The sequence below is a fragment of the Lolium rigidum genome, chromosome 6 (genome assembly GCF_022539505.1).
Source record: "Lolium rigidum isolate FL_2022 chromosome 6, APGP_CSIRO_Lrig_0.1, whole genome shotgun sequence".
NCBI classification, from domain to species: Eukaryota; Viridiplantae; Streptophyta; class Magnoliopsida; order Poales; family Poaceae; genus Lolium; species Lolium rigidum.
The window spans coordinates 322780194-322852282 of NC_061513.1; the positions used below are offsets into that span (position 1 = coordinate 322780194).

At 44.2% G+C, this 72089-nt stretch overlaps 3 protein-coding genes across 3 annotated transcripts; all 3 read left to right on the plus strand.

Moving 5' to 3' along the window:
* The first annotated feature begins 32676 nt into the window (after positions 1-32676).
* Positions 32677-36638, plus strand: LOC124665728 (MACPF domain-containing protein CAD1-like). Its single transcript, XM_047203113.1, has 6 exons — positions 32677-33204; positions 33344-33582; positions 33702-33897; positions 34814-34997; positions 35328-35491; positions 35849-36638. Exons 1-6 carry the CDS (start codon positions 32929-32931, stop codon positions 36446-36448), a joined length of 1659 nt encoding a protein of 552 aa, XP_047059069.1. The 5' UTR covers positions 32677-32928; the 3' UTR covers positions 36449-36638.
* Positions 36639-37687: 1049 nt separating this feature from the next.
* Positions 37688-41550, plus strand: LOC124664711 (protein NRT1/ PTR FAMILY 4.5-like). Its single transcript, XM_047202166.1, has 8 exons — positions 37688-37780; positions 38318-38371; positions 38853-38894; positions 38987-39110; positions 39626-39843; positions 39927-40364; positions 40470-40597; positions 40680-41550. The coding sequence occupies exons 1-8, from the start codon at positions 37688-37690 to the stop codon at positions 41548-41550; spliced, it is 1968 nt and encodes a 655-aa protein (XP_047058122.1).
* A 490-nt stretch (positions 41551-42040) lies between these two features.
* Positions 42041-42860, plus strand: LOC124659825 (oil body-associated protein 2A-like). The gene is made up of 2 exons (XM_047197632.1): positions 42041-42329; positions 42403-42860. The coding sequence occupies exons 1-2, from the start codon at positions 42041-42043 to the stop codon at positions 42858-42860; spliced, it is 747 nt and encodes a 248-aa protein (XP_047053588.1).
* Positions 42861-72089: the final 29229 nt, after the last annotated feature.

A 72089-nucleotide genomic window follows, 5' to 3' on the forward strand; every position in this document is an offset into this window, starting at 1 on the left:
CCTAGCCAATGTTGGTACACATCCCCCTAACATATTCTAGGTCGGTATGGATCACCTAGAGTCGTATCCTGGTTGGACTTTCCACCTTGGTCAATCAACAACTAGGCTGCGCGATCAAGCCATAGGCCCGACCACCATATGTGGGCCACCCGGCTTACCAGAATGAGACTATGTCGTGGTACATGATACGTTGCAAACGTATCTATAATTTTTGATGCTCCATGCTTGTTTTGTACCAATTCCAACATGTTTTATAGGCACTTTGTATCATATTATGTCATTATTTGGATTAACCTATTAACAAGTGGCACAGTGCCAGTTCCTGTTTATTATGTCTGTTTATTGCAGGAATAGTCCAAAAATGAAAGTGCTCGGAAAAATCTGGAAAATCCACCAAAATTCGTGTTCACCAGAAGACTCCGGGAGCCAGAAGGGGAGTGCCGGGAGAGCCACAGGGTGGCTATACAAGGGCCAGGCGCGGCCTGGGCCCTGGCCGCCCCTGGCCCATATATTGGCGCCTCATGCACCTCCTCGCGTCGCCTCTTCGCCTATAAGAAGCTCCTGACCCTAAAAGTTACGAGGTGTAACTTTTCCGTGGAAGAAGAGCTTCGTAGCCGCCGTCATCGCCGAAACCAAGTTTCGGGGGACAAAAGTCTCTGTTCTGGCACCCTGCCGGGATGGGGAAGTGCCCTCGGAGCCATCGCCATCGACTTCACCGCCATCTCCATCGCCATCGCTGCCTCCCACGATGAGGAGGGAGTAGTTCTCCCTCGGAGCTGAGGGCTGTACCAGTAGCTATGTGGTTTCTCTCTAGATCTCTCTGTTACCCTCCAAAACCCACCGACGGGCAATGGCTAAGCAACACGAAGAGCCGGGAGGCTCCCAAGGCCGCTTAGTGGACCCTGGCACCTCGCGTCGTCCCGCAAATCTTCCAGCCCACGTCCCGGCGGTTGCTAGGGCGTGCCACCCGACCTAGACCCGATCGGGAAGGTGTTAGAGTGCTTCGATTGTTCCCGCATGGTAGACACGTAAACATTAAATACGAGCCCTATCGGCTCTCGAGTTTCTCGTGGATCGGCTCAAGGAGCCGATCGCCCCATGGTTCACGTTGGATTTACAATGACATGGGGATCCTGCTTGATCAAAACAAAGCTAAAACGATCCACGACAGCTTAGGGTTTTCACCGCATAACCGGAACGTCCTACGTGTGATCGGGCCTAGCAGCTACGGAAGATGATGCAAACTACCCCTACGAGAGGCCTAAAAACCAACATAACGTTGATTCCCGGAACATCCCTTGCAGGGACGGTGAACAACACCTAACGCACTACCGGATCGTCCGACCCCAGCATAAGGCCTAACTATGCAGATATTAAACTAATCCCTGCGGAGCAAGGAGCAACTATAACGGATCGGATCTACTAAGTAACGAACAAGCAAGATGCTGCCCTTATACCTGGATAGGTGTAAGGGCAGCTAGGTGTTGAGGGACGGCATTGCCACGCAGATATGCACGAGAAAGCATCAATGCAAGCCCCTAAACACCTAAAGATAAGTAGTACTGCTCGCCATCAACAAGGCTTCAAAGCACGAGCAAGTACAAGGTAGACGAATAAACGTATATCGCCTAGATCGCGAGATGCGATCTAGGCAGCATGGTGCTTACCCGGGAGAAACCCTCGAAGAAAGGGGTGGCGATGCGCCCGATTTGTGTTTGTTGAACGATGATTGTCCTCCTTTTCCGATAACCCTAGATACATATTTATAGTCCAAGGGACTTTCTAATTGAGGCGTGCACCTAACCGTGCACGGGCCAGACTCTATCTGTTAATTCTAAACACGATACGATCTTCTATATTACAGGTACACGGGCAATTTAGCCCAAACTCTTAGCGCGAGGCCGCTTCCAAGATGCTCCACGTGTACGTCCTTCAAGCCCATCTTCACTTACAGCCCATCTCCTGATTTGGCCAAAATCGGGTGGTAACACATGCCCCCCTGGTTTTGATAATGATAATTGCAAAACCATCTGTCTCCTTCGAAGGGTCATGTCGTGGCAGAACCGTCGCAGTTCTCTTCATGATGACGTCTTGCCTTCTCAACTTCCCTGCACGATTTGACGGCTCTGGCAACTTCCCGAGTAATCGGCTCTTCTTTTTGTTCCTTCTCTTCTGAGCTATCAGCTTCTAATTAACTTGGCTGACAGCCAAAATCAAACAATCCCCAAAAGAGCCGATGGTGTCGCATCGGCCTCGACCATAAAACGAGCAAGGGCAAACCTAATTGTCCCTCCAAACGGTAACTAGCAACCTCCGTCTGAGAAAGCAAAGTCAGATCCCCAAATTCCGCCGCCCGCGCAGCCTTCACGAGCTTCAGATCTCAACCGCGCCGCCCCAACTCCGCAGCGCATCAAATGGCGGAATCTTCCAACACCAACGCCATGGTCTCCGGTCTGAAGGTAATACTCCAATGCTCTTTCGCCATTAGGATCAATCTCAAGATTGAATAGAGGAACACCTGAATTAATGTTCTATTCCGTTATTAATTTTAGGTCTCCGATATCCTGTTGCCGCATCCTTCTCTCCCAAACTCCATGTGTCTTGGCCCCCGTTCTTCCGAGAGTCCTGCCCATTTAATCTCCTGTGAGGCCAACAGAATCCCTTTCGTGAATCAGAATTTAGATCTGACTTCCTGGGCCGACTGCCTGCGAGCCTGGCCTAATCCTCCTGAAGGTTGGGTGGCATGGTACAATAGAGTGTCCAAAACTCATTATGCCACCTGGGAAACGATAGGGATAGCCGATGCATTGTCGTTATCACTGTCTCCTCTTGAAAAGAATGAGAACATTCTGAAAACCATCGGCTATTTTTGGTCCGACGCGCTGAACTGTTTTATGTTTGGTCATGGCCCCATGACGCCAACCCTGCTGGATGTAACCATGATCACAGGCCTTGACATTGCATCCCCCAGCCCTTCTCGCTTTTAAGTTGCCAAAAGTCCCTTTCACCCTCTCTTCTAAAACAGAATGCACAAGCTGGGGCGCCTACCTCAAGCGTTATATGAAAACCAAAGGCCCTGTAACCGAGAGAGAACACACGGCCTTCTTAAACTTCTGGCTGGAGCATTTCATATTCTGCGGTCTGATGTCTACGGGTGCTTCTATTCTTGTAGACAGTGTTGGGCCTCCAAGAGCAGAGGTTTGTAGAACAGCAGCAAGTTTCCCTTAAGTGGATTACCCAAGGTTTATCGAACTCAGGGAGGAAGAGGTCAAAGATATCCCTCTCAAGCAACCCCCGCAACCACAAAACAAGAAGTCTCTTGTGTCCCCAACACACCTAATAGGTGCACTAGTTCGGCGAAGAGATAGTGAAATACAAGTGGTATGAATGAATATGAGCAAGTAGTACGGCGCGCGAGAATAGCTCGCCGGCGTGCGCTTGATGGTAGTAATATTGTAGGAAGTAAACATGCAAGAGTAACGCAGCAGTAGTAACGCAAAGAAACGAAGAATAAGCAGCGATAGCGATATTTAGGAACAAGGCCTAGGGAATAGACTTTCACTAGTGGACACTCTCAACATTGATCACATAACAGAATAGATAAATGCATACTCTACACTCTTGTTGGATGATGAACACATTGCGTAGGATTACACGAACCCTCAATGTCGGAGTTAACAAGCTCCACAATTAGATGTTCATATTTAAATAACCTTAGAGTGCATGAAAGATCGACACGACTAAACCAAGTACTAACATAGCATGCACACTGTCACCTTCACACCAGTTAGGAGGAATACATCACATCAATACCATCATAGCAATAGTTAACTTCATAATCTACAAGAGATCACAATCATAGCCTACGCCAAGTACTCACACGGTGCATACACTGTCACCTTTACACACGTGGAGGAGGAATAGAGTACTTTAATAACATCACTAGAGTAGCACATAGATGAATAGTGATACAAAACTCATATGAATCTCAATCATGTAAGGCAGCTCATGAGATCATTGTATTGAAGTACATAGGAGAGAGATTAACCACATAGCTACCGGTACCGCCCCGAGCCTTGATGGAGAACTACTCCCTCTTCATGGGAGCAGCAGCGGTGATGAAGATGGCGGTGGAGATGGCAGCGGTGTCGATGGAGAAGCCTTCCGGGGCACTTCCCCGTCCGGCAGGTGCCGGAACAGTGACTCCTGTCCCCCAGATCTTGGCTTCGCGATGGCGGCGGCTCTGGAAGGTTTCGCGTACCGTGGCTTCTTCTGTAAGGGTTTTCGATGCAGGGGCTTGATATAGGCGAAGAGGCGGCGCAGGAGGGTCGAAGGGGTGCCCACACCATAGGGTGGCGCGGGCCCCGGCCGCGCCGGCCCGTGGTTTGGTGGGCCCGTGCCCCCTCTCCGGCGGTTCTCGTGTGTTCCGGATGCTTCCGGGCAAAATAGGAACCCGGGCGTTGATTTCATCCGATTCCGAGAATATTTCGTTACTAGGATTTCGAAACCAAAAACAGCTAGAAAACGTGAACCGGCACTTCGGCATCTTGTTAATAGGTTAGTTCCGAGAAAATGCGTAAATACGACATATAATGTGCATAAAACATGTAGATATCATCAATAAAGTAGCATGGAACATAAGAAATTATCGATACGTTGGAGACGTATCAGCATCCCCAAGCTTAGTTCTGCTCGTCCCGAGCAGGTAAAACGATAACAAAGATAATTTCGGAAGTGACATGCCATCATAATCTTGATCATACTATTTGTAAACATATGTAATGAATGCAGCGATCAAAACAATGGTAATGACATGAGTAAACAAGTGAATCATAAAGCAAAGACTTTTCATGAATAGTACTTTCAAGACAGGCATCAATAAGTCTTGCATAAAAGTTAACTCATAAAGCAATAATTTCAAAGTAAAGGCATTGAAGCAACACAATGGAAGATTAAGTTTCAGCGGTTGCTTTCAACTTGTAACATGTATATCTCATGGATAGTTGTCAATGCAAAGTAATATAATAAGTGCAATATGCAAGTATGTAGGAATCAATGCACAGTTTACACAAGTGTTTGCTTCTTGAGGTGGAGAGAGATAGGTGAACTGACTCAACAATAAAAGTAAAAGAATGGTCCTTCAAAGAGGAAAGCATCGATTGCTATATTTGTGCTAGAGCTTTTATTTTGAAAACATCAAGAGAGTATAAAAGTAAAGTTTTGAGAGGTGTTTGTTGTTGTCAACGAATGGTAGCGGGTACTCTAACTACCTCATCAACCAGACTTTCAAGAGCGGCTCCCATGAAGGACGTTATCTCTACCATCAAGGTAGATCATCCCTCTTCTCTTTTGTTTACACATGTACTTTAGTTTAGTTTTTCTTTATTTATGGATGACACTCCTCCCAACCTTTTTCTTACACAAGCCATGGCTAACCGAATCCTCTGGTGCCTTCCAACATTCACATACCATGGAGGAGTGTCTATTTGCAAAATTAAGTTGCTTACCGATGAATCGGAGCAAAACATGTGAAGAGAATTATTAATGAAAGTTAATTAATTGGGACTGGGAACCCCATTGCCAGCTCTTTTGCAAAATTATTGGATAAGCTGATGAAGCCACTAGTCCATTGTGAAAGTCCGTCAAAAGTAAATGACAAGATCGAAAGATAAAACACCACATACTTCCTCATGAGCTATAAAACATTGACACAAATAAGAGGTAATAACTTTTGAATTGTTTAAAGATAGCACTCAAGCAATTTACTTTGGAATGGCAGGAAATACCACGTAGTAGGTAGGTATGGTGGACGCAAATGGCATGAATATTGGCTCAAGTATTTGGATGCATGATAAGTATTCCCTCTCGATACAAGGTTTAGGCTAGCAAGGTTATTTGAAACAAACACAAGGATGAACCGGTGCAGCAAAACTCACATAAAAGACATATTGTAAACATTATAAGACTTTACACCGTCTTCCTTGTTGTTCAAACTCAATACTAGAAATTATCTAGACCTTACAGAGACCAATTATGCAAACCAAATTTTAGCAAGCTCTATGTATTTCTTCATTAATAGGTGCAAAGTATATGATGCAAGAGCTTAAACATGAGAACAACAATTGCCAAGTATCACATTATCCAAGACATTTTACCAATTACTACATGTAGCATTTTTCAATTCCAACCATATAACAATTTAACGAAGAGGAAACTTCGCCATGAATATTATGAGCTAAGAACACATGTGTTCATACGAACCAGCGGAGCGTGTCTCTCTCCCACACAAGGATGAACTTATTCAGAGAACTAAGATAACTGTTGACGTCAGAAACCCACTGGCGGGCAGTGACTGGTCAACACCGTAGAGCCGGGAACAACTTAGGGCTGCGGCTGGCCCCAGTCCCTCAGAGCGACGGCCCGCAAAGCCTCCTGGTCGCGCGCCGATGCAAACTGCAGGGGCGTGCCACCTGACCTATACCCGGTCGTGAAGGTGTGGATGATGCCTCGCTTAGTTTCCCGCAGGGCACACACGTACACATCAAATACGAGCCTCGATCGGCTCTCGAGTTGTCCCGTGAATCGGCTCATAGAGCCGATTCACCCATGATTCGTCCGGGTGGCCGAATATATGGTGGTCCCGCTTGATCAAGGTAAAGCGTATGAGATCTACGACGATCTGGGGTTTTCACCGCATAATCGGATCATCCTACTCACGATTGGGCCTCGCGCTCACACACGGTGATCGTAAGCCAGCCCTAGACAAGGCCTAAAAACCAACACTAGGTTGATCCTCGGAACGTCCTGACTAGGGGCAGCAAATTACACCCTGCATGCCGCTGGATCCTCCAACCCTTTGTAAGGCCTAACTATTGTAGATATTAAACCAATCCTTGATGAGTCAAGGAGCGATCGTAACGGATCAGATCTACTAAACGATGATCAAGCGGGGTGCCGTCCCTGCACCCATGATGAGGTACAAGGATCGGCTAGATGCGCTAGGGTTGCACTACGAAAGCATATGATACTAAGAACAATGCTAACCCTAACACATCTATGATAACTACGTTGCTCGCCATCAAAAAGTCTTCAAGCACGAGCAACGCATGAACAACTAGGCAGGCTGTGCTGCCTAGATCGCGAGATGCGATCTAGGCAGCATGGTGCTTACCGGAGGAACCCTCGAGACGAAGGAGTTGGCGATGCGCCGAGATTGGTTTGTGTTGAACGTTGGTTGTTGTTTATTCCATAAACCCTAGGTACATATTTATAGTCCAGGGGACTTTCTAATGTGGGCGTGCACCAAACCGTGCACTGGTAAAACTCTAACTCCTAAACTAAGATGCGACCTAATATGTTACAGATACATGGGCAGTTTAGCCCAACTTGGTACAAAAGGCCGATTCACGTATCCCTTCTAAATGTATATCTTTACGTCCATCTCGATCGCGGCCCACCTCTGACTTGGCCAAATTCTGGTGATAACACATGCCCCCCTGGTTTTGGAAATGACATTTCCAAAATCATTACGCTTTTCTTTCGCAGGGTCATGTCGTGGCAGAGCAGAACTGTCGCAGCCTCCATCATCATGACACCTCGTCTTTCCCACTTCTTCGTAAAGTTTGACAGCTTCAGTACCACTTCCTCGGAAACTGCAATGGCATTAAACCATATATTCCCCCTTTTCATTTGGCCATTTCCTGTAGCCCCCTCTTTCATCCCCTCTTCGCACTAGCACTTCCAAAAGCCCTCTTCCACGGCCATGTCTTCTTCTTCCTCCTTATCAGGTCTCTCTACCCAGTCCTCTTCCGCATCCCCTTCGCATTAGCCTTCGAAAAAACCCTCCGCTGCCACCATGTCTTCGTCTTCTTCGTCTTCCTCCTCATCGGATCCTTCCCATGTGTCCTCCCCCATCCGGGAGTCGACGCTCGAGTGGGGTACGCCGGCGGCGTACGACATTCTTGCCCCAACGGCGTGGGACCAAGAGGACCACGACTTCTCCGTCCGGTCAGAGGATGACAAATCCCTGACCGACGGGGAGAGTGACCCCCTCCTCCTTGCTGACGGGGACCCGGAGGAGGAAAGCGACGACGACCGTCTTTCCTGGGCGGACTTCACCACCTCCGAGGAGGAGGAGGAGGAGGAGGAGGAGAGCAGTTCCTCCGACGAGCCCCCGGCCAAACGACTTTGCCCCTGGCCGGGGAACCTCAGCGACTTCGACAGCGACGACGACGCTGACGAGGAGGATGAAGACAACGAAGGCCCCGCCGGCGGCCGCTGGAGCAGCGAAGAAGAGCCGGCAGGGAGCAGCACCGACAGCGGTGATGACGGCGACGACGAGGGCAGCAATGGCCCATAGATGGGACCCTTGAACTAGGATCCGCAGTAGTAAATAGGGCACTGTAGCCCCTAGCATCTTCCTTTCAGAGCAATTTTAGCTCTTTATGTAAGAATCTGGCTATCAATGAAGAATTCTCCTTAGTCTGATTTTGCCGATTCCTTGTATGCCAATTTAGCCAATTCTTCCTCGTTCAGCTTTGCCGATCGCTATCCCGACCCATGCTCCATGAGCCGATGGCAACGCACCGGACTCTTATGATCTATTTTGAGATAGATCAATTCAGACCCAAAACTCCCGTCGATCAGGATCAAACTGTAGTCGCGCAAACCTTAAACCTTAGAAATCCAAACCCTGAGCTTAATGTTAGCTTAAATCGGCAAGATTCTGGAGTCAACGCCTTCAGGAGAATTTCAGGACCACTGCTGCAAATCTTGACCGCTTACGTCGTTCTTGTGACGCTCTGTCCTTTGCAGCAACAAACTGGTCCAAAGCCTGTCGATTATGACGGCTTCCTCTTCGAATCAGTGGTCCTATTCTCGTAAGAGCTTCGCCATCTTCGACCAAACTGTAATACAGCCGATCCCAACAAGATTGACTCCTTAGAACGAAAGACCTTTCAGGGCGAACTGCCCCCCGAGCCTCGGTCAAGGCGAGAACCGTAATGAGCCAACCATACATGCCAGCATTGGCTTCCTCGTTATACTACAGAACCAGCCGATTCCAACGAAATCGGCTTCTCATGGCAAGGATATTTCAGGGCACGCTGCCCCCCGAGCTTCTTCAGCCTTTATCAATGTAGTAGAAAAAACCTCTACCCAAAGAGCTGATGCACTAACAAGGCTCGAAAGATCGCCAACCCAACGTCGATCGGCTCATCGCTTCTAGCGGACTAGTGTAACTCCCGGTGAATATGTTGGGAAACGCCCTAACATCCTCCGCAAAGAACTCGCCTCGTCATGGTTGGTGGACTCGAGTCTTTCCTTCAAGGACTTCCAACTCTTTCCGCGAGCCCCTAAGTTGCAATGCAGCGACCACACGATTGTAACCAAATCGGCTTTTGAGGGCAGCGAACCTCCGGGGCGAGTTGCCCCCCCCCCCCGAACTCCTTTGGTCCAATGCAGGAGCTTTTGATGAGAATGCTGATGAAATCGTTACCCCGGGTCACACCCGAGGGGGACCCTACAGCCAATCGGTTGGTCATCGGGCTTCCATTTGCAACCGTTGTATTCCTTGAGTTGATTTGCAACCGTATCCTTAAGTCGATGTCTGCACATCGGCTGTGCTTAAAAATTTTGGAATTTTTACGGCCGATTTTATGTATCGGCCCCCATGCTTGATACTACATTTCACATCCTCGTGTATCATCCATCTAGGTGCCCCCCGAGCCGATTCTCGTCAAGAATTGATGGTATCGGCTCTTTAGGTAGTCCCTCGTTGGGCCAAATGTTGATCCCGAGCGGAATAGATGGTGAGGATAATTTTGGCCGATCGCTGGAATCGGCCTTCACGTTGCTTGCTTGGTGAAGGTTTTGTAATGTCCCTTCATAAATTTTTTGGGGGGCCGATCACAGGGATCAGCCTCGTCATCTCTGTCCATCGATGTTGTTCTTGCTACACGGTCAGTCCGGTGGATAAAACCAGCCTCACCCCGTTCTTTGTTACATCGATGCGTTCGCAGTCGTCCAGATTGATGCCCGAGAGTGGCTCTTGGCCTGATGTCTCCCAAATGTCCATGCCGGCTGTCGAAATCTCAGCTGAATCATCTCGCGTGGACGACTTCCACTTCATCTCCATCCCACTCGTATTAGGCATTGATGCATCGTGGATGGAATGCAACAGCTTGGCATGGATCCAATCTCTTCCCGTAGTACAACGATAGGTACTCTTGCCGTCGACGATAAAGAACGTCGTAGGGACAGCTTTTCCTTCCTACGGTCGGATCCACATTCGAACACCTTGCGCGTCGATGCTTGGCCGTTGAAATCGCTCGGCGTTACGTTGGTCTTGATCGGATCCGAGCTGGAGCGTCCCAACCGACGTAGCATGGAGTATGGCATAATGTTAACCGCCGCCCCGTGTCCACCAACATCTTATTGACAAGCTGCCCATTGATGTAACCTCGTAAGTACAGGGCCTTCGGATGCTCCGTAGCTTCTTTCTCGCGGCTTCTCGAAGATGACCGGCCGTGGGCCGCAGTTCAATTGCGCCACAGGTGCTTCACATAACCTTGGAGCGCTAAATTCCGCAGAAGGATGAAGACCATGTTCGTGCCAGCCGATGTTTCATCATCGGCTTTCCTCTCGCTTAGGGCGCCACTCTTTTCTTTGTGGCCGACCTTCTTCATCCAGGGTTTGCTGAATTTTGGCGGCCGTGTCAGGCCGTGCCTTCCTCGCCGCGTGCGATATAACCTTTCGGCTTCTTCCAACGCACGTAGTCGCTGAACTCTTCGTTTTTGGGAGCGGCCGAGCCCGTCGGGACACCATCTTGGCCGATGATACTTATCCTCTTCATCATCGTCCTCTAGTTCCTCGTGATCTCCCATCCGAACGGACTCGCATGCCTCGCTCCAAAGCGGGGAGGCCCTAGACGCTCGAACACGGACACCTTAGCCGTACCCTTCTCCTTTTGTTTACATTCGGGCAATTGCCGATTGTTGGCAATCGGCTCATTCCAGTAATCCCAGCAGTGTCTGAAGAAGGGGCAGTCCCAATGCCTATCCACGTTGTCCGGTTCCTCAGACCTCCCTCTGGCGCGACGTTCGTACCCGTCGTCGTGGCCGTCGTTCTGACGATACCTCCCGCCTGCATCAGACCGACGATTTCTTTGGTCGTCTTCGCCGTGGCGGCGTCGGTCGTATGGCTGACCATATTTGCTGAGGAGATGCTCGGGTAATGGGCCTGGATGCCGTATGCTTCTCACCTCCTCCTCGGCCAGGTACCGTTTATCGTCGTCTTGGGGCCGGTCGCGTGGAACGGCCCCCTCTTTCTCTTTGCCACGCGCGTGGCTGCTCTCTCGTTTTGTCCGCGTCATGGCGAATTACGAACCCGGCCATATTGGCATCGAAAGAGAACCCTGGTTCTCTTATGGAGTGGCTGAGATCAACCGTGTCGATGCCAGGCAACGGACGCGTGTCTCCGTCGCGCTTGAGGCCGTGCGAACGGGTCTTGCGGGGAGAGCCGATGAGGTCGGCTTCGAGGAGGCCCTTGGCCCCGTCATACTTCTTCTCGAGCTCGCCAGTGAGGTCCTCGTAAGTGACCGGAGTCTCTTCCGCCATCTTGGATGTAGATGGCGATGCGGTGGATGTCGTGGATGTTGAAGATTGTCCCACCGGCGTGCGCGAATGTGTTGACGTCGAAACCCACCGGCGGGCAGTGGATCGGTCAACACCGTAGAGCCGGGAACAACTTAGGGCTGCGGCTGGCCCCGGTCCCTCGGAGCGACGGCCCGCAAAGCCTCCCCGGTCGCGCGCCGATGCAAATTGCAAGGGCGTGCCACCCGACCTATACCTGGTCGAGAAGGTGTGGATGATGCCTCGCTTAGTTTCCCGCAGGCACACACGTACACATCAAATACGAGCCTCGATCGGCTCTCAAGTTGTCTCGTGAATCGGCTCATAGAGCCGATTCACCCATGATTCGTCCGGGGTGGCCGAATATATGGTGGTCCCGCTTGATCAAGGTAAAGCGTATGAGATCTACGACGATCCGGGGTTTTCACCGCATAATCGGATCATCCTACTCACGATTGGGCCTCGCGCTCACACACGGTGATCGTAAGCCAGCCCTAGACAAGGCCTAAAAACCAACACTAGGTTGATCCTCGGAACGTCCTGACTAGGGGCAGCAAATTACACCCTGCATGCCGCTGGATCCTCCAACCCTTTGTAAGGCCTAACTATTGCAGATATTAAACCAATCCTTGATGAGTCAAGGAGCGATCGTAACGGATCAGATCTACTAAACGATGATCAAGCGGGGTGCCGTCCCTGCACCCATGATGAGGTACAAGGACGGCTAGATGCGCTAGGGTTGCACTACGAAAGCATATGATACTAAGAACAATGCTAACCCTAACACATCTATGATAACTACGTTGCTCGCCATCAAAAAGGCTTCAGCACGAGCAACGCATGAACAACTAGGCAGGCTCGTGCTGCCTAGATCGCGAGATGCGATCTAGGCAGCATGGTGCTTACCGGAGGAACCCTCGAGACGAAGGAGTTGGCGATGCGCCGAGATTGGTTTGTGTTGAACGTTGGTTGTTGTTTATTCCATAAACCCTAGGTACATATTTATAGTCCAGGGGACTTTCTAATGTGGGCGTGCACCAAACCGTGCACGGGTAAAACTCTAACTCCTAAACTAAGATGCGACCTAATATGTTACAGATACATGGGCAGTTTAGCCCAACTTGGTACAAAAGGCCGATTCACGTATCCCTTCTAAATGTATATCTTTACGTCCATCTCGATCGCGGCCCACCTCTGACTTGGCCAAATTCTGGTGATAACAATAACAAAACAAAAATAAAAGCACACAGACGCTCCAAGTAAAATACATAAGATGTGACCGAATAAAAATATAGTTTCAAGAGAAGGAACCTGATACTTTGTCGATGAAGAAGGGGATGCCTTGGGGCATCCCCAAGCTTAGACGCTTGAGTCTTCTTGAAATATGCAGGGATGAACCACGGGGGCATCCCCAAGCTTAGAGCTTTCACTCCTCTTGATCATAGTATATCATACTCCTCTCTTGACCCTTGAAAACTTCCTTCACACCAAACTTCAAGCAAACTCATTAGAGGGTTAGTGCATAATCAAAAATTCACATGTTCAGAGGTGACACAAACATTCTTTTCACTTCTGGACATTGCATAAAGCTACTGGACATTAATGGATCAAAGAAATGAATCCAACATAGCAAAAGAGGCAATGCGAAATAAAAGGCAGAATCTGTCAAAAACAGAACAGTCCGTAAAGACGAATTTTAAGATGGCACCAGACTTGCTCAAATGGAAAAACTCAAAACTAATGAAAGTTGCGTACATATCTGAGGATCACGCTCGTAAATTGGCAGATTTTTTCGAATTTTCTAGAGAGGCCTGTGCCCAGATTCGTGACAGACAGCAATGCTGTTTCTGCGCAACGATCCCAAATATAACATCAACTTTAACATAGAAACTTTACTTGGCACAAAAACATGATAAGGAGAGGTTGCTACAGTAGTAAACAACTTCCAAGACACAAATATAAAACAAAGTACTGTAGTAAAAAAACACATGGGTTATCTCCCAAGAAGTTCTTTCTTTATAGCCATTAAGATGAGCTCAGCAGTTTTAATGATGCACTCGCAAGAAATAGAAGTTAAAGCAAAAGAGAGCATCAAGAGGCAAATTCAAAACACATTTAAGTCTAACATGCTTCCTATGCATAGGAATCTTGTAAATAAACAAGTTCATGAAGAGCAAAGTAACAAGCATAGGAAGATAAAACAAGTGTAGCTTCAAAAATTTCAGCACATAGAGAGGTGTTTTAGTAACATGAAAATTTTTACAACCATATTTTCCTCTCTCATAATAACTTTCAGTAGCAACATGAGCAAACTCAACAATATAACTATCACATAAAGCATTCTTATCATGAGTCTCATGCATAAAATAATTATTACTCCCAACATAAGCATAGTCATTCTTATTAATTGTAGTGGGAGCAAATTCAACAAAGTAGCTATCATTATTATTCTCATCAAGTGTAGGAGGCATAGTATAATCACAATAAAATTTACTCTCCATAGTTGGTGGCACCAAAAGACCACTATCATTATAATCATCATAAATGGGAGGCAAAGTATCATCAAAGTAAATTTTCTCCTCAATGCTTGGGGGACTAAAAATATCATGCTCATCAAAGCCAGCTTCCCCAAGCTTAGAATTTTCCATATCATTAACAACAATGGTGTTCAAAGCATTCATATTAATATGTTCCATGGGTTTTTTAATTTTCGCATCAAACCATCCATGTCTTAAATCAGGAAATAGAATAAAAAGGTCATTGTTGTCCATTATGCCTAACTAGTGTAAACAAGAAACCAAATGTCGCAATTGCAGAGTCTAAAGGAAATAGCTTCGAGTACACACACAATGGCGCCATAAAAGTACCGTTACTCCGGAACCGGAGTGTGAGTACCTTTTACCTTTCCTCCCGCAAGCAACGGCGCCGTAAAAGTGCTTGATGTCTACGGGTGCTTCTATTCTTGTAGACAGTGTTGGGCCTCCAAGAGCAGAGGTTTGTAGAACAGCAGCAAGTTTCCCTTAAGTGGATTACCCAAGGTTTATCGAACTCAGGGAGGAAGAGGTCAAAGATATCCCTCTCAAGCAACCCTGCAACCACAAAACAAGAAGTCTCTTGTGTCCCCAACACACCTAATAGGTGCACTAGTTCGGCGAAGAGATAGTGAAATACAAGTGGTATGAATGAATATGAGCAAGTAGTACGGCGCCGCAGAATAGCTCGCCGGCGTGCGGTTGATGGTAGTAATATTGTAGGAAGTAAACATGCGATGAGTAACGCAGCCAGTAGTAACGCAGTAAAACAGTAACAAGCAGCGATAGCAGTATTTAGGAACAAGGCCTAGGGAATAGACTTTCACTAGTGGACACTCTCAACATTGATCACATAACAGAATAGATAAATGCATACTCTACACTCTTGTTGGATGATGAACACATTGCGTAGGATTACACGAACCCTCAATGCCGGAGTTAACAAGCTCCACAATTAGATGTTCATATTTAAATAACCTTAGAGTGCATGAAAGATCGACACGACTAAACCAAGTACTAACATAGCATGCACACTGTCACCTTCACACCAGTTAGGAGGAATAGATCACATCAATACCATCATAGCAGTAGTTAACTTCATAATCTACAAGAGATCACAATCATAGCCTACGCCAAGTACTCACACGGTGCACACACTGTCACCTTTACACACGTGGAGGAGGAATAGAGTACTTTAATAACATCACTAGAGTAGCACATAGATGAATAGTGATACAAAACTCATATGAATCTCAATCATGTAAGGCAGCTCATGAGATCATTGTATTGAAGTACATAGGAGAGAGATTAACCACATAGCTACCGGTACTGCCCCGAGCCTTGATGGAGAACTACTCCCTCTTCATGGGAGCAGCAGCGGTGATGAAGATGGCGGTGGAGATGGCAGCGGTGTCGATGGAGAAGCCTTCCGGGGGCACTTCCCCGTCCGGCAGGGTGCCGGAACAGAGACTCCTGTCCCCCGATCTTGGCTTCGCGATGGCGGCGGCTCTGGAAGGTTTCGCGTACCGTGGCTTCCTCTCGTAAGGGTTTTCGATGCGGGGGCTTTATATAGGCGAAGAGGCGGCGCAGAGGGTCGAAGGGGTGCCCACACCATAGGGTGGCGCGGGCCCCCCGGCCGCGCCGGCCCGTGGTTTGGTGGGCCCGTGCCCCCTCTCTCGGCGGTTCTCGTGTGTCTCGGATGCTTCCGGGCAAAATAGGAACCCGGGCGTTGATTTCATCCGATTCCGAGAATATTTCGATACTAGGATTTCGAAACCAAAATACAGCGAAAACAGAACCGGCACTTCGGCATCCTGTTAATAGGTTAGTTCCAGAAAATGCGTAAATACGACATATAATGTGCATAAAACATGTAGATATCATCAATAAAGTAGCATGGAACATAAGAAATTATCGATACGTTGGAGACGTATCACGGTCCTTCTCTCGCCCCAACTAAGAATTACCTTTCCCTGGCCTACGAACTTGCTAAAGGCACTCATCTTGGCCTAGGCAAACTGTTCCTTGGGGAGGTTTATCGATCTCTCCAGCTGATGTCGGTCAAACTGTTCTCTCAAAGGACAGTAAAGACAGGGGGTCCCTGGTGGTTTATTCAATTATGGGCTCAGCTGTACTTTCAGAACCAAGTCCCAGACTTCCCACCTTTGGCCACCTGCACTTTCCCAGATGCTGACGGGAGGGAGATCCGATGCACTAGTTATGGTCAAGCCCTGTATGGCCTTCCAGGCAGCAGGCTAATTCCTAAGGAAGCAGCAGGGTGGTTCCAGATCTTCTTCCAAGGCTTAAGCAACCCCCTGTTCTTCCCTTACACCGAATCGGAAAACTTTGAGAACCCAGTCTCCTTCCGGTTGGACAGCTTTGCCGATGATGCTAGCACCCGGCACTTGTTTTCTATCATGATCCGTCCTTGTTTTCTCCCCGTCGGCATGAGTACCTCTAACCGGATCATCAAGCCCGGCTACGAGTCTTACCAACCGGTGGTAGTAGCTCGGCAACTTGGTCTCGGGCAAGTGCCCCCACACTTATTCCTTCATCACCTGACAGCGAGCAGAGCTGAACTGCCTGACATCCTTACTGGCCAAAGGTGCTACACCTTCTTTGACGCTCTAGCCATCCCAATCCCCAACAACCTCTGCTTCACCACTACTACCGATGGTTTTGAGACTTGGTGGACCATGTGGAAGACCCATGCCTTCAGAAGAGCTCTAGGACCGTCACTGAAGCAGCTTGATGCCGACCATGACACCACACATCAGGTACCATTGCATATAAATTTCTTGCGATTTGTTCATAATGGTTGTCTGAAACCCTGGCTCTATCTCTTGGCAGGAACAAGATGGCCCAGAGCCCACGCAAACCGACGGCTCTCCCTTCACGTTCCTCCCACCAGCCCCGGTGGTACTCTTCTGCCGAAACTCGCCATCCCTGAAACAAGTCATAATGCAAGGCCAGCCGATTTCACCGAAATCGGCTTCCAAAAGTAAAGCATCCTCGGGGTCAGTTGCCCCCCGAGCTTCCACCCAAGCGAGGAAGGCGGTGAGGAAAGTGGCTGCTAGGAAGACCCTGAAGCGCAAAGCTCCCGTCCAAGAAAACTTGCAAGTAAGCCAACCCGTGCCTTGCTTACATTTATCCATCCTCCCGGTCCTTCACAACATGCTTATGCTTCTTCTCACAGACTTCCACCGAAGAGAACTCCAGCGAGGATGAACAGTCTAGACAGAGGGACACGAACCCGGGCAACTCCGAGAGATCCACCACACAGAGCTAGACGGACTCGCCTTCGTCGGCTAGGCAAAGGTCTACTCCCGAATCTGCTGCCACCCCAGCTCCGATTAAAACAGGGTCCCGCGTGAAACGTCGCTGTGTCAAACGGGTTCGCAAAGGCTCACAAGTCTCCTCGCCAAGCCAGGAGATCTCAAACGTAATTACCTCACCAGTCCATGCCTCATGCCATCTCATTGCCGGCTTGCGTCGACTCACCATCTCTTTTGCAGACTAATGAGACCTCTAGCGGGGACGTTGAAGAGGTACCGAGGCCATCTACCGCACTCGATTTGGCCGCCTCGACCAGTGTGGCTGGCCAAGTAGCTAACCTGGCCAAACCCGCAGCACAGCCGATTATCCCTACACCGGCCGCTCCTCCTTCTTTGGGAGAGGTAAATTCTACTCCCTTGGCCCTATCCTCTCATGTGTTGTATACTCACGTCGCTCCTGTTTGTCCGTCAGGGATGTGATCCTTCAAGCTTACTGTCGTTCGATCCTGAATCCATCGAGCCAGCTGCTCCCAAAGCAAGTGAAGAGCCAAGCCTTGAAATGGTCCACGGTCCTCTTCAGCGCCTCAAGGCTTTGCTCTCCTCCTCAGTTGAGATCTTGGTCGAAAATCCCGAGGCAATCAAAGGTATCCTTGATGAAATCCAGCCTCATCTCCCCGTGACACTGCGGGTGAAGCTTTGGCCAGCTGCGACCCTGTCGGCTTTCAAGTCAGGAGTGCAATCGGCTCGGCAAAGAATTACCCTTCGTCGCGCTCAGCTCCCGTTGAGAGCCGATATTGCAGAGAAATGTCAACGGCTTAACGAGAAAAAGACTGCTCTGGACGCCAAGACTGATACTTCTGCCAATAATGCGGAACTCGAAACCTCGCGCAACGAGCCGGAGAGCCTTGAAGAGAAGGTGAGGATGACCAAGCAGCTTATCCAAGAGAAGGAGACCTTCATTGCCCGCTCTCGAGAGGAAGCGCAAGGCCTCACGGCCGATCCGAAAACTGATCCGGCGGAGATTCGCGCTACGAGCGGCCACGGCGGTGACGAGCAAAGATGAAGACGACGAGACTGAGATTGCCGAAGTGGATCGTATCCGAGCCGACGCCCTTCACGCTCTTGATGAATTTCTTCAGAAGAATTTCTCTGTGTAAGCTACTGAATGTTGTACTGAACTTGTACCTCTTGCCTTGACAGCTTGTGTGTGCATCAAAATTTGCATTTTATATATATATATATTAGCCGATCGATCTCGTGAATCGGCTCCCTTGGGTACATACTCCGTGGCCTTAGCCCTTCTCTGTGTGTATGCCCCCCCAAGCCGAATCCTTCGAGTGATTGAAGATGTCGGCTTTCAACCGATTCATGATTATCTCACAACTCATCATGATAAACAGCACCACAGCGAATACACCTGGTGAGAATAATTTTAGCCGATCGCTGGGATCGGCTTCCCTTGCGGTTGTCGATCCGACTATTCATCCGGTGGAGTAGCGCCATTGAGGTTCCGGACATCTGTAGCGACGCGCCATCGGCCATCCTTCTTCTTTGCAAGTACAACATTGGGACTCCATTCAGTGTACCTGCACGGCCTGAGGCACCCGGCGTCCAACATCTGCTTGATGCCCTTCTTGACTTCCTCAATCTCTTCTAGCTTGTTAGCTGGTGTAAACCCATACCCCAGCTTTTCATCGCCTGCCAGGTCAACGTTGAACACAGGCAAAGCGTATATGGAGGATAATGCTGGCCGATCGCTGAAATCGGCCTCCTTTTCCATTGTAATGCTTGATGATGGTTCACAACTTCTTGGTTTCTTATTATGGTGACGTGACTCGACGGAGGCATGCTCACCATGTCTTGGGTCATAAATCTCTGACGAGATCCTGAACACTGTGTTTGTACCAGCCGATGTCTCTACATCGGCATCAGCCGATGCCTGTGCATCGGCTCTTGCCTGTTTTGGGCGCCATACTTTCTTTGGTAGGCGCGCCTTCGCCTCCAATGTTTGCTGAATTTTCACGGCCAGATCGGGCCGCGCTCTTCTCAACGTGTACAGGGCTCGTGCCTCGGCTTCTTCCAGGTTTCGCAGCCGCTGCACTCTACGCTTCTGAGAGTGGCTGAGTCCATCAGGGCACCACCTTGGTCGGTGATACCTATCTTCTTCTCCATCTGACTCCTCGAAGTCTTCTTCTTGAGATGACTCAGCTCGTTTGTTAATAGGTGGGAGAGGCCCTAGGCGCTCGAACACCGAATCTACATTTGTCCTCTTCCTTTGCTTGTTTGCACTCGGCGGTTCTCGATTGTTGGCAATCGGCTCATTCCTGAGTCCCAGCAATGTTTGAAGAAGGGACAGTTCCAGTGCTTATCCACGTTGTCTTGCTCCCTTGACCTCCCTCTAGCGCAACGTTTGTACCCGTCGTTGTTTCCATCATACTGACGATACCTCCTGACTGCATCAGACCGACGATATCTTTCATCGTCCTCGTCGTAGGGCCGATGTCGGTCATACTGCTGCTCACATTTATTGAGGAGATGCGCGGAGAGTGGGCGTTGATACCGCGTGTTTCTCACTTCCTCCTCGATTAGGTACCGTCTGTCATCATCTTGGGGCCGGTCGCATGGAACGGCCTCTTCTTTATCTTTGCCACGAGAGTGACTGCTCTCTGCTTTGTCTTTGCCATGGCGGATCACAAACCCTTCCATATTGACATCAAAAGAGAACCCTGGCTCCCTTATGGAGTGGCTTAGGTCCACCATGTTGACGCCATGCGACAGACGCGTGTCTCCTTTGAGCTTGATGTTGTGAGAACGGGTCGTCTCAAAGGAGCCGATGAGCTCGGCTTCACAGATGGCCTTCAGCTCATCGTATTTCTTCTTGTGCTCCGCAGGAGATCCTTGTATGTGATTTGCTCCTCTGCCATCTCGGGTGTCGGTGTTGACGTGGATGTTGCGAGAAGATGTCCCACCGGGCGTGCCGAGAATGTGTTACCCTCCAAAACCCACCGACGGGCAATGGCTAAGCAACACGAAGAGCCGGGAGGCTCCCAGGGCCGCTTAGTGGACCCTGGCACCTCGCGTCGTCCCGCAAATCTTCCGGCCACGTCCTGGCGGTTGCTAGGGCGTGCCACCTGACCTAGACCCGATCAGGAAGGTGTTAGAGTGCTTCGATTGTTCTCGCATGGTAGACACGTAAACATTAAATACGAGCCCTATCGGCTCTCAGGTTTCCCTGTGGATCGGCTCAAGGAGCCGATCGCCCCATGGTTCACGTTGGATTTACAATGACATGGGGATCCTGCTTGATCAAAACAAAGCTAAAACGATCCACGACAGTTTAGGGTTTTCACCGCATAACCGGAACGTCCTACGTGTGATCGGGCCTAGCAGCTACGGAAGATGATGCAAACTACCCCTACGAGAGGCCTAAAAACCAACATAACGTTGATTCCCGAACATCCCTTGCGGGGACGGTGAACAACACCTAACGCACTACCGGATCGTCCGACCCCAGCATAAGGCCTAACTATGCGAGATATTAAACTAATCCCTGCGGAGCAAGGAGCAACTATAACGGATCGGATCTACTAAGTAACGAACAAGCAAGATGCTGCCCTTACACCTGGATAGGTGTAAGGGCAGCTAGGTGTTGAGGGACGGCATTGCCACGCAGATATGCACGAGAAAGCATCAATGCAAGCCCCTAAACACCTAAAGATAAGTAGTACTGCTCGCCATCAACAAGGCTTCAGCACGAGCAGTACAAGGTAGACGAATAAACGTATACTGCCTCGATCGCGAGATGCGATCTAGGCAGCATGGTGCTTACCCGGGAGAAACCCTCGAAGAAAGGGGTGGCGATGCGCCTGATTTGTGTTTGTTGAACGATGATTGTCCTCCTTTTCCGATAACCCTAGATACATATTTATAGTCCAAGGGACTTTCTAATTGAGGCGTGCACCTAACCGTGCACGGGCCAGACTCTATCTGTTAATTCTAAACACGATACGATCTACTATATTACAGATACACGGGCAATTTAGCCCAAACTCTTAGCGCGAGGCCGCTTCCAAGATGCTCCACGTGTACGTCCTTCAAGCCCATCTTCACTTACAGCCCATCTCCTGATTTGGCCAAAATCGGGTGGTAACACTCTCGTGATATGATCTTTTATGTGATCGTGGGCTTTGTAATCTAGATGTTGTTGTGCTATTCTAGTGTTTTATCATATGAACTTTGGGGTCAACGTGATCGCGGTATGTACCGTGTGTGGCTTAAAGTGAATTGTGTAATGTTAGTTCCTCCTATGAATGCTCAAAGTGACAACGTGGGGTGTTCATGGTACTTGGGGCTGCATCTTGAGGTGTGCTTTTATAGCCCATGCACGATGAGTTTGTGTTCTTTATCCAACAAGAAAGTGTTTCGTAGTAGCATGATGAAGTGCTTATATTTATATCCAATTATGATTGCATTGTTGAGAGTGACCGCTGGTGAAAGTATGAGCCCTAGGCCTTGTTTCTGAATACTGCAAACACCGCTTATTTACTGTTTTACTGCATGTTTATTTCTTGCATTATTTATTTCAGATCGCTATTATTATTTTCAATCATCAACACCCCTTGCATTTTACTATCTCTTCGCCGAACTAGTGCGCCTATACATCTGACAAGTGTATTAAGTGTATTGGGGACACAAGAGACTTCTTGCATCTTAATTGCAGGGTTGCTTGAGAGGGATATCTTTGACCTCTACCTCCCTGAGTTCGATAAACCTTGGGTGATTCACTTAAGGGAAACTTGCTGTTGTTCTACAAACTCCTGCTCTTGGAGGCCCAACACTGTCTACAGGAATAGAAGTGTGCGTAGACATCAAGCTATTTTCTGACGTCGTTGCCGGGGAGGTGAGCGCTTGAAGGTATTTCCTTTAGATTCTGCAATTTTATCTTTTTGTTTCTTGTTTTTATTTTCACTAGTTCGGCTTAATGGAAAACATAAATATAATTATGAAACTTTTCTATCATGATGATTACAATGATATTAGTATGAATTCTTTGAACACCATTATTGCTAATGATATGGAAAAGTCTAAGCTTGGGGATGTTGGTATTGATGAGCATGATATTTTTTTTTTGAAGAGAAACAGTGGGTAAAACCCACTGCAATTTTTTTTCCCTTTATTAATAAGTGTCAATATTTACATAGAAGAGAGAGGGACTCTTCCAAAGAAACAAAAAATACAAGAGAAAGAATAATAAAACTAAATCTGAGATTGCAGCCATTCTTTGAAAGTATCTGCATGTTTCTTCTTGATTCTATATGTGAGCATTTTTGCTTCCTGTAAGAAAATAGCTTTCCAACTTGTGAAGCTTGGTGTCTGGTTATGGAAGATCTTGTTATTTCTTGAAATCCAAATGCCCCACGCTGTTAAAATGATGATTTCCATAGCAAAAGGGTAATTGAGTTTTCTCTTTATATCAGTGAAAGCTTGCAAAACAGTTCCATCATGTCTTCTTTGTGGACAAATATAATTCCAGCAATTTTGTGCAAATGTGCAGTTCCAGAACAAGTGAGCCAAATCTTCTTCCTGTTGAGAACATTGATTCAAAACACAATCATAGGAAGGTAAGCTCATATTCTTTCTTTTCAAAAGATTTCTAGTGTTTAGTCTGTCATGTATCAAAAGCCAGAAGAAGAATTTGTGCTTTGGCTGGCAAGAAGATTTCCAAATCCAACCAAAGTGTGGATGCACCTCTTGATATCCAATCATGGAATTATAAGCTTGTTTTACAGTGAAGACATCGCTTCCCCAAATATAACTCCATTTATCCAAATTATTCTCACTTATCTTTTCTCTGGTACTCTGACAAAGATTCTCCAATTTCAAGAATTCCGAATAAGCCTGTTGTGAGAGTGGTAAATGGAATAAATCTTCTAAGAATTCATGGTCAATCACTTCTCAGACAGACATAAAGTGATTCTTTGCGTAGGTGAAAAGATGAGGCAGAAAGTGCTGCAAACAATTGTCCTCCCAATTATCCAACCAAAACAAGCTTGACTTTCCATCCCCTATATTGCATTTGGCTAAGCCTTTGTAGGTATCAACTAACTTCAAATGGGTTTTCCACCAAAAAGAACCCTCCATGACTGTCCCTGGGAGATTCCCATTATTATAATATGCACCTTTAACCAGTTTTACCCAGGGAATGTCATGATCATTGTAGAATTTGTCTAAGTTTTTCAACAGAAGAGCTTTGTTTTGAACATCCAGATTTAGAACCCCAAGACCCCCTTGATTCTTCGGTTTAGCAATCTTTTTCCAGGAAATAAGTGCTGTACCTTTAGCTTGGACATCACCATTTTTTTTTCTCCAGAGACAATGCCTCATATATTTGATCACTTGATCCTTTACAGTAATGGGCACATCAAAACAGCACATAAAGAAGATAGGTAGAGAGGAAAGGACTGATTTTACTAACTGCAATTTTCCTCCATAGTTTAGGAAATCTGATAAACCTCCCAATCTAGACTGTACTCTTTGAATCATTGGAATAAAATTTTCCATAGAAGGTCTGGTTATGCATAGTGGCAATCCAAGATATGTGAAGGGGAAGCTTCCAGTTTTGCAGTTTAAGGTGGCAGCAAAATGAGTCAGTCTTTCATTTTCCATGTTAATTGGCACCAAGCTGGACTTATGATAATTCACTTTCAATCCTGTAGATTCAGCAAAAGTATGTAGAAGTGCTTTTAGACAAATCAGTTGCTTTGCTTCAGCTTTCAAAATAATCAGGGTGTCATCAGCATATTGTATTACAGGAAAGTCCAGACAAGCACAAGGGATTGGTTTCAAAATCAGATTTTGGTCCATTGCCTTATTTAGCACAGTTTGTAGCAAATCTGCTGCCAAGACAAAAAGGAGAGGAGAGAGGGGATCACCTTGTCTTACTCCTCTTTTACAGTAAAACTTTTTCCCAGGGATTCCATTGAGTAAAACAGAAGAAGTCCCACTGGATAGAATAATGTTAATCCATCTTATCCATCTTTCTCCAAATCCTTTAGCCTTCAGAATGTTTAGTATGGCAGAATGTTCAATTCTATCAAAAGCCTTTTCAAAGTCCAATTTCAGCAAAATGATTTCTTCTTTTGATTTATGACACTGAAACAGATATTCAAAGGCCCATCCTAGGCAATCTTGAATAGATCTTTTTTTGAGAAAGCCATATTGGTTCTTGTGTACCAATTTCAGAATTATTTTTTGTAGTCTGTTGGCCAACAACTTGGTCACAATCTTGAGAACACTATTGAGCAAGGATATTGGCCTGAAGTCTCCAGGATGCATTGGAGTATCAATTTTAGGAATCAAAGTGATGTAGGAAGAATTAATGCTCTCCAAAGAAATGTTTCCTTCATAGAAGTCCCTAATCACTTTTTTAACATCAGTACCAATAATATTCCAGCAATTCTTTATAAAATCATTATTAAAACCATCTGGCCCAGGAGATTTATCATTTGGAAGTCTCTTGATGACCTCATCAATCTCTTCATCAGTAAAAGGAATTTCCAGTTCTTCTCTCATGTCATTACTCATGGAATTATCATATAATGCTTCCAAATTAAAGTGCATATCAGGACTGTCTGATTTTCCCATTCTTTCTTTGAAGACATTCCAAAGAACTTCTGCTTTACTATCATGATCAGAGACCTCAATATCTTGCTCATTCCTTATGGAAGCAATATAGTTCTTTCTAAAGCTGATAGTGGCTTTTGTATGGAAATTTTTTGTATTTGCATCACCAAGCTTAACCCAATTTATTTTTCCTCTTTGTTTCCAGTAGGCTTTCTGATTCTGAAGGAGTGTAATAACATGAGATTTTAAAATATCTCTGAGATTCCATTCCTCAAGTGATAATGTCCTGAATTCCTCCAAATTATCCAATAGACAAATAACTGAATTCACTTTCTCTATAAGATCCTTCAAACAAGGCAGATTCTTTGCCCATAATTTCAAAGCTCTTCTCAAGTTTTTGAATTTAGCATTTATCATTTTGGCACTGTCAACATAACCCACTGGAATATTCCAAGCATTTTGGACAATGTCCTTGAATTGACTGTGATGAAGCCAGTAATTTTCAAATCTGAAAGTATGTGATCTGGGAATCTTTGAACCAATTGTGATCAGACAAGGCACATGATCTGATGTTGGTTTTGTCAAAGAGTGAACAAAAGTAGAAGGATAGGAACTGGTCCAAGATGCTGATGTAAAAACCCAATCCAGTTTCTCTAATAGAGGATCTTGTTGCATGTTACTCCAAGTGAATCTTTTTCCTTTTAAAGGTAACTCAATAAGTCCCAAATTGCTAATTGCCTCATTGAAAATTAACATGTCATTTACATCACCCCCTGGCTTGTTTCTGTCAGAAGGCTTTCTGATAAAGTTAAAGTCTCCCATGATAATCCAGTCAGTATCATCAGGCATATTAATGTTGGCAAACCAGTTAATGAAAATAGCTCTTCTATCATTTTGGCAAGGTCCATAAATATTAGTTAGAATCCAAGAGTCATTTGATAGATTACAAGTGAGCTTCACAGAGACTGAAAAATCATTGGAGAAAGCAAGTTCTCCAGTGAATAAAGATCCATTCCAAATAGTAATTAATCCACCAGATGCTCCTATTGAAGGAACAAATTCAAACTTATCAAATTTCTTATGGCAAAATTTCCTCAAATATTCCACATCAAAGTGTTCTCTCTTTGTTTCTTGAAGACAAATGATATCACATGCAGATTCATCAATCTTATTGTAAAGTGCTAGCCATTTTTTTCCAGAGTTTATTCCCCTCAAGTTCCAGTTCATAATCTTCCATTTTCTGTGTCTATTCATTGGGAAACCAAAAGGGGTGGAATATTATTGCTAGGAACAACCAATGTTCCAGCACAGCACAAAGGACACAAACATGAATATGGGCATCCAAAGGAGATATAACCAAGCACAACTGTCTCCATATAACCCAGATAAACAAGTTCACTGAAGTACATGACAAGTACAGAAACATTTTTCCCTTACATAGTAGTTTCCAACTACCAGCCAACATGTGATGAATACCAAACCCCCCATCACCAAAAGCTTTGAGTTTGCAATACATAAGGAATATTTATTTGTTAGGCCTTTTCTTGGCCCCATGAGCAGCTCCACCAGCAGCTCCATCTTTCTTCTCTTTGGCAGCAGCATCAGCAGTTTTTGCCATTCCTCTTCCTTTCTTTCCAATAGGCTTGGTAATAACTTCTTCCTGCAATGATGCAGAGGAACCTGGAGCTTTAATTCCTCCATCAGCAACCTTGCTCCTTTTCACCAGCTTTCTGTCCACATCCTTGTCATCAACCTTACAGAAAGAGGAAGCCAGGTTTTTAACCACTTTTGAGTTGATCAAAGGAGGGTTGGCATTACAGGTCAGGCAATTTTTGCTAGAACAAGTTGCATGATTCTTGTAACCATCATTCAACAAAACCAATCTAGGACTTCTTCTTACCTCTGTCTCCACCATAGGAATCTTGCCTTCTCTTCTTTTCCTCTTGGGAGAGATCACTCCCAGAACATTATTCTCAGGGGAAGAAAAATCAACATTGTTGTCAAGCAAAAGGCAAGTAGGAGCCTGAGATACAGCACATTTATCAGGTATACAGAAAGCAATAGTTGGTTCAGCAATGATTGGTTCTTGTATAATTTCCCAAAGCTGTGAAGAAAGAAATTCTTTTGCCCAATCAAATTTCTCAGGAGACATGAGCATGAGAGTGACATAGTTAAACCAACTTACATGAATTTGAAGCACATTAGTCCCCCAAAGCATGATATTTTTAGTCCCCCAAGCACAGAGGAGAAATTTTTATTTGATGATACTATGCCTCCTATATATGATGATTGCAATGATGAATATGATATTTTCAGTACACCTACTATTGAGGAGGAAATTAATTATGATTTCAATATGCCTCCTATATTTAATGATTATGGTGATGAGAATAATAATGATAGCTATTTTATTAAATTTGCTCCCACTACTATTAATAATGACTATGCTTATGTGGGGAGTAATAATTATATTATGCAAGTGAATCATGATAAGAATGTTTTATGTGATAGTTATATTGTGGATTTCATCAAGGATGCTACTGAAAGTTATTATGAGAAAGGGAAACATGGTTATATGCATCTCAATAATATTAAGTTTCCCCTCTTTATGTTGAAAATTTTGAAGCTCCACTTATTTTGTCTTGCTATGCTAGCCGCTTTGTGCTTCATTGACTTGTTTTTCTATAAGATTCCTCTGCATAGGAAGTGGGTAAGACTTAAATGTGTTTCATATTTGCTTCTTGATGCCCTCTTATTGTGCCTCAACTCTTATATATGTGAGAGCATCATCAAATTACCGAGCCCATCTTAATGACTATAAAGAAAAAACTCTTGGGAGATAACCCAATCTTTTTATTCTAGTTTTTTTTTGTTTTGTTGAGTCTTGGAAGTTGTTACTACTGTAATGATCTCTCCTTATCAGTTTTATTTCATTTTTGTGCCAAGAGTAACCTCTGATTGAGAGTAAGTTTTATTTAGGGAATTTGCAATTCTGTTTCTGTTTCTGGACTGTCGCGAGAAAAATTCGCATAAATCACCAGAACGTCACCATGAGCTGAAAATTTACGAGCGTATTACTCAGATTATTATGTAACTTTCATTAGTTTTGAGTTTTTCGAGTTTCGCAGTGTAACTCCCTCGTTAAAATTCATCTTTACGAACTGTTTTGTTTTGACAGATTCTTGCACTGTTTTGCATTTGCACCTTTTTGCTCATCTTTTTGAGTTCTTTTGATCAGAGAACCTTATTGAAGTTGTGCTACAGTAGATGATGCATATTACATGCCTTTCATATGTCATACTGAAGTTTGTGGACTTGAATATATTTCTATAATTGCACTAACGCTGTTAATGAGATTTGTGATGAGTTTTGTGTGAAGGAAGTTTTCAAGTGTAGGGAGAGAAGAATGATGCAAATAGATGAACGATGGACAAAAGCTTAAGCTTGGGGATGCCCCCATGGTTACCCCAAGAAATATTCAAGAGGTACAAGCGTCAAAACCAGGTCATTTTTCAATGCGCTATATTTTTATTGCTTCATGCATTATGTGTTGTTCTTGGAGCGTCTTTGTTTTTGTTTTCTGTTTATTTTGTTTTGTTTTGCTGTAATAAATAGTGATAGCATCATTGTGTGGGAGATATACACGCTCCGCTTTAATTGCATACGAACGCTCTAGTTTTCATTTCCATTGTTTTGTGAGCGCTCTATTTTTCGAGTACTTCATTTAGCTCTGAGTTTTCACTCATATTTTGTTCAGAGCCTGTTAGTTTGATTCATTTATGTTTGAATATCTCTCTGGTCCTTTTTGTTTATTATCCTTGAGAGTGGTTTCAAAAAAAGGGTTGATGTTGGAAGCAAGAAAAAGTCTAGTATGTTTAGTGATGCAAATGGGAGGTGTAATCTCCTTTGATGTTTCAATTGGATTGACTTGTTACATGATCATTTAGTTTTTGAATTTTAATATCACCATATGCTTTGATTAATAAGTTTTGTCGCTATGCATGATTATGGTCATTATTGCTCTCTTAGTCGGTAGCCCCGTTTCTTTTGCTAGCCTTCAGTTGTACTGAGTATGAGGTCTACTCGTACATTCAATTCCCAAAAACCAAAATGCAAATCGTGTCCACATACCTACCTATATGTGGTATTTCATTGCCACTCCAAAAGTAAATTTCTTGTGTGCTACCTTTAAAACATTTCAAAAATTATTTCTTGTTTTTGTAATATATAGCTCATGGGAAAGTAGCCTAAAAATTATTGTGGTAAGGAATATGTCACTTATGTATCTTAGTTCTTATAAGTTGCTTGTTGAGCGGTAACCATGTTATCTGGGGACGCCATCAACTTGTCACACCTTTGTTTAATATCATGTGAGTTACTATGCATATTCGTCTTGTCTGAAGTAAGGGAGATTTGCCATGAGTTGAAATGGTTCGAGTATGCATATTGTTAGAGAAGAACATTGGGCCGCCAACCAAAGCCATGTATCATGGTGGAAGTTTCAGCTTGGACACTCAAATCCTCAAAATCTCTTATGAGAATATTATTATTGTTGAATACTTAAAGCATTAAAAAAAGGAGTCCATTATCTGTTTTCTATGTTGTCCCGGTATGGATGTTCTCAAGTTGAGATCTATCAAAATGTAGAAATCAAATGCGATTTATCTCCTTGGACCTTTGTACAGGTGGCATAGAGGTACCCCTTTGTGACACTTGGTTGAAACATATGTAATGCGATGATAATCCATGGAAATCCGAGCTAATTAGGACAAGGTGCGGTCACTATTAGTATTCGATGCATGAGGCTTGCAACTTATAGGAAGTTTTATACATAACCCATATGAATTATTACTACCATTGACACAATTGTTTCCATGCTTTCAAAATAAAAAGCTCTAGCACATGAGTAATCTCTGCTTCCCTCTGCGAAGGGTCTTTCTTTTACTTTTATGTTGAGTCTTCATCTTCTAAGTTCATGCACCACTAAGAGAGCATAGTTGTCATTCTTAGTTTTATGTGCATGGTCCCAAAAATATTATTGATTGAATCATGAATGTGTTATTACTTGTTCTTAAATTATTTGTATTTATTCATCCTTTGAACTTTGAAGGTGCATGCCACCTCAAAAATTATTTGTTTGTTATCACTTACCTACTCGAGGATAAGCAGGAGTTAAGCTTGGGGATGCTGATACGTTGCAAACGTATCTAATTTTTTTGATGCTCCATGCTTGTTTTGTACTAATTCCAACATGTTTTATAGGCACTTGTATCATATTATGTCATTATTTGGACTAACCTATTAACAAGTGCCACAGTGCCAGTTCCTGTTTATTATGTTTGTTTATTGCAGGAATAGTCCAAAAATGAAAGTGCTCGGAAAAATCTAAAAAATTCACCAAAATTCTTATTCACCAGAAGACCCCGGGAGCCAGAAGGGGAGTGCCGAGAGAGCCACATGGTGGCTATACAGGGGCCAGGCGCGGCCTGGGCCCTAGCCGCCCCTGGCCCATGTACTGGCGCTTCGTGCACCTCCTCGCGTCGCCTCTTCGCCTATAAGAAGCTCCTGACCCTAAAAGTTACGAGGCATAACTTTTCCGTGGAAGAAGAGCTCCGTAGCCGTCGTCATCGCCGAAACCAAGTTTCGGGGGACAGAAGTCTCTGTTCCGGCACCCTGCCGGGACGGGGAAGTGCCCCCCGGAGCCATCGCCATCGACTTCACCGCCATATCCATCGCCATCGCTGCCTCCCACGATGAGGAGGGAGTAGTTCTCCCTCGGGGCTGAGGGATGCATGGTAGCTATGTGGTTTCTCTCTCTCTCTCTCTCTCTCGTGATATGATCTTTTTTGTGATCGTGGGCTTTGTAATCTAGATGTTGTTGTGCTACTCTGGTGTTTTATCATATGAACTTTGGGGTCAGCGTGATCGCGGTATGTACCGTGTGTGGCTCCCTTATGAATTGTGTAATGTTAGTTCCTCCTATGAATGCTTAAAGTGACAGCGTGGGGTGTTCATGGTACTTGGGGCTGCATCTTGAGGTGTGCTTTTATAGCCCATGCACGATGATTTTGTGTTCTTTATCCAACAAGAAAGTGTTTCGTAGTAGCATGATGAAGTGCTTATATTTATATCCAATTATGATTGCATTGTTGAGAGTGGCCGCTGGTGAAAGTATGAGCCCTAGGCCTTGTTTCCGAATACTGCAAACACAGCTTATTTACTATTTTACTGCATGTTTATTTCTTGCATTATTTATTTCAAATCGCTATTATTATTTTCAATCATCAATACCCCTTGCATTTTACTATCTCTTCACCGAACTAGTGCGCCTATACATCTGACAAGTGTATTAGGTGTGTTGGGGACACAAGAGACTTCTTGCATCTTAATTGCAGGGTTTCTTGAGAGGGATATCTTTGACCTCTACCTCCCTGAGTTCGATAAACCTTGGGTGATTCACTTAAGAGAAACTTGCTGTTGTTCTACAAACTTCTGCTCTTGGAAGCCCAACACTGTCTACAGGAATATGAGTGTGCGTAGACATTAGTACACCTATTTAGCATATCTCCAACAATAACCCCCGGAGTTCTCAAAGATCTACATGTTCCTCCGCATAGATCAGATCGCATATTTTCTCCGTCTTGTATCTTTCGAGCGGATCAACAAAGAATCTGGAAGGACTCACAATATCATTTTGTTTTCGCCTAATGTTGAGGTGGAACTGTAACATTTTCGCTGGATTTGATCTTCAAAGCTCATCTCTAAAAATCATCGTTTCCAACATATACGCGGAAGTATTGTGTCTTTAATGTGTAAGAGGACTCTCAAAGAATCTTGGAGAACTCGCAAATCATTTTCCCATCCGGCTAAGCCTAGATGTTGGTATTCTTTTGTAGCACAAATCCTCTTTTAGAGTATGATCATGGATCTAATATTTTCTCTTATTGCCTTTTCTAATTAATTAATTAATTAATTAATTTGGATAAATTAGAGGATAAATTCTAATCTCATCATTTTGGTGGAGCATCAAAAGAACAAGTAATATACACCATCCGTCCCAAATACATGGTGTATAAATTTAGTTAAAACATTATCTAAAAAGATTTGACCAAACATATGTACAAAATCTAGGAAGCTTTATAATACAAAATCAATATCAATATATCCGCCATAATATTGTAGTTGTTGATATTAAGGGCTTCTATATAATTGAACAAATTTAGAAAGTTGACTTTTAAACTAAGTATAAGTACATGTCATGTATTTGGGGAGGGAGGGAGCATCTTTGTAGATAATCAAAATAATTTACAGAAGTTTGACTATTTCTTAATACTAGGAGATTAGTTTTGAAATTTGTCACCAAGGAAAAGTAGATGCCCCCAAATTTGACATGTTGTTTGTGTGTAGATTCCCAAATAATTGCAACTGAGAAAGTCAAACAAACTTTTCAATGGCCATGCATTCCAGTTTTCAACCACTACACGCAGAAAACCAGCATGACAACATTGAAGACGTGCACCGAAATACTAATATCTGTGGTGATTTGACAAGATCGAACCAGAGCAAATGAAAAGAAAAAAAGGAAACCAGTCAAACCAAACTACTCCAGGCAGGCAGTGTCGCCTTCTTCTCCTCCGTAGAAACCGTGTCCCCCTCTCCCTCCCCTTCTCCGATCGACACCATTCGCAGCGGCGGTCAAAAGCTTCTCCAGCGACGACCCCTCCAACCCCCGTCCGCCCGCCCGTGTCTTCTTCCCTCCCCTCCTCCCGTACTCTCCGAGAAGGAGCAGCGGAGCAGCCTCTGTTCGTTGTCGTCGTCAAGCTGAATCGCCACGGATCTCGAGACGGCGGCGGAGAAGTGGAGGGGGCCATGAGCCTCGCCGGGTCCGCCCTGGAGGCGGCCCTGCAGGCGGTGGGGCGCGGCCTCGACGCCGCCGGCGACCACCGCCTGCTCTACTGCAAGGGCGCCGGCAGGCTCGTGGCGCTCGACGAGGCCCGCGCGCGGGACCTGCCCCTCGGCGGCGGCCTGCTCTGCGGCGTGCCCCCGGACGTCGGGGTCGAGGCCTACCGCGGCAGCCCCGAGCGCAGCCGCCCGGTCTCCCCTGGCGGCCCCCTCGACGAGCCCTTCGTCTGCAGCTTCCACAAGGTGAGGGAGATTCTTCAAAGTCCCAAAACTGGTGCTTTTGATCGGATCGTGCTGCGATGCAAATCTTAATTCATACGTTAAGCTTCGTCCGTCGTGGCTGTCCGATTCGCCGTATCTGACATCGCCATTTCTTGCTCAGATGGCGGAACATTTCAACCGGAAGGCGGGCCTGCTGGAAACAGTACCGCTGGGCTCCTTCAACTCGCTATTCAGCTTTACCGGTTCTTGGAAGAACGACGCGGCCGCGACAAAGTCCCTCGCCATCGACGGCTACTCCGTGCCGCTGTATAGAGTTAAAATAGCTAACGATGAACTGACTCTGCAAGAGAGCGTAAAGCTCGCGATTCCGTATACTTGGGATCCATCAGCATTGGCTAGGTCAGTAGGTAATCTTCTCCATTGACCTTGCTATCAGGGTCAGTTCTAATTATGGCCACCCCTTTATAATTTTGCCCTTATATCATATAACGAGTTGTTCTTGTTTCCGTTCTCTCCAGCTTTGTTGAGAACTACGGCACGCATATTATTACTTCTGTAATGGTTGGGGGTAAGGATGAAGTATACATAAAGCAGCACTCCTCGTCCCAATTGTCTGAATTGGAGTTCAGAAATTATGTGAGGGAAATTGGAAATGAAAGATTCTCCGGTGCGGAAAGCAAGTCAAATGAACCACCCATCAATTATAGTGAGAAGGTTAGCCAATTCCTTGTCTTGCCATTTTGTATTAATACTCCCTCTGTTCCTGTAAAGAAGGCGTATAATGTTTTTCTGAAGCCAAACAGTGTAAAGTTAAAAAAAAATTATAGAAAAAATCATCAACACTTAGTCACTTAAATGTTGGTATTGTAGATGTTGATAATTCTCTATAAACTTGGTCAACTTCACATTGTTTGACTTTGAAAAAATTTATATGCCTTCTTCTCAGGAATGGAGGGAGTAGGTGTAACCTTTTCTATTGAACTTGCTAAGTGACCACACGTTGCTACAGAATTTATAAATTTAATAATTTTGCCAATCCTCAGGCAACGCATACTTGTAGAAAATGCGATTTTGGTGATGCTATATGCATTTTGCGCTTTGCGGTATCAATGTAATTCTTCAAAGACATGATAAGTTGTTACTTCATTTTTAGTTTTAGGTTTTTGTTAGTTACCTATGAGGTTGCAAAGCTTTCACCGAATTTTTCTAGTAAAGTCTGATAAGAATTAACTGAAAAATACAAAATAATCCGATACCATTGCTCTGAGACCCCCCCCCCTCCCCCTAGGAGTAAAGAATTGTTGATAAGAGACAGACATACCATTGACAACAACTGGGTCTTTAAGAGGAGTAAAGAATTGTTGATAAGAATAGGAACTTCCCGAGACTTCCTTTGTTGGGGCGCCTTGAGGGCTGTGCGAGCTTGAAAGGATGACATCTGCACTGGGAATATCTATTTGACGTGTTTTTAAAACCACCTTAAGTATCACAAGTAGGAACTTAACTACTTTTGAACTTCACACATGTTCAATGGAAGAAGAAAAGATACTGTAGGATACATTATACATATCTGTTGTGTCCGCTGCACCTCTTTAGCTGCCAAAGTTCCTAACTCCAGTTACTTATACAGGATATGACAGTAATCTTCAGAAGGAGGGGAGGTTGCGATCTTGTTCAGAGTTCTATTGAATGGATAAAAACTGTTCCCTCAGCACCAGATGTCATAGGCATGACATTTCTCCCTATTGTTTCCCTTGTTGATGATATACCTGGGAAGAAGCACATTGCTCGTGCAATTGATCTATACTTGACATGTAAGACATGCATCTGGTTCCTAAACTACTGTCATCAATATTATAGTAGTAGGGTCTCTGTCCAGTTCTGCTGTTCGGACTGAAATGTTGTAGTACGGGTAGTGTTTGTATGTTCAGGACCAGCATATCTGCCATAAAGTCATCATGTCTGCCATGATTAAATCAGTAGTCTAATGTGGTAAGGCTATCCAAACATAGCGATGGAGAAAAACATGTTCCTATGTTTCTTCTGCCAAAGGGATAATTATCTGCGATTTTTCCTGATGGAGATTTAAAATTATAATATTATATGTATCTTGTCAATGATTGTTATTATTTTTTGTTCTCCAGACAAACCTCCGGTTGAAGAGTTACAATACTTCTTAGATTTCCAAGTTCAACTAGTTTGGGCTCCAGTACCACCGGGTATTGCTGGTCAAAACAGAAAGGAGCCTGTGTGCCCGTCACTTCAGTTCAGCTTGATGGGTCCAAAACTCTTTGTTAGCACAGAACAGGTAAAGGGTGCCCTTAGATTTAAATACATGCTAATTACCACTGGTAAGTTAACTTAAGGCCTGGATCCTATCTTGTGATTCACCAAGTGTGTTCGTTAAAATAGAAACAAAATAATATTTTTCTGATACCTCTAGTAATAATTTGCTTGAGATAAGAATTTAATGTTGGCTGAGTAGAGAATACAAAGATTTCAATGCGTAGAGAATACAATGAATTTAAGTTCAATTCATCATGCCTTGTAGCCACAAGACGGCACAGAGAAACTAGGGGTCAACAACTTAAGTTGGGGGTTCCATTCAGTGAAATCCTGAATTATATTTTTCTAACATGAATTTTTTGCTATGGTGTACATGCAGATATCTGTTGGGCGTAGACCAGTCACTGGCCTCAGGCTGTGCTTGGAAGGAACAAAACAAAACCGTTTGACTATTCATTTGCAGCACCTTGGTTCTTTGCCAAAAATATTTGTACCTCATTGGGATGCGCATATCACGATTGGGCCACCGAAATGGCAAGGACCGGAAGAGCAGGATAGCCGATGGTTCGAACCAATCAAGTGGAAGAATTTTGCTCATGTCAGCACTGCACCCATAGAGTACACCGAAACAAATATCACAGACCTGTCTGGCGTTTATATTGTCACGGGTGCACAGTTGGGAGTGTGGGATTTTGGTGCAAAGAGTGTACTACACCTTAAACTGTTGTTCTCCAGAGTTCCTGGGTGCACAATTAGGAGATCAGTGTGGGATCACAGTCCAATTTCTTCGATGCAAAGAACAGATGAATCTTCATCATCCTCAAGTGATAATTCTAAACTTCTGAAGATTGTTGACATGACAGAGACGCTGAAGGGCCCACAGGATGCTCCTGGCCACTGGCTGGTCACAGGAGCAAAATTAGGTGTGGAGAAGGGAAGGATTATTGTGCGTGCGAAGTACTCCTTATTAAATTATTGACCAAAATGTTGAGCATTCATTCATTCACTCTGCTATGAAGCACCCTGTTTAAAGATAGCATTTGTTCTTTTGTTCATGTAAAAGGTACTGTTTGTAACATGTTGTGGATTCAGGCTTCTTGTGCTGGTGCTCTGAGCAAAGTAGCATCCAGATGTTTTTGTCCAGTTCAAAAATATTTCACCTGGCCCCAGATTTCTCTTTCTGGCAGTGAAATTTCATGTATATTATGGATTTTGTTAGTGTTTTGTGATTCTCCCTTTGAAGTTTAGTCCATCAGAATGTAACTGAGCTATGCACACTCTGGTGTCAGCTGTGAACAGTCAAACTATGTTCATTAAAACCGATGACTTGTGCACTTTGGGTGGAAAGTTAAAGCAAATTTCTCTGCGTCTGCAGGGCATCAGTGAAGTTCGAGGACAGAAAGTATATTTTACAAATGTGAGTGTTTTGGACTGACAGGTATATGCAAATAGTGAACAGTTTTTTTAGGAAAAGAAGATAGGGAACAAAACTGACACAGATCATGGGACAAATGAGTTACTCCGTACTGAAAATGTGAAATGAGCATATGTATACGCTGCTGCTGCTGCTGCTTGATTGCACTGATCTTTTGGCACCTCGTATTGTGGACACCAGGAGCAGTACTGACCAGGAGGACATGATTCCAAATGGAACAAAAGGAAGCCCATGGATGTTGGCTAACCTTTCCTCTTTTCCCTTCCATTTGTAAATTGACAATGTCAACTGCTGACATATTAGCTTATAAAAACTGCTGACATATTAGCTTATAAAAAATGTATGAATTACGAATCTGCAGTGTTCAAGCCGGGGGATTTATTAGGTGAATATGATTCCTGATTCCTTCCAAGTTCTGACTTGTTTCCGCAGGGACATTGTTAACGCTGGGAGTACTTCCTCTTTTCCCGTCTACTATTTGCAAACTGACAATGTCAACTGCTGACATATTAGCTTATGCACAATCTAAGAATTAAGAATTTGCAGCGTTCAAGCTGGGGGAATTATTAGGTGAATCTGCTTCCCAGATTCCTTCCGAGTTCTAACTTGTTGTTTCCGCAGGGACATTGTTACCGTCTCTATGGAGCTTGGAATAATTAAGTGCCGGTGCCGGCACTTACTGGCAACTTGGTGGCAAATGCTCCAGCAACATGTCGGGTGCTGCATGTGAACTGTGAACAAGCTGTGCTTTGGTTTCATCAGCCTCACCAATGCATGGATCGCATGGCGTCATTTCGAGTTTGCGAAAGCAGCGTTCATCCTGAAGTTATCTCTGATGTGATGACGCAGAAAGCAACTAACAGTATGTATTTTTGGGTACAAACAACAAGACAGTGACAAAACATTCTGTGCCATGAAAGGCACAGCTATGGATGCTTTCTTGGAGAGCCTAGTGTGTGAATTACAAAACGACTGGAGAGTTACAAACGGCGCAAGGGTGGACAAATCAATCTGGCTGATCCTGTTATGTAAAAAATCTGAGCTGGCTACGCTCCGATCCGTTACATGACAACTGTAGGTTGTACATAACGGCCAGGTTGTACTGTATTAATGAGGTTTACGATGTCCACATCTAGTGGACGTCGCGGCTAATAATACTTGCAACAAGAACAGACTAAATGGAGAGGCCATAAAACAATCATAGGAACAAGACTCATTCGTGAAAGCAGGTGCCTTATATTGCTTAACACCTGCACCTTCTGTCTGACCACCAAAGATTTGCTTCTGCTGATCTCGTATAGCTCTTGGCCAAAATGGTTAGCTCACTTTCTTGGTTGCTGACATGTCCAACTTCTATCCTTCTCTATGTGCAAACGTTCTCACTGCCGTGCGATTTTCTTGAAATCATGATAGGAGCACGAGGAGATGAGCAAAGTCACTGAAGCCACCGGCAAAGTAGACTCCATGGTATCTTTCTTTGTTCATGTTATGCTCTCCTTCCTCGTTTTGACTTTTGAATAGCTAAGGATTACCATAACATATCATAAAAACGTAGAAAGTACCGTTCTATCTAAACAGCAGGATGAATTTTCTTCGACTGTCGAATATGTTTGGTAATAAGATAGGAATAAGGTATAAATTACTAGGCATAATTGTTTATACATGAAAGGCGTTGATGGATTATTGCTTCTATCATGGACTGAAATATGTAGATTCTAATAGGATCCTTATACAACTGTGAAAGGGAAATACATCCAAACTGATATCTTTACACTCATGGACATTAACAAGAACAAAGAAGAGAAGCTAGCTAACCGTGTTTGTTGCACATAAGAGTAGCGCATACTCGTTTATAAAGAATCTCCCCCTTCTTTCAGAAATTTTACATGTCCATTTCCCATACCAGCATCTCTCACTATTTGTGCAATTAATTTTTTAAATTCAACAGGAATTCAAGGGAGATGGCCAAACAATTGAAGCGAACAACAAGGTAATTACATGGTTCATCTAAAGCCCAGTACTCCATGTCCATAGTCATGAAATTGACTTTGTTATTCACATAAAGTCATATGTGGTCCTTAGGTGGGTACACTTGAGGCCGTTGAAGGGAAAACGTACGAAGTTATCGAAGGAAAGGTTGATTGGAGGGGAAGACCTGCCGTGCGAGGGCGCCATGGCGGTGTTGGCAATTCGTTCTTCATTCTGTGTAATTCCTATTCTTGGTCATAAATATTAATCATACTCTCTTAAATAAGTAGAATCTCATTATCAGTCTTCATAGTGCACAAGCTGGATTGGCGCTCGGGATTTTACTAAATTGGTATAATGTTGGTAAATATTTTTTTGTCCATATGCTCATTACCGCGCTGAGTTGTTTTTAGCCAAGATAGTTTTTCGTCCGTTAGTAATTGATAACATGCGACATGAAAGGTAAATAGATGTGTATAGAGTTGGCTTAACCAATCGGAGAACCATTTTATTGGCAATAAACATGCAATTAGCATCTAAAATATTTACTATTTTAAATATCCATAATGGGAGCTGTAATATTTTAATGAACAATATCAGCTAAATGAGCACGCAGAAATTCAGGGCACTAAATGAGCAGTTTAAAAACTAAAATAAAATCAAATAAAAACAGTATCAGCTAATATTTTCATGAACAATCTGAAGAAGTGAGGCCTGCTAATCTGAACTATCTTGGGTTGTTTGTTGTTGCAGCGAACTTTGGACTTGAGAACCTTGCGTCTTTGTCTCTGGCGGTGAACCTTATCATGTACTTCATGTTGATTATGCACATCAACCTGGCCGATGCCTCCAACCTGCTGACCAACTACATGGGCACGAGCTACATGATCGCAGTGCTCATCACCGCCTTCGCCGACACCTTCGTCGGACGGTACCAGACTGTGATCATATCGTCGATGGTTGAGATCATCGTAAGGACCCTTCATTTGATTTATGGCTGTTGCTTCTCTCCGACCCCGTGCTTTGCTTTTCTTCACACGTTTGATACGCCCAGGGACTCCTTCTGCTGACGCTGCAAGCTCACTACGAAAAGCTGATGCCGCCGAAGTGCAACTGGCCGTTGCCGCCGTGTGAGAAGGTGAGCGGCAACAACGAGATCCTCCTCTACGCGGCGCTGTACCTGATCGCGATCGGCTCGGCGGGTATCAAGGCGGCGCTGCCGGCGCACTGCGCCGACCAGTTCGAGGAGAAGCACCCCAAGGAGAAGCGCCAGATGTCCAGCTTCTTCAACTGGCTGCTGCTCGCCTTGTGCATCGGCGGGGCCTTCAGCGTCACCTTCTTCGTCTGGATCCAGAACAAAAAGGGCTGGGACAAGGGGTTTGGGGGCGCGACAGGCGTCATGGGACTCGCTCTCATCGCCTTCCTCATCGGCCTGCCGCGGTACCGGATTTACACCGCACAGGGCAGCAGCGCGCTGCTTGAAATCTTCCGGGTACGTCGGGAGCTTCCGGTCTCCTCCAGCTATAGCTTCTTTTTTAGAAGAGAATCCAACAGGCAATATGTGCAGTGCTGATTGCTGAATATGTGCCGTTTTCAGGTGTACGTTGCTGCAATCAGGAACTGGAACCTGGAGCTCCCTGAGAACCCTGAGGAGCTATACGAGATCAGCAGAAGCAAAGCTTCCCCTGAGACGGAGTTCGTGCCCCATAGAAACAAGCCATTCAGGTGATTCATTCATTTACAATGGTGATGGTGATGCATGCATTGACATTTTCTTACTGAACTGCGATACTGCACGCGCATGCAGGTTCTTGGACAGGGCAGCCATAGTTCAGACACCGGCAGGCGAGGCGCCGAACCCGTGGCGTCAGTGCCGGGTGACACAGGTGGAGTACGCCAAGACAGTGCTGGCCATGGTGCCCATCTTCTGCAGCGCCATCATAATGGGCACCTGCCTCGCCCAGTTCCAGACCTTCTCCATCCAGCAGGGCTCCACCATGGACACGAGGCTCGGCCCGTACCTGACGATGCCGCCGGCGTCGCTGCCCATCATACCGCTGGGCATGCTCATCTTCATCGTGCCCATCTACGAGCGCGTCTTCGTGCCCTTCGCGCGCCGCATCACGGGCCACCCGAACGGCATCCCATACCTGCAGCGCGTCGGCGTCGGCCTCGTGCTCTGCATCATCTCCATGTGCCTCGCCGCCGTGGTGGAGATGTACCGCAAGAGGGTGGCCAGAGAGCACGACATGCTGGACGCGATCCCGACGGTGCAGATGCTGCCCATGTCCTGTTTCTGGCTGGCCCCGCAGTACGCCGTGTTCGGCGTCGCCGACATGTTCACCTTCATCGGCCTGCTCGAGTTCTTCTACTCGCAGGCGCCGCCCCCGCTCAAGTCCATGTCGTCCGCGTTCTTATGGGGCGCCCTATCGCTCGGCTACTACTTCAGCACCATCATCGTCAAGGCAGTCAACGCGGCCACCAAGAACTACACCACCAGCAGAGGCTGGCTGCAGGGCAACAACATCAACCGGAACCACCTCGACCTCTTCTTCTGGCTGCTCGCCGTGCTCAGCTTCCTCAACTTCCTCAACTACCTCTACTGGTCCAGCTGGTACAAGTACGTTAAGCAACAAGACCAGCCCAAGGATGTATCGGAGCAGCCGGAGCAAGTGTGACGAGTGACGAACAAGCTTCCTGTCTGTCTTGCTTGCTAGTACCTTCTCAGAGTTCTAATAAGAACGATGCAAAGGTTTTTGTGATGTTTTGTGCCCTTCAGGTTCATGAAGGTTAATTAATTATCATGTTGTCATGTACTCCTTCAGCACAGACTTGAATTTTGTGTGCAAGGTTACGATACTCCTTGTTTGCTGTCTCCTTCAGGTTCGCGGTTTTACTGAATTTTTACATCAGCACCATTGCTTGCCTTCAGAGTCTCGAAGGCTCGAACGCCGTGCGCGGTGCGCTGCAACACTTGTCATCGAACACCTGCCACCTACTCCGGAGTACCCTGCATGCCGTGTGCCACGTCCAGCCTCGTCACTTCGTACGTGTCACTCGGCAGCCCTTCCAAGTCCCTACGGTGCCACGCCTTAAAGCCCACCCGAAGAGAGTACTCCTAGACCAGACTGACCAGTGCAGCCAGCCAGGAAACTCCCCGATAGATCGATGGCGTCTAGCGACAAGAAGCCTCTGCCGACGCCGGCCTCAACAGGAGGCGACGGCGGCCCGCCGGGGAAGCCGACGACCATGTCGACGATGATGCTCGACAAGGGCGCGGCAGCGCTGCAGTCGCTGCGCCCGGTGAAGCAGATCAATCAGCACGTCTGCACGTTCGCCCTGTACGCGCACGACCCGCACCGGCAGGTGGAGACCCACCACTACGTCTCCCGCCTCACCCAGGACGTCCTCCAGTGCCCCGTCTACGACTCCGACGACAAGAATGCTCGCCTCATCGGTACGTGCTCCGCTCAGGCAGCTGTTGCCTTGCCGCCCTTGGTCTGTCAGCTCACCACTGTGTGCGTATGTAGGCGTGGAGTACATCGTGTCGAGGAAGATCTTCGAGGCGCTGCCGAAGGAGGAGCAGAGGCTGTGGCACTCGCACGCGCACGAGATCAAGGCGGGGCTGTGGGCGAGCCCGCGGGTGCCGGAGCTGCTGGAGAAGACGGAGCTGGACCACATGGCCGGCACCTTCGGCAAGTTCTGGTGCACCTGGCAGGTCGACCGCGGCGACCGCCTCCCGCTCGGCGCGCCCGCGCTCATGGTGTCGCCCCAGGCCGAGCGCATCGCCACCGTGCTCCCTGACCTCGTGAGGAAGCGCGACCAGAAGTACGGCTTCTCCACGGAGGAGCTCAAGGCGGCGAGGGCCGACGTGGAGGCGCCGGCGGATCCGCGCCCGGGCCAGGCAGACTACTGGGTTCGCCACCACAAGGGATTCGCCCTGGACGTCGTGCCGCACGAGATGAAGCGCCACGCGCCCTTCCCGTGAGCCGTGAGCGACCTTCGGGGTCCTCCAGAGCTGGGTTCAGTGCTCTCGTGTTCTCTAGGGTGCATCTTGTTTCGTAGCTCGAGTAGTCCGGTCACTTCTGATGTGGAACTGTTGCAAGATGGTATAACCAATAAAACCTCGCGAGACTTTGTAAAATGGAATAGCTTTGCAGAAATACTCATAACTATCTACGAATCCCGAGTGCATACGCTTCTTCTATCAAAAAATTAAATTTTAAAATATTAAAAAAATTGACAAAAAAATCTACATGTGCATATCTACAATATATACAATATATGTGTTCGTCAAAGTTTCTCGAGAAACTAATATTTTTAAACAAAGAAAATGTATTTGCTAAAAAGTCTTATTTTTAGCATTGATTTTATCTTTTTTAACACAAGACAAGTCGGTTTTCCATTAAACTTTGTGAGCGCGTACGTGTGAATTGATTTTTCATTAAACTTTGCGAGCCCGTGTATGGAGATGTACGTGTAAAAAAAAAATCGCTTCAATTTTTCTGAAAATTTAAAACATGTGTTACATACATTTCAAATTAAAAAAGCATATGCATTCATATGCCAAAACATAATTCGCAAACTATCTATAACTACCTATTCTCCCTCATTTTCATATTATGTTGAATATAATTTTACGAAATTGCCAATCATTCAAATTTTTCTATGGACAATGTTAAGCTGGACCTGTTGCGTGTACGTAGAGAGTGTAGAGAGAGAGAGACGGTGAGAAGGAAGAATACCAAAGGCTTCACCTGGAACGACGCTGCATCGTCTCAGGTGAAGGTGAGAAAGAAAACTTTATGGTTTAAGGTGGTTGGGTGTAGGAAGCCCGTTGGCGGCAAAATCTTTGGGTTTGGGGTTGCATGGAGGGTAGACAAACGTTGGTGGAAGTCGGAGGGAGGCGGGGGCAACGGTGAACTTACGGTGGGCCGATAGGCTGCAAAAAGGCGGGTAGGCGGGGGTTGGTGGAGGTTAGAGGAAGGTCGAGGCTGTGGTGGGTTGCAGCAGAAAAGGATTGGGCGACGAGGCACTACTGAAGCTAAATAATTCTATTAATTTTTATTTTCCATACCAGTCGTGGTGTCTTAGAGCAAGTACAATAAGGTACACTCAGCTGACTATAAGAGATAAAATATTATAAGTTTGCTTAGTTGGAGGAGAGAGATTAGGAGAGAGAAGAGGAGTGGGCTATTATCTTGTAGCCAGAATTTCTAGCAGACGTGCTTCCTGAGCATTATGTGAGACTAAAAGGTGGGCCATGTATTGTAAAAGTACTACACTTTTATAGCTCACTATTGTATATGTTGGCTCTATATTAGCTATAGATGACATGGCACTTGGCTTATAGCTAGCAGCTGACTACACTATTAGAATTGCTCTCATGCGAAGGTGAGAAATGAAACTTTATGGTTTAGGATCAGGTGGGTCGTAGGGAGCCCATCAACAACGAAATCTTCAGGTTTGGGGTGCATGAAGGGTAGACGAGCATTGGTGGAGGTTAGAGGGAGGTCGGGGCAGCGGTGGGCTGGTGGGATGCAAAGATTGTAGACGAGGGTTGCTGGAGGTTAGAGAGAGGCTGATGCTAGGGTGAACTGCTACCGAGAAAGGTTGGGCGGTGTGAAACTACCGGAGCTATTTCTACCAAATCTATTTCGTAGGAGTGGAGACGTAATTTTTTCTTAGCTTCTAGCATGATTTTTATAAGATGCTAGCAACAACTTTATCTATATTTATTTTTAGCATGATTTTGTAAGAGTATGACGTTTTGGAGCTCGGGATACATGTAGCATGTTTTTTATAAATTCGAAAAATAGCCAATTATAGAGGTAGACAATAATATATTCTACCACTGTGAAAAAAATACGAAAGACTAAGTATTTTGGGCTATGCAAAATTCACAAACCCGTGGATCTGAAAAGATGAACGGTACTGAGTTTGAAACCCTCGAATATAAGGTATACAACATCAATGGCTACATTGAAATATTTTTCAGAATTTGTTAAAACTTTAAAATGTTGAACTTTATTTAAAAAGAAACAAGAGCCATGTAGCTCGGGATATACTTGGAGTTTCCGGATTTTCTAAATGCTAGCAACAACTTTATCTATATTTTCTAACATAGAAGCATCACGCTCAGCATGTATTGTAGCTGTGGTTCAGAATATAATAGCGTTTCATCCCCTTCATCGAATCACCCATCTCAGATAAATCCCTTAAAAAAAGTTGTTAGATCTTCTACCAACCGAAGTAATAGGGATGGTGAGCTATAAAGGGTGAATAGTTTCTATAAATTTTACACTTCTTTTCGCTGTTTTAGGCTCTGTTGATAACAAATGTAATCCCACAACTAAGTGAAATAAATATACTTCAAGCACAAAGGCTATTGTGAAGATAAGTACACAACTAAAATATCTAACGTAGAGATGATCAAGTCACATAAAAAAATGTATCCCATGTTCAATTTCCTTGGAGGAAGTTAGTCATTGTCGCCGTGTTACCACAAATGACCCCTGAACAATACAAAGTTGCATTTTTTTTCCTTGAGCCTACTCTACAAAGTCAATCACTAGTGGTAGATCTTAAGGTAAGGTGGCCTCCAAAAAATCACAAACTTTCGTGAAGCAAAATTCACAATCTAGAAGCTTCCGGTCAACCTAACATTCATAGGATTTCTCAAGAAACCCAAAACTAACAAGCAACTTGATGAACTTGAGAGGAAATCAGAATTTGTCTTGGTGGAAACGTAGATCACGAGCTCCTCTTTTGACTCCTCAAAGGGTTTTGAATTTCGGTGAAGGAATGGTGAGATCTTTAAGCTTCGGTAGTATGAAATAATGGAGGAGAAAGAGAGATTGAGTGTTCTTCTTTTTGGAGTTGCGAGGTGGATTCCCCTTTGGGGGAAGAAGGGTGGCTTATAAAGGTCAACCCAAAATGTGACCACTATATGTCATCCGGTATAGATCCCAAAAAATTCGGGTTTCTGGGCAATTCCGGTAGGCTACTGGGCATAAAATTAACTCATGTTTCATTCTGAAACAGCTCGCTAACAGCTTGGAGAAGATTCTGATCCCCGGTACAAAATATGGAGCATTTCGGGTCCTATACCGGGCTCACGGAAAAAGGTGTACAAATCATTAGTGAAATGTTGTCTTATTTGTGGAATATAAGTTGATAGGATGTGTATAGTAGAAAGATTGAGTTCATACCTATCAAGCTCATCAAGTAAACCTTTCTTAATAGTGTGACATACCTTTTACTCAAGCAAGTATGAAAAACTACACGAAACTCACCGACACTTTTGTTCCTTTTGAAATGATGGGGGTGGGGGATCCTTCCCCATACCATTTTCACCTTCAGGGACTAACTAACTTACATACTTGCAGGTTCTGTTAGTCCCCTAAATTTAGTCTCATCTTTACCAAAATACAATTAAGGGAAAACTGCCCTCACATATTCCCTCGACAACTTTCGGCCCAACATGTGGCTCTATAGAAAGAGTTGCACCACTCAACCCAACACAATATATTTTGTTCTATATACACATGACAGATGTTGGATGGAGTTCCGAGGGCCTCAAGCTCAAGGGCTTAACCACCGAAAGTTCCGTCCTGGAGCAACATCCACTCCAAGGCTTAGGGAGGTTTTTTTGGCTATAATATTTGTTTTGTGTACATGATTTTGGTCCACTTGTACCTTCTACGGTGAAACCCCCTTTATATTAAGAATTTCCTACGAGTAGATTAACCAAAAATCTTCGGGAAATCGTCTACACTCTTTTCAACCATCTTGTGCCATTCATCAAATAAGTTTATAACACTCAAGCACGAGATTAGTTCTGTCCTGGAGCAACATCCACTCCAAGGCTTAGGGAGGTTTTTTTGGCTAAAATATTTGTTTTGTGTACATGATTTTAGTCCAGTTGTACCTTCTACGGTGAAACCCCTTGATATTAAGAATTTCCTACGAGTAAATTAACCAAAAAGTTCTGGAAATCGTCTACACTCTTTTCAACCAACTTGTGCCATTCATCAAATAAGTTTATACACTCAAGCACAAAATTAGTCCACTAATTGTCTTCACTATTTTTCACTTTTGGTATGTCCTTTCGTATCATGTACTGTATCAAGGTGCTTGTTTGAAAAGGGATATCCTTACATGTTGGATTCTTCCAAACCAAAAATCGCTTCTTTAAGCGAGTCGTTGCAAAAATAATTCTAATTGTTTGCAACCCTAGCGACATACCAAACATTAACCCTATACCTAACCCTGGAGCTACTATGGACAAGATGACCAGACGCGTTTTCCTTCTAACAAGGCCGACGAAAGGAAATGAGAGATGAGCCGGGTGTGGAGGAGGGAGGATAGAAAGGGGAAAATAAGATTGTATCGAAATATCTACGGGATGAATGATAGAGGAGTTTTTTTATAAGATGATAGAATAGTTTTTTAACAATTAATACCACGTATATTTATAATAATAATAATAATAATAAATAGCGCGTGATAGAGATACACAAGCTGACTCCAACGATTACAAAATAAAGTCTAAAAGAAACGGGCAATCATCAAGATCTTTAGATTCTTTTTTCTTTCATGACACAATTTTGTACTTCTCTGAAAGCAGCCAAAAATAGATACCAAACCATAGACATGAAAATACCAACAAAGGTTTCAATAGTTTTCATTTGAGATGCAATGCCAAGGCACATCCATTAAAGCAGTCAATTGACATCGGCAAGAGTACTAACACTAGTATGTAAGGGAAAAATAACCGAGCAACCTCATCGACGTCGCTGGAGAGCCGAGAGTATAAATCACCATTGTCAAGAATGTAGCAGTTGAAAAAATATAGCGAATATATCCTCCTTGGGAAACCATGAGGAAAGATTCAAAATCGATCTGACGAAGTAAGACCTAAAGTCCCATACCTAGAGAATTGTAATCCTCTGACACCACCACTAATACCGTCGAATGAAGGGCTGAAAAACATTTATTGTGAAAGGACGAGATGTCGCCTAGAGAGGGGGGGTGAATAGGCGTTTTAAAAATTCTTACGGATTTGGCTTGTAAGAATGCGGAATTAAACTATCGTTTATTTTACATGCACAGACCCTAAATATGCTAGGCTCAACTAAGTGCAACAACAGCAACAACTAGAGCTCAACATGTGATAGCAAGATATAATAAATACTTCAAGCTCGATGGTTATCACAATGGAAAGTAAATTCGGGTATAGAAATAACCGAGGCACGCGCAGGCGAAGATGTATTCCCGTGTTCTCTTCCTTTTCAAGAAGGTACGCCACATTTGGAGAGGTGAAGATCCCACGAAGGATTTCCCAACGCCACGAAGGCTCACCTTCTTCTCCGAGCCTATCCCACGAAGGAATAGCCCCTTTCCTTATGGTTAGCTTTTCCTCCACTTCAGAGATGGAACGCTCCACAACCACTTCATAAGCTCCACGAAGGAGAAGCCCGGGCCCCTTCACAACCTTCCACGAAGGAGGTCACCCTCCAAGAGTAACAAGCTCACGGTCTCTCACTCGGACTAATCGTGGTGGAGAGCTCAACACTATGCAATGATGCAAAGCAAAACCACCAAAGGTGTTCAAATCTTTCACACTCAAATCCCACCAAAGCAACACATGCTAGGATGAGATTAGAGAGGAAGAAGAATTGAGGAAATCAACAAATGACTCCAAGATCTAGATCCAAAGGGTTTCCCTCACTTAGAGGAGAAATGGATTGGTGGGGATTGTAGATCTAGATCTCCTCTTCCAAATCCCTCAATAATATGCAAGAATCATGGAAAGAATGGGAGGGGAAGTGATACGTCCATTTTGCATCACTATTTTATATCATAATTTGTTGTTATTCATTGATATATTTCATATTTGGAGATGATACTTATGTTATTTCACCTATTTTGCATGTTTCATGATTATTGGAGAATTATTCACCGGAGTCAGGATTCTGCTGGAAAAAGCACCGTCAGGACACCATATTTGTGAAGATCAACAATTGATGGAAATTATACAGAACATCTTATTTTTCCAGAAGATGAAGCCAGCCAAAAGGAGGGACCGAGGAGGGCCGGCGTGGGCCCAGGCCTGGCCGCGCCGCCTTGTGGGGAGGGGCCCAAAGCCCCCTTCGGCCGCCTCTCCTTCGCGTACTTCTTCGTCCCGAAAACCTAAGGCACTGGGGATAAGTCAGAATAGACACAGCCGCCTCTGCGGGGCGGAGAAACACCAGAGAGAAAAGAGCTCTCCGGCGGACAGGAATCCGCTTGGGAAATTCCCTCCCGGAGGGGGAAATCGTCGCCATCGTCACCGTCATCGAGCTGGACATCATTGGGATCATCATCATCATCATCTCCACCATCTACACCGCCATCTCCACCGCTGCACCTCGTCACCGCTGTAACATCTAGGGTTGAATCTTGATTGTTTGATAGGGGAAACTTTCCCGGTGTCGATTAATACTTGTTATTGATGCTATTGAGTGAAACCATTGAACCAAGGTTTATGTTCAGATTGTTATTCATCATCATATCACCTATGATTATGTTCCATATGATGTCTCGTGAGTAGTTCGTTTAGTTCTTGAGGACATGGGTGAAGTCTAAATGTTAGTAGTGAACTATGTTGAGTAATATTTAATGGTTTGATATTTAAGTTGTGGTGTTATTCTTCTAGTGGTGTCATGTGAACGTCGACTACATGACACTTCACCTTTATGGGCCTAGGGGAGTACATATTGTATTCGGTTGCTAATTGTGGGGTTGCCGGAGTGACAGCAACCTGAACCCCCGTTGGTATATCGATGCGGGAGGGATAGCGGGATCTCGTAGTTTAAGGTCTGTGGTTAGATTTATCTTAATTACTTTCTTGTATTTGCGGATGCTTGCAAGGGGTATAATCACAAGTATGTATTAGTCCTAGGAAGGGCGGTGCATTAGCATAGGTTCAGCCACACAACACTTATCAAAACAATGAAGATTAATCAACTATATGAAGCGAAAGCACTAGACTAAAATCCCCGTGTGTCCTCAAGAATGTTTGGTCATTATAAGTAAACAAACCGGCTTGTCCTTTGTGCTAAAAAGGATTGGGCCACTTGCTGCAATTATTACTCTCGCATTTTATTTACTTTTACTTTATTTATCTGCTATATCAATGTTGGAGATATGGCCAAGAGGCAATAATAAAAGTGGTTATTATATATCTTTATGTTTGTGATAAATGTTTATATACCATGCTATAATTGTATTTACCGAAACATTGATACATGTGTGATATGTAAACAACAAAGAGTCCCTAGTAAGCCTCTTAACTAGCTTGTTGATTAATAGATGATTAGTTTCATAATCATGAACATTGGATGTTATTAATAACAAGGTTATATCATTATATGAATGATGTAATGGACACACCCAATTAAGCGTAGCATAAGATCACGTCATTAAGTTTTTTTGCTATAAGCTTTCAATACATAGTTACCTAGTCCTTATGACCATGAGATCATGTAAATCACTTATACTGGAAAGGTACTTTGATTACATCAAACGCCACTGCGTAAATGGGTGGTTATAAAGGTGGGATTAAGTATCCGTGAAAGTATGAGTTGAGGCATATGGATCAACAATGAGGATTTGTCCATCCCGATGACGGATAGATATACTCTAGGCCCTCTCGATGGAATGTCGTCTAATGTCTTGCAAGCATATGAATAAGTTCATAAGAGACCACATACCACGGTACGATTAAAGAGTACTTGTCGAGACGAGGTTGAACAAGGTATAGAGTGATACCGATGATCAAACCTCTGGACAAGTAAAATATCGCGTGACAAAGGGAATTGGTATCGTATGTGAATGGTTCATTCGATCACTAAAGTCATCGTTGAATATGTGGGAGCCATTATGGATCTCCAGCATCCCGCTATTGGTTATTGGTCGGAGAGAGTTCTCAACCATGTCTACATAGTTCACGAACCAGTAGGGTGGCCGATACGTCCAAAACGTATCTACTTTCCCGAACACTTTTGCTATTGTTTTGCCTCTAATTTGTGTATTTTGGATACAACTAACACGGACTAACGCTGTTTTCAGCAGAATCGCTTCCGGTGTCTCGTTTTTGTGCAGAAATCCAACTTTCGGGAAAATCCTCGGAATTCTTGGCGAAGGCCCTATTTTACCAAAATATTGACGGAGCCGAAGGGCAAAGGAGGTGGAGGCCCGAGGGCCCCACACCACATGGCGGCGCGGCCCGGGGGGCCCGCGCGGCCATGTGGTGTGGCCCCTCGGCCGGCCTCCGATGCCCCCTTCGGACTACTTATTGGTTTCGACCTGAAAACGCACGGGGAGAAGTCGAAGTCGCCGTAAACCCTCCAGCAGAGCCGCCACATCGCGAAACTCCGTCGCGCGGAGCCGAAGTCTCCGTTCGGCACTCCGCCGGACGGGGAATTGGAGGAGATCATCACCGCCATCACCGCCAACGCCTCTCCATCGACCAGCCATGTTTCCCCCATCCATGTGTGAGTAATTCCCCGCTCGTAGGCTGAAGGGGATGGTAGGGATTGGATGAGATTGGTCATGTAATAGTCATAAGATTGTTAGGGCATAGTGCCTAGTATCCGTAGATGTCACTTTTATGATATTGTTGCAACTTGTTATGCTTAATGCTTGTCACTAGGGCCCGAGTGCCATGATCTCAGATCTGAACATGTTATTGATTCATGAAGATATTCGTTGTTTATGATCTTACCTGCAAGTTGTATACACATGTCGCCGTCCGGAACCAATGGCCCCGAAGTGACAAGCATCGGGACAACCGGAGGGGATGGTAGTGATGTGAGGATCACATGTGTTCACGGAGTGTTAATGCTTTGCTCCGTACTCTATTAAAAGGAGTACCTTAATATCCAAAGTAGTTTCCCTAGAGGCCCTGCTGCCACCGGCTGGTAGGACAGAAGATGTTGTGCAAGTTTCTCATTGCGAGCACGTACGACTAAATATGGAACACATGCCTATTGATTGATTAGTACTTGGATACCGTTTTATTATTATCTCGCAAATGCCCATGCTTTGATTGTTACATGAGTTTCTCTCATCCATGCAACGCCCGTTAAATCCGTCCCCGTGCCTACGATATTTTAATCCTGCTCGTTTACTATAATCACTACTGCTGTCTTTATTTCACCGTCGTCGTTATTTCACTATTTCCACTCGCCATAAAACCGTTACTATCGATAAACTCTTGCGAGCAAGTCTGTTTCCGTGTGCAGCTGAATTGACAACTCCGCTCGTTAAGGCTTACAAGTATTCTTTGTCTCCCCTTGTGTCGAATCAATAAATTGGGTAATACTTCCCTCGAAGACCGTTGCGATCCCCTATACTTGTGGGTCATCAAGACTATTTTCTGGCGCCGTTGCCGGGGAGCATAGCTTTATTTGGAAGTTCACTTGGATTGATATTGTTCGCTGCAAATTCTCCATTATGGGTAAACCTCGCGATACTAAGATCGCCATATTACCATCCACTACAAGAAAAGGTACAACTCTGAGTACCTCTCGCCGCTCTTGATTCACCATCCGTGATTGAGTAAACTTGTTTCACCGCCACATGCTTCACGTGCTCGGTACTTCGCTGAATCTGAAAATTCTCATAATATTGATAATGTTTCGCTCGTGCTTGATGATAGTGGTTCATTGGGATCTTTTCTAGATGCTACAATTGCTAAGTCTAGACAAATTGAAAATACCGAAACTCCTAATGCTACTACACCTCGTTAAATCACCCGAACTTGATTATTCTAGTGATGATCTCGATGAAGATTATGTAGAGCTTGATGATGATTTTATTGAAAAATGCAATGCTACTACCGATGCAAGAAAAATTAAAAAGTTGCTTGCGAACATGCCGTTAGATATAAACCATCTCGCTGATCCTAAATTTGCCACATCTCCTATAAACATTAGGGATAAAGATTATGATTTTTCTCTTGATCTATCTCATATAGCTATTGTTGAGAAAACACCCTTTTGTGGTACTCGAAAAAGAAAGTGCTCGTTGAACACTTGATCGAGTTATCTACTCTTAGTGGCGTGTTTTCTGATGATGTCAAGATGCGTACTTATTTTGTCGCTAAAATTTTTCCTTTCTCATTAAAGGATGATGCTAAAACTTGGTATAATAATTTGCCTCCTGGTTCTATTAAAAGTCCAACTGACTTGCGTGATGTTTTCTTTCGAAAATACTTTCCCGCTAGTGCTCAACATGCTGCTTTGCGTAGAATTTATAATTTTGACCAGGAAGTTGGAGAGAAATTGCCTGAGGCTTGGGCGAGATTTTGCTCTCTTATTAGAGCTCAGCCTGACCATGATTTGGAAAAGCATGATTTACTTGATATATTTTATAGTGGACTAACCATTGAGTCTAGGGCATACCTGGATAGTTGTGCTGGTTGTGTTTTCAGGAAAAGAACTCCGTACGACGCTGAAGAATTATTGGCTAAAATAGGCCGGAATCATGATGATTGGTCTACACCTGAACCAACCCCGACACCGATAGTGAAGAAGAGGGGTATGATTAAATTAAATGATGAAGATATGAGGGAAGCCAAGAAGTCACTTAAGGAGAAGGGTATTAAACCTGAAGATGTGAAGAATTTACCTCCTATAGAAGATATATGTGAGACAATTCCCCCTTCATCCATGATTGAGGTACACTCGCTTCAACACTTTACTAGGGAAGATATTCCGTATTCAAAATCTCCTCGCTCAATGCTTAGATGAATTTGATAATTATATTGTTAAGCAAGAAAACTTTAATATGAGAGTAGAGAATCATTTAATGGAAAATTCTCGAGCTATTAGTGAATTGCATGGTATTGTGGAGAGAACCTCCAATGATGTTAAGATACTTGTTAAACATTTTCAAATGGTTCAAACTCAAATTGATCAACTTACTAAAGTGCAAAATGACTTGTTGGGAAATAATTCTAAAGAAAAACATGCTTGTGAAGTAACAACTAGAGGTGGTGCTTCTACCCAGGATCCTCTATATCCTGAAGGGCATCCCAAAAGAGTTGAACAAAATTCTCAACTAATTAAAATTAGTGCTCCATCTAAGAAAAAGAAAAAGAAACATAAGAACGTTGTAGAATCCTCTGAACCTGTTAATGATCCTAATAGTATTTCTATTTCGATGTCTGAAACCGAAAGTGGTAATGAACATGAGGAAGATAATGATAAGAATGATACTCCCGATAAAGAATAAATTGAAAAAGAACCTGAAAAGCCTGCTAAAAATAAAAAGTACACTAAAGAAGATTTTATTACTCGAGAAACATGGTAATGAAAGAGAACCTTGGGTTCAAAAGCAAATGCCTTTTCCTCGCTAAGAAATTAAAATCAAAGGAGGAGGAACATTATAATAAATTTTGTGATTGGATGAAACCTTTATTTTTGCAAATCCCTTTGACTGATGCTATTAAATTGCCTCCTTATTCAAAGTATATGAAAGATATTGTTACTAACAAAAGGAAAATCCCCAATGAGGAAATTTCTACTATGCTCGCTAATTACTCCTTCAATGGTAAGATTCCAAAGAAGTTGGGCGACCTAGGTATACCGACTATTCCTTGTTCCATCAAGAATAATTATGTTAGAACTCGCTCTATGTGATTTGGGAGCAGGTGTGAGTGTGATGCCTTTTTCTCTTTATAAGAGACTTGATTTAGATAAATTGATACCTACCTGATATATCTTTGCAAATGGCTGATAAATCTACCGCTATTCCCGTTGGTTTATGTGAAAATGTTCCTGTTCAAGTTACTCAAGCATTGCTTGATATTAACTGATTTTGTTGTGTTGGAAATGCCCGAAGATGATAATATGTCCATTATTCTTGGAAGACCCTTTCTTAATACCTGCAGGGGCTGTTATTGATTGCCATAAAGGCATGGTTACTTTCCATGTTGATGATAAGGAACACACTCGTCTATTTTCCCAAGAGGATTGATAAAGTATGTGGAGTCAATACAATTTTTAATGTGAAAACTATCAAAGTGGGATCCATTGATTGTCCTATATATGAGCCTAAAGAAGAATATCAAACTCTTGTGATTGGATCCATATCAATTCAATATAGGGATTTCTATTTTCGTGCCCTCGGCTCGTTAGTTGTACTCAGTTTTCCCCAGCTCCTTAGTTTTTCCTCAGTTTTACCCAACCCCTTGTCTATAACCCGCAGAAGGAGCTCGGACGGAAGGAATCCCGTTTAGTTGACGTTGGTTGGTGCTGGCAAGTGGGGCCGCTGTTGGTGCCCCGCAGTGGACACGTCTCCACTTATCCAGATCATCGTGGGACCCACAACTTGTCCACGTTAGCGCGCCGGACCCACGGCTTACCCGAGTGACCGTTGCAAAATGGGAGCCCGAGCTAGCCCCGCGCCCGTGCCCGTGCCATTGCTTCCCCTTTCTTTCTCCGCGCCCCATTGTTCTTCTTCTCCGCCGGCGGCAGCCCTTCTCCGCACGCGGGTGATGTCTAGTTTCTCTTCGACCTCCCGTTCTTCATGGCCGCAGTATGGACCCGTGCCTTTGACAAGATGCCCCGACTGCCCACGCCAGGAGCCTCGAAGCGGTCGATCCGTAAGACGGACGAGAACGGCAACCGTGGACGTGAGTTCGTTGCATGCGAGAGCTTGCCATATAGAGAGGGGGATAAGGTTAGATCTCGCTCCAATTTCTCTCGTTTTCTCTCGATTTTCTTGTTATTCCCTCGAATTTGGGATTTAGGGTTCACGTTGTTGTTTTCAGATCTTGAAGAAATGCGGGCATTTCGAGTGGATCGATGTGTACGTTCGGAGGCTTCGGTTGCAGGGAATCAATTGGCGCTATTGGGGGCGCAATTTGGGAGGGGGGACTTGTCTGTAGAGAATGCGGCGGAGAGAGGAGCCGTTCCGATTAGGGACCTTCCGATTATGCCTAATGCTCCCAATGCAGAACTGGTGGAAGTGAAGGGAGAACTGAAGAAAATGAACAAGCGATTAAGGCAGGCTGATCGAGTTGAAGAAGCAAGCTAATATGATGGCTGGTTGTTTTTTTTGTTGTATAATTACGATCGGATTCTTATCATTGCTCACTGGGCGCTAGAAGTTGTTACAAGGGATACCTTGTTACAAATCCATTATTCGATTACATGTACTTGTAGTTGTTTCCAAAGTTAGTGTGTGCATTCACCGAAATTACCAACTATATTCCCTAAAAGAAAAGGAAAGCTAAAGATAGTTGATAATTGTTAGAGGGTCGACAAATAATGCAATCCCCGAAATCCGCAAATATGTATGCCTCATGTTTATACCAAAATTATACCACTTTTAGGCCGTTTCAAAATACCAATACTATATCCCAAACTATATTCCCTAAAAGAAAAGGAAAGCTAAAGATAGTTGATAATTGTTAGAGGGGTGACAAATAATGCAATCCCCGAAATCCGCAAATATGTATGCCTCATGTTTATACCAAAATTATACCACTTTTAGGCCTTTCCAAAATACCAATACCATATCCCAAACTATATTCCCTAAAAGAAAAGGGCAGCTAAAGATAGTTGATAATTGTTAGAGGGGTGACAAATAATGCAATCGCCGAAATCCGCAAAAATGTATGCCTCATGTTTATAACAAAATTATACCACTTTTAGGCCGTTTCAAAATACCAATACTATATCCCAAACTATATTCCCTAAAAGAAAAGGAAAGCTAAAGATAGTTGATAATTGTTAGAGGGGTGACAAATAATGCAATCCCCGAAATCCGCAAATATGTATGCCTCATGTTTATACCAAAATTATACCACTTTTAGGCCGTTTCAAAATACCAATACTATATCCCAAACTATATTCCCTAAAAGAAAAGGAAAGCTAAAGATAGTTGATAATTGTTAGAGGGGTGACAAATAATGCAATCCCCGAAATCCGCAAATATGTATGCCTCATGTTTATACCAAAATTATACCACTTTTAGGCCGTTTCAAAATACCAATACTATATCCCAAACTATATTCCTCATGTTTATTCTCCACCGACAGAGAGAGAGAGAGATGGGTGGCCACGAAGAGAGAGAGAGAGAGAGAGAGAGAGAGAGGTTGCCACGAAGAGACGGATAGGGGTATACTGCCCGTTAGATCAGTGGATCAACGGTTCGTGGAGTCGATCCGTGTGACAACGGCTCAACCAATCGGGATAAGTTTGGGCTTCTCGAGCATTTGTGACGAGTACTTGAGGGAAAAGCCGAGTAGTACTAAGAATCCAAGGGCACATAAATAGTAAATAGACTAAGGGATTCAAACAAAAGAATTACAAAATGAAAAATGTGTGTTTTGTACAATATAATTCATATTGGGCTACATCAAATTATTTGCAATTCAAATATACATGAGTGTGACAATTATGGCATCATTTAGACAAACTATGTTTTGGGAAAGATGTTTTGCAAAGGGGTTTGGGTGGAAAACCATGCATCTTCATAGCTACACTAGTGATTCTGAGAAGTGGCAATTTGTGGTAAAACTTGATTTATATATGTTTGTTAAGGTTTTCTAGGTGGCAGGTTGCGTAGGAAGACTCCATGAGTAGTTGCCACTATGTTTTTATTTTTTTGGATTTTTTTGCGCATGAAATGACTCAATTAGCTATGTTAATCTCATTTGTTGACTCTCTGTTGACCAGCTACTTGAGGGTAAAACTGAGTATATTGCACTTGCCGGTCTAAGTCCTCGAGGGGAAAACTGAGTACGAGATAAAATTTCTGTATAAGGCCCGAGGTTATAACCGAGTACACCAAACGTCCCAGGGTTAGACTCGTGTAGCGGTGCACGCTGCAGCCGTGCATAGCGGACGCGTGTTGCGGTACACGCCACCTTTGTCTTTATAGAGCCCCTCTTTCTCTCCCTCGACGCACGTTCTCACTGGCTCACTGCAACCGCCTCTCCTGTCCCATCATCTTCTCCACAACCGAAGAAAAAACCCCGAAGAAAACCGCCGGCGATGGAGAAGAATGAGATGCCCATTGTCGGCGCATCGGCCGCCGCCCCCGTCCGGGCCCTCGTCGTCTGCTTCCAACGTAGCAGCCGGCGCATCGGCCGCCGCCCTGTCCAGGCCCCTGTCGCTGCTTCCAACGTAGCAGCCGGCGCATCGGCCGCCGCCCCGTCCGGGCCCCTGTCGCTGCTTCCAACGTAGCAGCCGGCGCATCGGCCGCCGCCCCCGTCCAGGCCCCCGTCCATTGGGACCCGTACGAACCAGTGCAGTACGACGCGCCGAAGAACCCCTACGACACCACCATCGTCGACTACGAGTCGGAGGTAACCCTTTGTTCCCTTGTTCTTATCTCATTTCAATCATTTTGTGTTAGATCTAGCGTTATTACGGTTACGTCCGTTCCTAGTTCAATCCTTTTGTGTTAGATCTTGCGTTATTACCGTTCGTCTCTTCCTAGTTCAATCCTTTTTTGTTAGATCTTGCGTTATTCATCGTTCGTCCGTTCCTAGTTCAATCCTTTTGTGTTAGATCTTGCGTTATTACTCGTTCGTCTCTTCCTAGTTCAATCCTTTTTTGTTAGATCTTGCGTTATTACTGTTCGTCCGTTCCTAGTTCAATCCTTTTGTGTTAGATCTTGCGTTATTACTTGTTCGTCCGTTCCTAGTTCGATCCTTTTGTGTTAGATCTTGCGTTATTAGTGTTTGTGATTTGCTTTTGTTTCAGATTTGTGCCGATGATGATGAATATTTGGGCATCCCTAATTTGATTCAGGGTTTGGTCAGTAAACAATTGGTGTGTACAAATTTGTTGTGCATGATCTTTGGTTTACTTACTCAAATCCTGGATATAAGTGTGTCCAATGTAACTGAGGTTACCTCTTTTTTTCGAGCCCATATTATCATGCATGATTTTTTGTTCACTCTCTGTTCAATCATCGTTGCAATTGACTCTGTGTTTTTTGCACGATCTTTGGTGCTACGTGGCAGGTCGAGAGCAGCGACGTCGACAGCGACGATGAGTCCTTCCACACCAAGACTTGTCACGTCCTCAGGAGGCTGCAGGCCGGCCAATACGGTCGCCCCTTTGCTCAAGGCATTTACAAGTGCCCCTTCTGCAACAGGAGGCTCTTCGACACCAACTTCAACACCTCGCTGAACCATGCTGAATCCATTGGCGGACATGGCGCTAGAGTTGGAAGTACCGTGAACGTGCATGCGTACATGGCCAAACACAAAGCACTTGGGATTCACCGCGCAACCTCCAAGCGAGTCACACGCGCCACCCGGAGGCGTTGAACGTGTCTACTGCACTCTCGTATGTGATCGCTCTATCCGTCAGAGCAGCTTAAATTCATGTAAAATGTAGCTTATGTTGGATCTATCGGTACTACATTTGGATCTGTCCTGAATATATCTATGCTATGTTGGTTGCCGTATGCAGCTTATCCTATATTTTCTCTCTGGATTTGTGCCCTAGATTTCCTACCGGATTGGGTAAAAACGAAGGCATAAAGAAATGAATGGCGTTAAAAAACAGAAGGAGAAGCTTCTCTAGATTTGCTACCAATTTGGGCTATCAAATATGAATGAGATCGAGCGATAGAGAGGAAAAAGGTACATTGAAAACCGCTAATCTGGGCGAAAGAGACAGAAACCACTCGTGCCCCCGTCCCGGACCCACACGGCTCCACACGCTACGGCCCTACACGCTACGGCCCCACAAACACGGCCTCGTCCTATCCCACGCGGTCCCTTCCTACCAGCCCCACATGACGCGGTCCCACACGACGCGACCCCACAAACGACACGACCCCACTCGTCAGCACGGAACGGTCAACTTAACGGATTCCTTCCGTCCGAGCTCCTTCTGCGGTTCAGACAAACGTTTGGGTAAAACTGAGGAAAAACTAAGGAGCTGGGGAAAACTGAGTACAACTAACGAAGCAGGGGCACGAAAATAGAAATCCCTTCAATATAAGGTAACCTGATTGATTTGAGGTTTATTTCTTCTTATGTCATATAAAATTTATTTGGTAGCAAGACTTGATCAACCTTGTTAACAAGTATATTTTATTGCATAAAAGAGCTAAACAACACTTCTTTCTTTCTTTCTCCTTTCCCCTATTTTACTTGCTGTAGCACTTTTGTTTTGCAATATGCTTTAGTCATTTAAGATTTTAGAAATCATTTTCCTGCGCAGTAATCATTAATTTAATACCCAGAAATGTGCATTTTTCGAAGTTCTCTAAAAATTACAAAAATTACACCGTTGGTCCTATTTTTCGACGAGGCACCTGGGAGCACCAGAGGATGACCTGTGGGGCACCAGGGGGTGCCACACCATAGGCCGGCGCGGCCAGCAAGGGGGCCGCGCCACCATGTGGTGTGGGCCACCCCTTGCCCCACTTCATCATCTCTTCCTCCCAGCACCTTCTCTCTCCCGAAAAAGCTCGTACCAAGTTCCTCTCACTCGTGTTTCTGCTCAAGAACTCGCGATTTTTCGATCTCCTTGCTCAGCCCAGATTTCCGTCTGAAATTTGGCACATTTACTCCTTGGTATGTGACTCCTTTGATTGTCCAATTAGAATTTCATTTGGTTGAGTATATCTTGAATATTTTGCTGCTGTAGATAACATGTTTAGTGAGCTTGCATGCTTGTTCTAAGTGGAAGAAACTAGTTTTGATGCATGTTTAGTACTCTAGCAAGTTCCTATAGTAGTTCCCTTCAATTACATACCTTGAAATCAAATTTTATAATGATTGTTGAAAATTTCAGAAGGGGAAGATGAAGAAATTCAAATTTGGAGAATTGTTCAAGAAAGCAACAACCAGCACCGGTAGGCCCTCAAGGGCGTCTACTCAAATTAGGCGATCCTACAATGAGGATGTCATCGCGCCTAGCTTCGCGCCCGAGGAGGACCATGGGGCTCCTAATGCTTCATCCTTCCCCTGTTATGAGTTTCCGACCAATGCGGGGATATTGGATGACTTCTTCACCCTTGTCAACAGGGCAGGCCTAGCCACCTACGTGGGAGACGAGAGGGGACAATATTACAGGCTCACCAAAGTTTTCGTTGAGAGCTTCAAGTTCCACAACACGGAATATGAGCCGACAGTCGCATTCAAGATTTATGATATTCCTGTTACCATGAAATTGGAAGAATTTTGTTGTGCATTGGGTATTGCCCCTGTAGGTACAGCAAGGAGGATTGATGACAACCCCGGGACTTGTTGGAGCTCTACCGAGGGATCACCGGGGATGATTGCCGCACCATCCAGCTGAGGGAAGATAAGAAACATTCAACTCCCCGCTATTAAATATTTCGCATATTACATTGGTACTAGCATTTTGGGTAGAGAAAATACTAGCAACATCTCTAGCTACCATCTTGCTTTCTTGAATGTTGCACTTACTCGGAGAGACACCTTATCATCTTGGTTCTCTTATTGCTCGCCGCCTGTCTAGCAGGGGGCCTATTTTTGGAGGAACTATTGCACTGCGCATTCTAACACATCTAGATATTCCTCTTGATTCTAATGATGTACCATTAACCCCTAGGAAACTAGATATTGCTGCTATGAAGAGCCATCGTTTTGTTACTACTGACTCCACTATAGATAATATGGTCTATAGAATGTTGTTTGCTGATGGGAATGAGAAGGAAATTCCTCTTCCCCAGCCAGGTTTGTTCAATATTGACAGGCAATCATGGTCGCTCACTAAGGAGGCGGTGGAGGAACATATGAAGATACAGGAATTCCACCAGCAACATGACTCCGAGAACGCCGAGCCCTCCTACGACTACACCGTCACGTACCCCGACGTTTCCTCCAAGCACATACATGGAACCGGGTCGTTCTTCGTCATATTACGAAGACACCACTTCATGGGGACCGTGGGAATGAACTCCACTTAGGCCAAAAGCCTAAGCTTGGGGGAGGTATACCGGCATCACTCATTCTTTGCATATTATGATTGCTGGATACTTGTACATATTTGTTTAGTCTCTAGAGTGGTTTTCTAATGAGAGGGAGATGATATTTGGGGAAGTGCTGTCCAAAAACAGATTCTGTGCTGTTACCAAAAAAATTCGTACGCACAGCCAGAACGTTATTTTGAGTTGCCAATTTTTGAGCATGTTCCCCAGGTTGTTATCTAACTTTCATTAGTTGAACACTTTTTGGTCTGAGCAATGGAAGATTTTTGTTAAATTCGATTTCTGTACTGCTGTCAGGATTTGGCAGATTTCTGTCATCCTGCTTTTCTGTGTTTCTGTTAGTTTGCATTCTTTTGTTTTCGCTTTGTTTCTTTCCTAAAACACAAAAAGACCAAAAATATTTCTGTTGTTTCTCTTCACCATTTGTTTATTTGGTACCTTGCTCTTAGTTTGCTTTATTTGCTATCGTTAGTTTGCTATAAGAAAACCCAAAAAGATTTTGCTTTGTTTGCTTGTTTTCTTTCGTGCTTGTTTCTAATTCGAAAACACCAAAAATATTTGCTGTTCTTCTTTGGTTTGTAAAGTTCATCATGAGTTCAATGGTCTTCGGTGGCTGGAGCGTGGTTTTCATTTCATATTATCCAAGCTACACAAGTGAAAAGGCAATAATGACGATCTACGACAATCCGATTGTGGTGAGAGGCTGGTATGAACTCTATTTGCTTTCATTTTTGTACATATACTCATCCATATGAGCATGCTTAGTTGGTTCATGTGAGGTATATGTTATTTGAGAAAGTCTAGTAGTTAATGATCTCTCATGTTTAGTTCCAATTTATTAATATGAGTAGCATGTCATGGATGTTTGCTTGCATTGTTTTATTCATAAGTAAGTATGGCATTGTGGTATCCTCCTCTGAATAATTCATTTATATCGACTTGGCACATGCTCACGCATGCATATGACTGAACAAAAAGTCAATTAAGCCTCGATGATTTATATTGCTTCGAGTTCTTGTATCACTTTTATGCCTCCGTTAATTTATTTTGCCGCAAGCATGATTATGACGAGTCATCGCTCTCTTGATTTGTCGCTCCCTAGTCTTTTGCTAGCCTTCACTTGTACCGAGCGGTGACGCCGCTCGTGCTTCCAAACACCTGAAAACCAAGTTGTTCCAAAAGTGTCCACCATAAATACCTATGCATGGCATTTCAAACCATTCCAAGTAAATTCTCATGCGCTACCTTTAAAACTTTCAAAATGCTTCTCAATTTGTGTTAATGTTTCATAGCTCATGAGGAAGTATGTGGTGTTTAGCTTTCAACCTTGTCATTTACTTTTGACGGACTCTCATATGGACTAGTGGCACATCCGCTTATCCAATAATTTTGCAAAAAGAGCTGGCAATGGGATTCCCGAGTCCCAAATTAATTAACTTAAATAGACACTCCTCCATGGTTTGTGATTGTTGGACGGCACCCGAAGGATTCGGTTAGCCATGGCTTGTGTAAGCAAAGGTTGGGGGAGTGTCATCATCATAATAAAACTTAAATAAAAAGGCACTCCTTCATGGTATGTGATTGATGGCGGGCACCCGAGGATTCGGTTAGCCATGGTTTGTGAAAGAAAGGTTGGAAGGAGTGCCAACCAAAAATAAATAAAATGGGAGCCGCTCTTGTGAGTCCGGTTGATGAGGTAGTTAGTGTACCCATTACCATTCGTTGACAACAACAAACACCTCTCAAAATAATTTTACTCCTGCTTTACAAATGAAAAGCTCTAGCGCATGTTAATCCCTCGCTTCCCTCTGCGAAGGGTCAATCTTTTACTTTTATGTTGTGTCTCCATTCTTTCTTTGAGCACTATCTTGAGAGCACAACTCGTCATTCTTAGTATAATATGCTTGTCTCAAAATATGATTGATTGTGGTATAACTTTGATGCTTTTATCTTTGACAATCACTACTTCTAGTCTTTCTATGAACTCAAGAGGTGCCTCGGCATTTATGTTTTGCCGATCAAATACAGGCAAGCGAGATACCACTTTATCATATTCTCTTATGAACATTGCAATCCTGCTTATATACATGATTCATGGTGCTTATTATTAATTGTTGGTACCTCTCCATGATTGACATAGCTGTTGGATGATCTTATTTGCATGTATCTTATTATGAACTGCTTAAGTATTAGCCATAGCATGAGAATATATACATCATATGAGCAAATGTGTTCGTGAAAGTTCTTTTATCGCTCGCTTGTTAACCGAATTGCTTGAGGACAAGCAATAAGCTAAGCTTGGGGGAGTTGATACGTCCAAAACGTATCTACTTTCCCCGAACACTTTTGCTATTGTTTTGCCTCTAATTTGTGTATTTTGGATACAACTAACACGGACTAACGCTGTTTTCAGCAGAACCGCTCCGGTGTCTCGTTTTTGTGCAGAAATCCAACTTTCGGGAAAATCCTCGGAATTCTTGCAGAAGGCCCTATTTTACCAAAATATTGACGGAGCCAGAAGGGCAAAGGAGGTGGAGGCCCGAGGGCCCCACACCACATGGCGGCGCGGCCCAGGGGGGCCCGCGCGGCCATGTGGTGTGGCCCCCTCGGCCGGCCTCCGACGGCCCCCTTCGGACTACTTATTGGTTTCGACCTGAAAACGCACGGGGAGAAGTCGAAGTCGCCGAAACCCTCCGGAGAGCCGCCACATCGCGAAACTCCGTCGCGGGAGCCGAAGTCTCCGTTCGGCACTCCGCCGGGACGGGGAATTGGAGGAGATCATCACCGCCATCACCGCCAACGCCTCTCCATCGACCAGCCATGTTTCCCCCATCCATGTGTGAGTAATTCCCCGCTGTAGGCTGAAGGGGATGGTAGGGATTGGATGAGATTGGTCATGTAATAGTCATAAGATTGTTAGGGCATAGTGCCTAGTATCCGTAGATGTCACTTTTATGATATTGTTGCAACTTGTTATGCTTAATGCTTGTCACTAGGGCCCGAGTGCCATGATCTCAGATCTGAACATGTTATTGATTCATGAAGATATTCGTTGTTTATGATCTTACCTGCAAGTTGTATACACATGTCGCTGTCCGGAACCAATGGCCCCGAAGTGACAAGAATCGGGACAACCGGAGGGGATGGTAGTGATGTGAGGATCACATGTGTTCACGGAGTGTTAATGCTTTGCTCCGGTACTCTATTAAAAGGAGTACCTTAATATCCAGATAGTTTCCCTAGAGGCCCGGCTGCCACCGGCTGGTAGGACAGAAGATGTTGTGCAAGTTTCTCATTGCGAGCACGTACGACTAAATATGGAACACATGCCTATTGATTGATTAGTACTTGGATACCGTTTTATTATTATCTCGCAAATGCCCATGCTTTGATTGTTACATGAGTTTCTCTCATCCATGCAACGCCCGTTAAATCCGTCCCTGTGCCTACAGTATTTTAATCCTGCTGTTTACTATAATCACTACTGCTGTCTTTATTTCACCGCTGCTTGTTATTTCACTATTTCCACTGCCATAAAACTGTTACTACTGATAAACTCTTGCGAGCAAGTCTGTTTCCAGGTGCAGCTGAATTGACAACTCCGCTGTTAAGGCTTACAAGTATTCTTTGTCTCCCCTTGTGTCGAATCAATAAATTGGGTAATACTTCCCTCGAAGACTGTTGCGATCCCCTATACTTGTGGGTCATCAGTGACACACTTAAGGTTTGATGTCGTTTAAGTAGATATGGAATAAGGAATGGAGTTCGAAGTTTTGTTCGGAGTCTCGGATGGGATCCAAGACATCACGAGGAGGTCCGGAATGGTCCGGAGAATAAGATTCATATATAGGAAGTCATATTCCAAATTTGGAAATGATCCGGTGCATTTATGGCAGGTTCTAGAAGGTTCTAGAAAAGTCCGGAAGAAATCACCATGGAAAGTGGGGACTCCACCTAGCATGGCTGCCAAACCCTAAGGGGGAGGAGTCCCAGGTGGGCTCCTCATGGTTGGCCGGTGATACGTCTCCAACGTATCGATAATTTCTTATGTTCCATGCTACTTTATTGATGATACCTACATGTTTTATGCACATTATATGTCATATTTATGCATTTTCTGGAACTAACCTATTAACAAGATGCCGAAGAGCCGATTCTTTGTTTCTACGTCGTTTTTGGTTTCGAAATCCTAGTAAAGAAATATTCTCGGAATTGGACGAAACTTTCGCCCGGGGTCCTATTTTTGCACGAAGCTTCCGGAAGACCGAAGAGATAATGAAGTGGGGCCACGAGGCGGCCGGAAGGGTGGCCGGCGCGGCCCGAGCCCTGGCCGCGCCGACCTACCCCCGGGCCCCTCGTGTGGCCCCCGCGTTGACCCTCCGCCTACTTAAAGCTTCCGTCGCGAAACCCCCGATGCCGAGAGCCACGATACGGAAAACCTTACGGAGACGCCGCCGCCGCGAATCCCATCTCGGGGATTACGGAGATCGCCTCCGGCACTCTGCCGGGAGAGGAGATTCATCTCCCGGAGGACTCTACACCGCCATGGTCGCCTCCGGAGTGATGAGTGAGTAGTCCACCCCTGGACCATGGGTCCATAGCGGTAGCTAGATGGTCGTCTTCTCCTTGTTGTGCTTCATTGTTGGATCTTGTGAGCTGCCTAACATGATCAAGATCATCTATCCGTAATACTATATGTTGTGTTTGTCGGGATCCGATGGATAGAGAGTACTATGATTATGGTGATTATCAATCTATTGTTCATGTGTTGTTTATGATCTTGCATGCTCTCCGTTATTAGTAGAGGCTCGGCCAAGTTTTTACTCTTAACTCCAAGAGGGAGTATTTATGCTCGATAGTGGGTTCATGCCTCCATTGAATGCGGGACGGTGACGAAAAGTTCTAAGGTTGTGGATGTCTTGTTGCCACTAGGGATAAAACATTGATGCTATGTCTAAGGATGTAGTTGTTGATTACATTACGCACCATACTTAATGCAATTGTCCGTTGCTTTGCAACTTAATACTTGGGGGGGTTCGGATGATAACCTGAAGGTGGACTTTTTAGGCATAGATGCAGTTGGATGGCGGTCTATGTACTTTGTCGTAATGCCCGATTAAATCTCACTATATTTATCATATCATGTATATGCATTGTTATGCCTTTCTCTATTTGTCAATTGCCCGACTGTAATTTGTTCACCCAACATGCTTTTATCTTATGGGAGAGACACCTCTAGTGAACTGTGGACCCCGGTCCTATTCTTTACATAGCATTCAATCTACTGCAATTGTGTTTACTGTTTTCTTTGCAAACATCTTCCACTCGATACGTTTAATCCTTTGTTACAGCAAGCCGGTGAGATTGACAACCTCACCTGTTTCGTTGGGGCAAAGTACTTGGGTTGTGTTGTGCGGGTTCCGCGTTGGCGCCGGAATCCACGGTGTTGCGCCGCATCACATTTCGCGACCATCAACCTTCAACGTGCTTCTTGGCTCCTCTCGGTTCGATTAAACCTTGGTTTCATACTGAGGGAAAACTTGCCACTCGTGCGCATCATACCTTCCTCTTGGGGTTCCCAACGGACGTGTACATCTACGCGCATCAAGCACTTTTTCGGCGCCATTGCCGGGGAGATCAAGACACGCTGCAGGGGAGTCTCCACTTCTCAATCTCTTTACTTTGTTTTTGTCTTGCTTTATTTTATTTACTACTTTGTTTGCTGCACCTAATCAAAACACAAAAAAATTAGTTGCTAGTTTTACTTTATTTACTGTCTTGCACTCTATATTTAAAATACAAAAAAAAATTAGTTACTTTTATTACCATGTCTAGCTCTGAACCTGTTACTTCTTCACCCGAGGACTTAGTTTTTACTTTCAAACAAGGGGATGAGGAGAGTTTTAAGGATGCTTGGTCTAGAATTTTTACTTCTTATCGTAAAACTGAACCTCAAATGACTCTAAGTTTGCTCCTTAGTAATTTTTATTTTGGTCTTATGGTTCGCTATAGATATGCTTTGGACACTTTAGTAGGAGGAGATTTCCTTCATTGTAATGGGGATCAAGCTTTTAATGCCATAAAGAAATTGGTTGCATCACATGATTCAGCTAATAACTTTGATTCGACCCTTATTAGCATTTATAATAGATTGAACAATCTCGAGATAAGTACATCTCGCTTAAATGAAAATTATCACTGTGTTCGTAATCGTCTTGAACAAGTCTTAGAGAATCCTAAACCTTCATTATGGGATCCTCGTTGTTAAAATTGTTATCGGTGATCGAACTCTTCATGCCTACTTGTGATATTATGTATGAATTTTGCCTTATGCCCGAAAACATTTATAAATCTTTGAAACTTTGGGGAGTCGATGAAGGGGAGAAGAAATAGCTCTCATTGATAACTCTATTATAATTCCTAAGGGAATAGCTGCAGGTGTGCATACAACCATTCATGGAAGAACAATATCCATTGATTATCTTATTATTGAAACAGGAAAAATCATACTCGGAAGATCCTTGCTGAAACTATTGGGAGCAGTCATTGATGTGGGAGAGGGCACTCTGAAATTCACCTCTATACCAGGGGGAAATCATATATTTCCTAAACCAAAAGGGAAGAAAAACAATAAGAAAGGTAAGGATGAAGCCCAAGGTAAGGTTGACACACCATCTCTCGATAATACTTGATTTGCACTTTCTGCGCCTAGCTGAAAGGCGTTAAAGAAAAGCACTTATGGGAGACAACCCATGTTTTTACCTACAGCAATTTTTTGTTTTGTTGAGTCTTGGAAGTTGTTTACTACTGTAGCAACCTCTCCTTATCATGTTTTTGTGCCAAGTAAAGTTTTTATGTCAAAGTTGATGTTATATTTGGGATTGCTGCGCAGAAACAGCATTGCTGTCTATCACGAATCTGGGCACAATTCTCTGTAGAAAATTCGAAAAAATCTGCCAATTTACGAGCGTGATCCTCAGATATGTACGCAACTTTCATTAGTTTTGAGTTTTTCCATTTGAGCAAGTCTAGTGCCAGCTTTAAATTCGTCTTTACGGACTGTTCTGTTTTTGACAGATTCTGCCTTTTATTTCGCATTGCCTCTTTTGCTATGTTGGATTTATTTCTTTGATCCACTAATGTCCAGTAGCATTATGCAATGTCCAGAAGTGAAAATAATGATTGTGTCACCTCTGAATGTGTGAATTATTAATTGTGCACTAACCCTCTAATGAGTTTGCTTGAAGTTTGGTGTGAAGGAAGTTTTCAAGGGTCAAGAGAGGAGTATGATATACTATGATCAAGAGGAGTGAAAGCTCTAAGCTTGGGGATGCCCCCGTGGTTCACCCCTGCATATTTTAAGAAGACTCAAGCGTCTAAGCTTGGGGATGCCCAAGGCATCCCCTTCTTCATCGACAACATCATCGGGTTCCTCCCTGAAACTATATTTTTATTCAGTCACATCTTGTGTTCTTTGCTTGGAGCGTCGGTTTGTTTTTGTTTTTGTTTTTGTTTGAATAAGATGGATCCTAGCATTCACTTTGTGGGAGAGAGACACGCTCCGCTGTTGCATATGGACACATGTGTCCTTAGGCTTTACTCATAATGTTCATGGCGAAGTTTCTTCTTCGTTAAATTGTTATATGGTTGGAATTGGAAAATGCTACATGTAGTAATTCTAAAATGTCTTGGATAATGTGATACTTGGTAATTGTTGTGCTCATGTTTAAGCTCTTGCATCATATGCTTTGCACCCATTAATGAAGAAATACATAGAGCATGCTAAAATTTGATTTGCATATTTGGTCTCTCTAAGGTCTAGATAATATCTAGTATTGAGTTTTGAACAACAAGGAAGACGGTGTAGAGTCTTATAATGTTTACAATGTGTCTTTTATGTGAGTTTTGCTGCACTTGTTCATCCTTGAGTTTGCTTCAAATAACCTTGCTAGCCTAAACCTTGTATCGAGAGGGAATACTTCTCATGCATCCAAAATCCTTGAGCCAACTACTATGCCATTTGTGTCCACCATATCTACCTACTACATGGTATTTCTCCGCCATTCCAAAGTAAATTGCTTGAGTGCTACCTTTAAAATTCCATCATCCACCTATGCAATATATAGCTCATGGGACAAAATAGCCTTAAAAACTATCGTAGTATTGAATATGTACTTATGCACTTTATATTTTATTAAGTTGCTTGTTGTGCGATAACCATGCTTCAGGGGAACGCCATCAACTATTGTTGAATATCATGTGAGTTGCTATGCATGTCCGTCTTGTACGAAGGTCTATCATTTTAGTGGTTGGAGCATGCAAAATTGTTAGAGAAGAACATTGGGCCGCTAACTAAAGCCATGAACCATGGTGGAAGTTTCAGTTTTGGACATATATCCTCAATCTCATATGAGAATAATAATCATTGCTACATGCTTGAGCATTTAAGAGGAGTCCATTATCTGTTGTCCATGTTGTCCCGGTATGGATGTCTAAGTTGAGAATAATCAAAAGCGAGAAATCCGAAATGCGAGCTTTCTCCTTAGACCTTTGTACGAGGCGGCATGGAGGTACCCTTTGTGACACTTGGTTGAAACATGGCATGCAAAGATCCGGTAGTCCAAGTTAAGTAGGACGAGGTGCGGACACTATTAGTATACTATGCATGAGGCTTGCAACTTGTAAGATATAATTTACATAACTCATATGCTTTATTACTACCGTTGACAAAATTGTTTCATGTTTTCAAAATAAAAGCTCTAGCACAAATACAGCAATCGATGCTTTCCTCATTGAAGGACCATTCTTTTACTTTTATTGTTGAGTCAGTTTACCTATCTCCTTCCACCTTAAGAAGCAAACACTTGTGTGAACTGTGCATTGATTCCTACATACTTGCATATTGCACTTGTTATATTAATTTATGTTGACAATATCCATGAGATATACATGTTATAAGTTGAAAGCAACCGCTGAAACTTAATCTTCCTATGTGTTGTTTCAACACCTTTACTCTGATTTATTGCTTTATGAGTTAACTCTTATGCAAGACTTATTGATGCTTGTCTTGAAGTACTATTCATGAAAAGTCTTTGTCATATGATTCACTTGTTTACTCATGTCATTACTTTTGTTTTGATCGCTGCATTCATTACATATGTTTACAAATAGTATGATCAAGATTATGATGGCATGTCACTTCGAAATTATCTTTGTTATCGTTTTACCTGCTCGGGACGAGCGGAACTAAGCTTGGGGATGCTGATACGTCTCCAACGTATCGATAATTTCTTATGTTCCATGCTACTTTATTGATGATACCTACATGTTTTATGCACATTATATGTCATATTTATGCATTTTACGGAACTAACCTATTAACAAGATGCCGAAGAGCCGATTCTTTGTTTCTCGCTGTTTTTGGTTTCAGAAATCCTAGTAAAGAAATATTCTCGGAATTGGACGAAACTTTCGCCCAGGGTCCTATTTTTGCACGAAGCTTCCAGAAGACCGAAGAGATAATGAAGTGGGGCCACGAGGCGGCCAGAAGGGTGGCCGGCGCGGCCCGAGCCCTGGCCGCGCCGACCTACCCCCTGGGCCCCTCGTGTGGCCCCCCGCGTTGACCCTCCGCCTACTTAAAGCTTCCGTCGCGAAACCCCCGATGCCGAGAGCCACGATACGGAAAACCTTACGGAGACGCGCCGCCGCGAATCCCATCTCGGGGGATTCACGGAGATCGCCTCCGGCACCACTGCCGGAGAGGAGATTCATCTCCCGGAGGACTCTACACCGCCATGGTCGCCTCCGGAGTGATGAGTGAGTAGTCCACCCCTGGACCATGGGTCCATAGCAGTAGCTAGATGGTCGTCTTCTCCTTGTTGTGCTTCATTGTTGGATCTTGTGAGCTGCCTAACATGATCAAGATCATCTATCCGTAATACTATATGTTGTGTTTGTCGGGATCCGATGGATAGAGAGTACTATGATTATGGTGATTATCAATCTATTGTTCATGTGTTGTTTATGATCTTGCATGCTCTCCGTTATTAGTAGAGGCTGCGGCCAAGTTTTTACTCTTAACTCCAAGAGGGAGTATTTATGCTCGATAGTGGGTTCATGCCTCCATTGAATGCGGGACGGTGACAGAAAGTTCTAAGGTTGTGGATGTGTTGTTGCCACTAGGGATAAAACATTGATGCTATGTCTAAGGATGTAGTTGTTGATTACATTACGCACC

Excerpts from the sequence above, each read along its gene's own strand:
- LOC124665728 (XM_047203113.1), top strand. The coding sequence starts at position 32,929 with ATGAGCCTCGCCGGGTCCGCCCTGGAGGCGGCCCTGCAGGCGGTGGGG. Across the intron at positions 33,205-33,343 it reads TCGTCTGCAGCTTCCACAAG|ATGGCGGAACATTTCAACCG; the intron begins GTGAGGGAGATT and ends TTTCTTGCTCAG. Across the intron at positions 33,583-33,701 it reads GATCCATCAGCATTGGCTAG|CTTTGTTGAGAACTACGGCA; the intron begins GTCAGTAGGTAA and ends CGTTCTCTCCAG.
- LOC124664711 (XM_047202166.1), top strand. The coding sequence starts at position 37,688 with ATGGCGTCATTTCGAGTTTGCGAAAGCAGCGTTCATCCTGAAGTTATC. Across the intron at positions 37,781-38,317 it reads CTAACAGTATGTATTTTTGG|GAGCACGAGGAGATGAGCAA; the intron begins GTACAAACAACA and ends AAATCATGATAG. Across the intron at positions 40,365-40,469 it reads CGCTGCTTGAAATCTTCCGG|GTGTACGTTGCTGCAATCAG; the intron begins GTACGTCGGGAG and ends TGCCGTTTTCAG.
- LOC124659825 (XM_047197632.1), top strand. The coding sequence starts at position 42,041 with ATGGCGTCTAGCGACAAGAAGCCTCTGCCGACGCCGGCCTCAACAGGA. Across the intron at positions 42,330-42,402 it reads CAAGAATGCTCGCCTCATCG|GCGTGGAGTACATCGTGTCG; the intron begins GTACGTGCTCCG and ends GTGCGTATGTAG.